The sequence below is a fragment of the Eriocheir sinensis genome, chromosome 54, assembly GCF_024679095.1.
Source record: "Eriocheir sinensis breed Jianghai 21 chromosome 54, ASM2467909v1, whole genome shotgun sequence".
In the NCBI taxonomy this organism is placed as follows: Eukaryota; Metazoa; Arthropoda; class Malacostraca; order Decapoda; family Varunidae; genus Eriocheir; species Eriocheir sinensis.
This window is the reverse complement of record NC_066562.1, coordinates 8,227,318-8,292,897: the sequence shown is the minus strand read 5'-3', so window position 1 is coordinate 8,292,897 and position 65,580 is coordinate 8,227,318. Positions and strand designations below refer to the sequence as shown.

The 65,580-nt window shown below is 43.6% G+C and overlaps 5 protein-coding genes across 7 annotated transcripts in view; 2 read left to right on the top strand and 3 right to left on the bottom strand.

Moving 5' to 3' along the window:
- Nucleotides 1-11,000: 11,000 nt before the first annotated feature.
- On the bottom strand, nt 11,001-17,234 carry LOC126983700 (uncharacterized). Of its 2 annotated transcripts, XM_050836747.1 has the most exons (5): nt 17,053-17,234; nt 15,636-15,748; nt 13,818-15,474; nt 13,415-13,587; nt 11,001-12,448 (listed from the first exon to the last, which is right to left on the bottom strand). In XM_050836747.1, exons 2-5 carry the CDS (start codon nt 15,719-15,721, stop codon nt 12,277-12,279), a joined length of 2,088 nt encoding a protein of 695 aa, XP_050692704.1. In that variant the 5' UTR covers nt 15,722-15,748; nt 17,053-17,234; the 3' UTR covers nt 11,001-12,276. The 2 variants fall into 2 exon arrangements, with proteins under 2 accessions (XP_050692704.1, XP_050692705.1); XM_050836748.1 differs by lacking the exons at nt 15,636-15,748; nt 17,053-17,234 and having other exon boundaries at nt 13,818-15,524.
- Nucleotides 17,235-17,405: 171 nt separating this feature from the next.
- On the top strand, nt 17,406-18,507 carry LOC126983464 (uncharacterized). The gene is made up of 2 exons (XM_050836162.1): nt 17,406-17,416; nt 17,928-18,507. Exons 1-2 carry the CDS (start codon nt 17,406-17,408, stop codon nt 18,505-18,507), a joined length of 591 nt encoding a protein of 196 aa, XP_050692119.1.
- Nucleotides 18,508-20,622: 2,115 nt separating this feature from the next.
- LOC126983699 (uncharacterized) lies at nt 20,623-24,956 on the bottom strand. The gene is made up of 4 exons (XM_050836746.1): nt 24,787-24,956; nt 22,161-24,111; nt 21,553-21,719; nt 20,623-21,165 (listed from the first exon to the last, which is right to left on the bottom strand). Exons 1-4 carry the CDS (start codon nt 24,882-24,884, stop codon nt 20,958-20,960), a joined length of 2,424 nt encoding a protein of 807 aa, XP_050692703.1. The 5' UTR covers nt 24,885-24,956; the 3' UTR covers nt 20,623-20,957.
- Nucleotides 24,957-36,822: 11,866 nt separating this feature from the next.
- Nucleotides 36,823-51,882, top strand: LOC126983714 (dynein light chain 1, cytoplasmic). 2 transcript variants are annotated; one of them, XM_050836770.1, is made up of 4 exons: nt 36,886-36,984; nt 43,460-43,518; nt 47,201-47,312; nt 50,660-51,882. In XM_050836770.1, exons 2-4 carry the CDS (start codon nt 43,490-43,492, stop codon nt 50,819-50,821), a joined length of 303 nt encoding a protein of 100 aa, XP_050692727.1. In that variant the 5' UTR covers nt 36,886-36,984; nt 43,460-43,489; the 3' UTR covers nt 50,822-51,882. The 2 variants fall into 2 exon arrangements, with proteins under 2 accessions (XP_050692726.1, XP_050692727.1); XM_050836769.1 differs by lacking the exon at nt 43,460-43,518 and having other exon boundaries at nt 36,823-36,984.
- A 1,709-nt stretch (nt 51,883-53,591) lies between these two features.
- The window catches only part of LOC126983709 (lipoyltransferase 1, mitochondrial-like), a 14,207-nt gene continuing 2,218 nt past the window's right edge, over nt 53,592-65,580 (bottom strand). Inside the window, exons 2-6 of the mRNA XM_050836762.1 lie at nt 62,670-62,781; nt 59,712-59,819; nt 58,239-58,416; nt 56,532-56,674; nt 53,592-55,741 (exon numbers count right to left, since the gene is read on the bottom strand). Of these exons, the coding sequence (XP_050692719.1) occupies nt 55,511-55,741; nt 56,532-56,674; nt 58,239-58,416; nt 59,712-59,819; nt 62,670-62,781 (772 nt within the window). The 3' untranslated portion in view covers nt 53,592-55,510. The remainder of the gene's footprint in view (nt 55,742-56,531; nt 56,675-58,238; nt 58,417-59,711; nt 59,820-62,669; nt 62,782-65,580) is intronic.

The following is a 65,580-nucleotide window of genomic DNA, read 5'->3' as shown; positions in this document are numbered from 1 at the left end:
AAATCGATAGAAAAGAGGATTGTGATTCAGAATGGGAGATGGAAAGATGGAAGAAGATGGAAATGGTCACAGAAATAGATGGAAGAGAGGATTGTGATTCAGAATGGAAGATGGAGAGATGGAAAAAGATGGAAAGGGTCACAAAAATATATAGAAGAGAGAATAGTGATTTAGAGGGAAATAATACATGGAAACAATTAGAAGATACCACCACATTAATAAGACATATGAGAAGAAGGAGAACACTAATTAGGTGGTAGAAAAGGGTGACAGTTAGAACGCCGAGCACTCCTTAAATCCCTTCCCCTTCATTCTTAGATACCATTAAAAAAACCTTCGGGCATCAGTCACTGTGAATGGAACGGCTAGCAAATCACTCTATGGGACAATGGCAGATGTGATTTTAATTTATCTATTATTTATTTCTTGGCCTTTGCTATGGTCGATATTACATTTATTTGTCTTTGGTTGTTGATTTCTCTTTTTGGTCACCCTACTCTGTTTAGGAGCAGTAAGTAGCGGGCTTTCTTTTTTTTTCATTATTGTTTTCTTTTTTTTTACGCCCTTGCACTGTCTCCTCTGCTGTAAAAAAATAAAAAAAATAAAAAAATACTCGATCTTTTTATATGTGTGTGTGTCACTCAAAAACAGTTTCTTGTGGTCGATATTTTTCCAGGTATATTTTTTAACTTGTTCATTTTTATTTTCTTGTGTATTTCCCTCCCATGGCGGTTATTATGCTCGAGAATCTGTGTTTTCTTCTGGCACGTAACATGTTTCGCGCGTGTTATATTTTGCTAGATATTACTTTTTTCTTCCATTAACTTCGTCGTGTTTTTCGTGTTTTTGATTTCTTCTGCCTGACAGTCGTTTGTGTGTTGTTGTCTCACGTATAACATGTTTCTTACGTGTTAGATTTCCGAGGTGTTTTTTTTTTGTGTTTTTTTAGTTTGTCATTTCTTTCCCTTGTTTCTCTCGTTCCACACGCACGGAAATCACAGTCAGAGCTTTCATTTTTCACTTCTCTTCGACGACGTGTAAATTTTTTTTGTTTATATATATATTAGGCGAGAGACGAGGTATTTCTCTCTCTCTCTCTCTCTCTCTCTCTCTCTCTCTCTCTCTCTCTCTCTCTCTCTCTCTCTCTCTCTCTCTCTCTCTCTCTCTCTCTCTCTCTCTCTCTCAAATTCTCAATCCCACGACATTTTTAATCAGATTTTTGCCTCACTCACCAGCAACGATCTTCCTTTTATTATTTTTTTCAACTATCATTTTATTTTTTCGCAGCGGAGAGAGAGAGAAAGAGAGATTGAGTCGCTTCCCGGCGCCTCATAACTGTTCGCAAGTGACGGTTTTCTCTGGCTGTACGCGCCCGGAAAATGGGATAGACTCAAGTGGAACAGCGCTTAGTTCATTCTTCGACGTTTTCCCGCAGCCTCGTAAAAGACGGTCGCTGGAAAATGCCTGACATCCCGGCCGCGAAGTGTGGGCGATGGTGTGACAGATTGCGGGTTATTTTTACAGGCCTGGCATCTTCGTTTCCTCACCTAGTTGTTTTCCGCTCATCGTCTCGCTTCGCCTCTTGTTTTACGCTTAATTCCAGGAATGAGAACGCGTACATGGTTGAAAGATTTGTATTTTTCTTATTTCTTTACTCGATAATATTGTGTTGTTGTTTTTTCTGCTTAAATTCAAGAGCGAAAATGTTACTTACTTCAGTTATTTGCTTTCTCCTATTGCTCTTCTCTTTCATATATATATATATATATATATATATATATATATATATATATATATATATATATATATCTATTTTTTTTTTTTTTTTTTTATCTATACTCTTTCCTGCTATAATCTTAGAGGTGCAAGGTTGGCAGACTAATTTATTTCCTTCTTATTTCTCTATTCGTTTTTTTAACACTTTTTCTGCTGAGCTCCATGAGAAATGACCTTGTCGAATATTTTTTTATTTCCCATTTCTCTCTTTTTTGTTTGTTTGTTTGTTTGTTTGTATCTTTAACCCTTTCATGTTTTAATCTATGAGAGAAAATGCTAACTTGACTAATTCATTTGTGTTTCTTGTTTCTCTGCTCATTTATAGTTTTTGTGTTCTTTTCTGCTTAAATTCAAGAGGGAAAGCGTTGACTTTTTTTTAAATATATCCCATTTTCTGCAAACATCTTCGAGAGAAAATGATTTAGCGATATTATGCTCGTGTTGTATTTTTCTTTTCTTTTTTTGTATTTATATTTTAAAAGACAAGAGAAGGAGACAGTCTTTTACTTCGATTACAAATATTTTTTATAGATTTTTATTCGTATTTTTCAGATTTTCATTTTGTTTTTCTTTCTTCACGGGGGAGTTTGTGTGATTAAAAATTGCTTTCTCATAATAGTGTGCAGGTATCAGGCAATTAAGAGCACACCTGGGTCTTTAGATCAGCTGGGGAAACGAGGCTGTCAGGTGCGTTACAGGTCCGTTACAAGCCAGTGAGTGTCCCGTGGTAATGACAGCGTTCTCTCGTTTCGGTTCTGTTTCGTACGTGTCTTCCTCGACCTGTTCCGGCCTGATTGGAGGAACATGAACTACACGTTTGATGAGTATGCGATTGTTGTGAACTGTGTGGGGATTGTTTTTTTTACGTGTGTGTGTGTGGGGGGGGGGGGGGAGGGAGGTCGTGTGATTGCAAATTGCTTTCTCATAATAGTGTTTGTTTGCGCGAGCACACACACACACACACACACACACACACACACACACACACCAGATAATCTTATGACACTGTTGCTAAGAAAAATAAGAATGTGAATCAAGAAGAAGAGGAGAGGGAAAAATGATAGAAATAAGAAAAGAAGAAAGGATGAATTAATGGATAACGACACTGAATAGGAAGAAAAAGAGAGAAGATGAAAGAAAAAGAAAGCAACAAAGGAACAGAAAGGAAAACAAACAAACAAACAAACAGAGCAACACAAACCAAAAGAAAAAGAAACAAGCAAACAAAAGCAAAATAGAAACAAAACAAAAATACAACTCGGAGGGATCTTAAAAAAAAAAAACCAGCGCTTGATAATAAACAATAGAAAAAAAGAAATACAGAACAAACAAACGACACGAGAGAGCAACCAGCGTTATACATCGGCTTTTAAAACACCACTTTGGAAGCGTGTGACTAATCGGATCGTTCTGCCGACGGCCACGCTAACTGCAACACAAGGCTCAGTTTTCTGCCTAATTAAACAGCAGAATGACTCTATGATTGCGAAGACCGAGCTGCGTGGGGCTATATCGCAAAGTGGTGTTAAGTGTTGATTTGCGCCGCTAGATCTTTTTTTTTTTTGAATAAAAAAAAAATTTTGCTAAACCGCTTCACTGCTCCTGAATAGAGTAATAGAGGAGAATCAAAATTCAGAGAGACATAAATATTTCTATTGTAAATAAAAATAATTTTTGATTTTCTTTTTTTTTGGTTCATCTTTTTTCATTTTTTTTTTTCATCTAAGTACAAGAGAACATATAATGACATACATTACCGTGAAGAAGTTAGTGTTGTATTTTCATTTGTTAGTTGTCAGTGTTTGTTTTTTTTTTTTCAGTGCTGCTTATACATTCACACAAGACACTGACATTAATATTGACATTGCTTAAAAAAATTAAATTTATTGATTTATTTTTTCTTCTATTGCAAGTCTTTTTTTTTGTCATTTTTTGTCCACACAAGACACTGAGTGTGACCTTGAGCTGTCTCCTCTGTTGTAAAAAAAAGTAAGAATACTCAGTCAGCTGGAAAGGTATATATCACTGTGTTATAAGTGGGTTGATATTAATACTCATTCATTCTTTTCAGGATGTGTCGTTTTCCAAGGCTAGATTTCTTTTCGTGGTTTGAATACAGCGATACCTCATTCTTACCGACTTTCTTCTGCTCTTAAAAATCTGGGCTTGAAAATATATAAAGAATGAAATATTAAAACCGATCGCTCAGTATAATATTTTCGCTGCTAGATATACACACACACACACACACACACACACACACACACACACACACACACACACACACACACACCTCCTCCTCTTCCTCCGTCTACTCCTCTTCCTCCTCCTCCTCCTTCTCCTCCTCCATTCTTCCTCTTCCTCCTCTTCCTCCTCCTCCTCCTCCTCCTCATTCTCCTCCTCCTCCTCCATTCCTCCTCCATTCCTCCTCCTCCTCATCATCATCATCATCATTCTCCTCCTCCTCCTCCTCTTCCTCCTTCTCCTTCTCCTTCTCCTCCTCCTCCTCCTTCTCCTTCTCCTCCCCCTCCCCCTCCAATCCTAGACAATAAAAGGTCTCAATTAAGTTATAACGGGTTTTTAGGTTCCATTTTACGATATCTATGGACGCGGGGAGAAAGGAAGGAGTAAAAATCACCTTCACTGGGCGGGAAAGCTCAGACACATTCTAAAAAACACTACGGGACTCACACGCCCACATTTGACAAGGCTTTGGTAGAGATTGTTGGTGTTGGTATTTCCATGGGTAGCGTTATGAGCCTAGTGATAGTTTGACAAGGCTTTCGTACAGAGGTTGTCGTGTTAGTGTTTCCATGGGTAGTTTTATAAGCCTATTCATAGTAGTAGTAGTAGTAGTAGTAGTAGTAGTAGTAGTAGCTTACAGTATAGGTGGAACTTTGAATGCTACAATAATTAGTTTTTAAGAAATTTCAATGCTACAGTAAGTAATAATCCTAAATAATCTTTGCAGAATATACGTCATTACTAGACATACATTTTTATTAATGATGTAGTCTCCCAGTATTACAAAAAGAAAACGTGTAAACTTGTGCATGAGAGAAAACGTAAAACTAGTACATTCTTTACTAGATATATTCATGTTTTAAAAATCGCATAGTATCCCAAAAACAGTAAAAGAAAACGAATAAACTTGTGTAAGAGAGAAAATGTAACAAGAAATGGAGGACTAAAACAATATATCAAACGTTGGAAATATACATAAAGGTGGTGATGGCGGTGATGGTGATATATTGGTGAGGCTGATAATGGTGTAAAGGGAATGGTGATGGATGGATAGTGACGGTAGTGGTGGTGGTGGTGGTGATGAAGTTGATAATAAGTAGTAGAAGATGATAGTAGTAGTAATAGTAGTAGTAGTAGTAGTAGTAGTAGAGGCAGCAACGGTAACTAAAATAAATAATAACATCAGAAATCGTCGAAATATATATAAAAAAAGAGATTAAAACAAAAATAAATAGATTGAGAGAGAGAGAGAGAGAGAGAGAGAGAGAGAGAGAGAGAGAGAGAGAGAGAGAGAGAGAGAGAGAGAACGAGAACAGTACTGGTTTCAAATTCCTCCCTTCCCACGGCCTCACGGGAAGGACACGGTTTGAAATCACTGCAGAGATTGGACACGGAAAAAATATTACTTAAATGCACCTCCTCCTCTTCCTCCTCCTCCTCCTCCTCCTCCTCCTCCTCCTCCTCCTCTTGCTCCTCTTCTTCTTCCTCATCATCCTCATCTTCTTTCTCCTCACCATCATCATTTTCACTGTCTTCATCTCCATTCAATAACAAGAATATGACTAAGAAAAAAAAAATGAGAGGTAGAAAGAGAATTCGTGATATTGTACTTTAAATCATTTCTTCTTGTGGCTATTCTCTCAACTCTGTATTTTAATTGAATTGCGTATATATATTTTGCGTACATATTTTTTTCATCCTTTTTCCTTATATATATTTTTGTCCTTATAAGTGCCACCTCTAACAATGAGCTAGCTATTTAACATCTTCCCTTCCAGTAACATTCATTTATAAGCATCAAATACACATAAAAAGCGACTAAATAGGAGGATGAATAAAAAAATAAAACTATCTCCCCGCATCAACAAGCACTCGTAACTACATATTTGCCTATCTGATGAAGTACAGAATGAAGTAGTAGTAGTTGTTGTTGTTGTTGTGGTTGTTGTTGTTTTGTTGTTGTTGTTGTTGTCGATCTGGTTCTTGTTTTCTTCTTCTTCCCTTCCTTCTTGTTCTTTTTTTTCGTTCTTGCTTTTCTTGTTTTCATTGTTCTCGTTCTTCTTTTTCTTCTTCTCCGTAGTAATAGTAGTAGTAACAGTAGTAGTAGTAGTAATAGTAGTAGTAAAATAACGGTATCAAACTATTGCTTATCAAGAGGAAAGAAATGCATAACGTAATACTTTAGTCTCCCTTACATCACCCACCATATCCCATAACGCACACACACCTTCCATATCCAAAGCTTAGTTACGTTCCCCAGTCACATTTTGCACGCACCTTCATACGTCCGAGCACACACCTGGCCAAGATCTAATTAGTTTTACCTGTCGCACCTCCCTTCTTACCTGGCTCACCCACGTAGCGATTTACGTGGGAACAGAGAAGTGGCAATAGAGATGATATGATTTATAGGACTACGTGGGAAATACCTTATCAAACTTCATCTTTCGATTGTGGTAGATTGGGATTTGACAGCCTTCCCTGTGGTCATCTGAGCTGCCCATTCTCATAATCCCATGGCTTATACACCCACATTTGATAAGGCCTTCGTAGAGGTTGTGTTAGTATCTCCATGGGTAGTTTTATGAGCCTAGTGATAGTTTGACGAGACTTCTGCACCATGAACGTGATTAACTCTCCTGGGAACCAGACTCATCTCCTCTGTGGTCTTTGGAAATGGTTGATGGGGTGCTGAAAAAGAATGTGCGAACTGCATTCTTGGTCGTCATCCTCGGTAACAGGAGGAGGAGGCTTTGATAACTGTTACGTTTGCGATATACGGGACTGTTACCTACCTTTCGAGAGAGAGAGAGAGAGAGAGAGAGAGAGAGAGAGAGAGAGAGAGAGCGCTAATCCCTCCTCCGGCAAAAGAAAACAAAAGGAATGGCAAAAACAAAACAAAAAAACAAATATACGCTATGCTTCCCGAGAGAGAGAGAGAGAGAGAGAGAGAGAGAGAGAGAGAGAAAGAGAGAGCTAATCCCTCCTCCGACAAAAGAAAACAGAAGCGATGGCAAAAACAAAAAGGAAACAAAAACAACGAAAAAACGCTAAGCTTCCCCTACAAAAGAAAACGGAACTGACCAGCGGCGTGCTCCTTCCCTCCTCCCTTCCCTCGTTTTGTTGACCGGTCCCTTGATGGCCGCTAATGGATCGCGTATTAAGGGCAGCGTCATTGTAGGGGGAGGCAGGTGAAGGAAGTTTGTCTCAGTTAAGTTTTTTTTTTTTTTTTAGGATGAAGGTGATGTTGATTTGTTGATTTTGTTGTTGTTGTTGTTGCTGTTGTTGTTGTTGTTGTTGTTCTCCATCAAGTTCTTGTTCTTCTTCTTCTTCCATTCCTTCTGGTTCTTGTTTTCATTCTTGTTTTCTTGTTTTCCTTGTTCTCGTTCTTCTTTTTCTTCTTATTCTCCTTCTTAAAAGTAGTAGAAGTAGCAGTAGTAGTAGTAGTAGTAGTAGTAGTAGTAGTAGTAATGGTAGTAGTAATGGTAGTAGTAGTAGTAGTAGTAGTAATAGTAGTAGTAAAATAACGGTATCATTATCATTACTTTTCTTCCTACAACACAGTAAATTGGACCAGTGCATTACTTTATCATCGCTACAATTATTTCTCCCATCATTACCACGTACTCTTCTCGTTACCAGCCTTATCTTCCTCCAAATCATAACCCCAAAACCATGATCGCTTCTGCCCCTATGATACCTGTTACTCCTGGCACACTTTTACCCGCCGTTGGCCGCCTCTACGTCCCAACCCAACACACTGACCCCGGCCGTCCAGAATTGTCCGGAGTCTCGCAGGTGGACCGTGTGAGGTAGCGGACTTCACACAACAGATGTAGTGTGAAGAGGGATGTGTATGGTGGGGGTGGGTGGGGGTGAGAGGGGGTAATAAAGGAGGACGTGAAGGAGGAGGAGGAGGAGGAGGAGGAGAGAAGGTGGTTGAAAAAGGGAAGAAGGGAAGGAAAAGAGAAGTGGACTAATGTGTGTTTGTAGGTGTGTGTAGTGGTGACGAGGTAGTGGTCGTGGTAGTGATAAGTCGTACGAGGCAGTGAAAGATAGTGCAGTGATGGTGGTGGTACGGTGGTGGTGATGGTGGTAAAGGCGATGATAGTGAAGACGAATGAAGCTTTATTAGGAATGGTGGTGGTGGTGGTGGTGGTGTTCGTGATCCGTTACCATCCTTTTCTTAACGGGAAGGGACGCGGTTGGTTGCTAACGATCATATGTAGTACGAGAGAGAGAGAGAGAGAGAGAGAGAGAGAGAGAGAGAGAGAGAGAATAAAAAGACAAAAATACTAGATAGGAAGATAGAAAGAAGGCAGGAAGGAAGGTCGAAAGAATACTAACAAAAGAGAAAGGAAGAAAAGAAGAAAGTTAAAAAGGAAGAAAGAAAGAAAAGAAGAAAGTAAAAAGGAAGAAAGGAAGAAAAAAATGAGATAGAGTAAGAAAGGAAGAAAACCAGAAAGATAGTAAAGAAGAAAAAGACACTAAATGGAAGTAGTAAATTAGTTATAAGCACAGAGAAATAACACAAAGATTGCACATTCATCAAAATACATCTGCCAACACGTAAAATAATAATAATAATAATAATAATAATAATAATAATAATAATAATAATAATAATAATAATAATAGTAATAATAATAATAATAATAATGATGAATAATAACAAAAAGAATGAGAAGATGAGAACGAAATATATATAACTACACAAAACCACCACCATTACCAACATCACCACCAGTATTAACTCCACCACAAGGTATACCACTGTCATCACCACCACCACCACCACTATCACCACCACCAACAACAACCTGACACCACCACTATCACCACCACCAACAACAACTTGACACCCACCACCACCACCAATCACACCCCTCCCACCACTGTAACCACCACCACTACCATCATCATCACCAACACTACCATCACCACCGCTACAGCTATCACCACCAAGATCCTGACACCCACCACCACCACCACCACCAATTACACTCCTACTACCAATCCAACCACCACCACCACCATCATCATCACCAACACTACCATCACCACCTCTCCTACCATCATCTCGACCCACTCATATTCGTGCACAGTTTGAAATGGAAATACAACACTATCATCACCACCACCATCACCACCACCCTCTAATCCCAGCCCAAGATAATATTACTGTTATTACGTAATATAAATCTCCGTCCCACTGACAGACACCCATCAGGCTCCTACATAACACACAACAGCTTGGCGGCGGCTCACTACTGCATTATAACAAGCGAGTGAGCGGGGCGGCGTAACTAGCGTGTCTGGCCCGGAAGCTTTGATGGAGTGTAGTTATCTTAATCTTGCTGGCTCGAAGATGTCTGTATAATTTTAAAGAACCTCACGAATGCTTGTTATTAGCTGGTTCTCGATGAAACTAGCAAGATTTTAATGTTTTTTTTTGTCGGTGAATTTTGTAGACTCGCTGTTTTGTTTTGTTTTCCCTTACAGAATCGAGTTGAATTTCTTGTGTTTTCCCCTTACATAATCTCCTTTCAATACATAACCTCACCCTTCACAAAATCCCTTAGCATCTTAGTACACGCAACATCCCGAGGTATACCTGACAGTTCTGTTTGTTTAATGAGTGGCGACGAGCGTTAGGCAGAGCGTGTGAATATGCTAAACGGACGCAAGAGACACGCACATCTTGTTGATAACTCTCTCAGCAAACACACGGCGGGGAGAGGAACAGTTGTATGGAGGGGGGGAGTGGGATGATGGGAGACACGGGAGGGGGAGATGGAAGGGGGATGAGGAGTGGTCACCTGTCAAATTGTTCTCTTTTTTTTATTTATACAATACATCTTAAGCTTTTATTGAGGATTTGCCGGTTAAAGGACATATGGTGAGTCCCATCTAAACACCGGCCATTTGCTCAGCTAACCTACTAATGAAAAATAGATTATTATTAAAGTTGTTATTCTGTAGGATTCGATATTTCTTTCTTTTTTTCTTTATTGTTTATTTTTCAGTAGAATTCAATGTTTGCAGGATTGATATTTGTTCTAGTCAGATTTTATGCCTTTCAACAGAATATAAATTTTGTTGTTTTCAGTACCTATCGATGCTTTGAGAAGTAAATGATAAAATTATACAAAACTAGTCAATTTTTATGTATTATTAAAATGATTTTCTTGTATGCGAAATATCATTTATTAACGAGGAAATACATGCAATCGTAAATAATCCATTAATATATACGGTACATACATAGATACATACATACATACATACATACATTCATACACACTGTACATTAATAGATACACCTCATTTTTATTATAGTAGTAGTAGTAGTAGTAGTAGTAGTAGTAGTAGTAGTAGTAGTAGTAGTAGTAATAATAATAATAATAATAATAATAATAATAATAATAATAATAATAATAATAATAATAATAATAATAATAATAATAATAATAATAATAATAATAATAATAATAATAATAATAATAATAATAATAATAATAATAATAATAATAATAATAATAATAATAATAATAATAATAATAATAATAATAATAATAATAATAATAATAATAATAATAGTAGTAGTAGTAATAATAATGCCTAATTTTTATTCATAACTATATACATATACCACTATTACTATTTACCAATCTATTTATTTGTATACTCAGTTATGGAGGGTATTCTTAATCATTATTTGTGTACGGTATTTTCTTTGTTTTTTTCTTGTACTTTTCGTCTGTGTTGGTAACTTGGAAATATTGAAGTCTACGGTGATATCATGCCCAGTGAATGAGGGAGGAAGAGGAGAAGGAGGAAGAGGAAGAAGAGGAGGAGGAGGAAGAGGATGTGGAGGAGATAGAAATGAAGGAGGAGGAAGTGGAAGGAGAGGAGGAAAGAAAGAAAAGGAAATAAGGAATAGAAGAGAGAGGAGATAAGAAGGAAGCAAGTAGGAGAGAGAGAGAGAGAAAACACATGAGGAAGAGGGGAAAAGGTGAAGCAGGAAGAGGAGGAGGAGGAGGAGGAGAGGCGTCAGGTGCAAAGAGAATGTGTCAGCGCGGCGGTAAAGCGACGGAGTATAACAGTACCGTGTGTGTGTGTGTGTGTGTGTGTGTGTGTGTGTGTGTGTGTGTGTGTGTGTGTGTGTGATTTATTACATCCCCTGGCATTTCTATTTTTTTTCTCTATTCTATTCTTCACACCATTCCTGTTACCGTTGCTTCCCTTCATGTTATCCTTTTCGTATTTTTCTTTATTATTATTTTCGTGACCAATATATATTTTGTTTTTATTAAGGAGGCTGCAAGAGGACAGGTAACACAGCTAATCAAATCTATTCTTACCTGTCACCACCTGTCCTTACCTATCTCTGAGTGTACTTAACCCGTCCGCTGTGACTGGTGCGGATTCGGCCTTCACTGGTAGCCTGGTTACTTATACTCCCAGATTTTTCTCTGCCTTTGTGGTTGGATAGTGGAGTGTTTCCCATGTGGTATCGGTATGCTGGATATTCTCTCCCAAGGTGCAGGACTTTACATTTATCCCCATTGAATTGTAGCAGCCACTTTTTGTTCCATTCCTGTAGCTTGGTGAGGTCTTCTTGTTGGAAATCCGCGGTCAAGGGGTTAAACACTTGCTGAAGGTAGTCATCATATTGGAACTCATCACACACACTCATCAACATACTCTACATCAACCGCACTGTTAATGAACCAGTCCTTTATTGAATCTGAATACGGCAACCTTAATAACCCAGTAGCAGCGATGGGCCAAATTTGTGGCTTTACCGTGTACCAGCGACGAGCCAGATTTGTGCCATGATATAAACCCCCAAAAATAGATGATACATAAACTGATCATAAATGCGTTGATATGCGTTGTGTGAGTGATGATTTTTTCTCATATTTCTCGCTTAGAGGGGCCTTTAAGAAACATGATCCCCGCTGATACCGGGTTAAACTATATCTTGTACCGGCAGGCGAGACTTGAACCTGGGTCCTCCGGTACCTAGCGCCCACACACTGACCACACCGCCACCGCCACGGCCTCCCTAATGTCATGTTCGTCTTATCCGCTTCTCTGACGAGCTACTTTCACTGTGTCTGTAGCTCCCCCTTAGACTTTCCCTGTCCCTCCTCTCTCCCCGTCACCGTATATGTCTGTCACTGTCTGTCGATGCTACTGTCACCATCCCTGTCAGCAGCTGTTCCCGTCGCTGTCACTCCCTGCCCTCACTCAGCCCTTGGCACTCCCCTCCCTGGCAGTGTCGGGGCAGGGGGCGGTGAGGAGCGGGGGCGTCCGTGTACAGGTGTGCGTGTCCTTGGTGCCGCCTCCCCAGGTGCTCGCACTCACCTGGTCGTCTGTCCGTCCAGCCTCCGTGACGCCCAGAAGATGCGCTAGGCTGACCCTGAGGGGGGAGGGGGGATGGAGAGAGAGTGAGAGAGACGAAGGGACGGATACAGACAGACAAACAGACATATAGGCAGACAGATAAAGACAACGGCAAAAGACAGGTAAAAAAAATATAAATAAATAAATAGTTAGAAGCAGAAAAAATAAATAAATAGGGAGTTAGATAGATAGATAGAAAGACAGAGAAAGACAGATAGATATAGATAGATAGAGATAAAAAAACATATATTACTTTCAAGCATAACTCATTCATAACACAACAACCAAACATCACCATAATCTTACATACAATACCTCGTCAATACTAATCCTCTTTGTACTAACTAATCTCTCTCTCTAATCTTTCACACACTAGAGAACAACCCACACATCGCAGTCCCTTGAATGAGCTCCCGAGGTTACATCAAGTTAGGGTGAGAACAGAAAACGACTCATGTGGCGGAACTGAGCAGGGACTAAAGTATTTGAGTATGTATGACAGGTGAGAGAAGAAGGTGTTAGTTGTAGGAGTAGTAGTAGTAGTAGGAGTTGTAGTAGTAGTTGTAGTTGTAGTAGTTGTTGTTGTTGCTGTTGTTTGGTTTGAATTCACGTGTTTAAAAATGCAAAAATGAGAACAGTAAAAAAATAAAGGAAAAATTAACGAAAAAAACGAAAAAAAACAACAAGACAAAGAATAAATAAGTAAATAAATAAACACACAGATAAAGAAAATAGTAGCAAATAAATAATGAAGAAAATAAACAGCGAAAAAAACGAATTAAGACGAGAACACAAACACCAATAAAACAATAAAGACACTAATACACAAATAACACAAATGACACAAATAACAAATAAACGACACATAAATAACGAATAACAAATGACAACCAAATAATATAATAACAAACAACACAACACAAACAAACAACAAACAACACAAACAACAAACAACAGCACAAACAACAAACCCAGCACTCACAAACTCAACCTCCGGAGAGTGGCGGCGGCGGAGGGGAGGGAGGAGGCGAAGGCGGGCAGCTGCAGGGCCTCACACAGACGCATCCTCAGGCACTCCCTCCTTCCCCCGCCCCCCCATGACCTCCACAGGCCGTTCAGGGACGTGGATATGACCCGCACTGTCTCCTCCGCATCCTGTGAGAGAGAGGAGAGGAGTGGAGGTAGTGGAGGAGGAGGAGGTGGTGGTGGAAGAGGAGCAGGAAGATGGAGGAAGGAGGAGTGATAGTAGTATTAGTAGTAGTAGTAGTAGTAGTAGTAGTAGATGTTGTAGGCTTAATCATTTAGTTTATCCTCATCCTCCTCATTCCATCCTCCTCCTCATCTTCATCATCATCATCATCACCAACACACACAGTCATACTCACCAAATCCTTCACATCATCAAAGGTCATCTCAATCCCCTGGGTCACCGTGGGGAGGTCAGAGAGGTCAAGCTCCAGGGTGGGGTTGTCTGGGATGCTCCTTTTTGATGCCCCGGAGGCTGCGAGGTAAAGGATGTAGGAGAGGAAGGCAAGGAAGGCCAGGCCGGGCAGGATTACCAAAGGGTCATGGTACTTGGGCATATACTGCATGTAGCCGTAGCCCCCACTATGCCCGTAGCCTCCACCGCTGTGCCCATAGCTGTCCTGATGCCCATACCCACCTCCTCCATGCCCCTGTCCATGCCCACTAGCACTGGCAACATCCCCATATCCTGAGTGACCATATCCATTGGTCTCGTACCCATATCCACTCTGCGATCTGGGTTTTCTAAGGCCTTGATGTGGGTCCTGTACGTGTCCTTGCCCAGTTTCATCCGTATTAGTATTCCCAGCGTCCCTATTTCCACTTGAGTCCCCGTATCCAATGCTCTGGTAACCATGTCCAGTTTTTGAGCTGCGGAAGCCCATATCACTGAAGCCATCGTCCTGGGTATCTCTCGGTCTTCTTTGGGGATGGTGAGACTTCTGTTGGTGTCCTTCTTCCTGCCTGTGTTCATATCCGTCTTTTCCTTGCCCGTGTCCCACTCCTCCAAGCCCATATCCACCTCCAATACCCTTGTCCACATCTTCATTTCGCGATCTGCTGAAATTCAAATGATCGGAATCCTTAACCTGTACATCCATGGGTCTAATTATGACTTGTTGTTTCTGGATAGCCGGGAGTCCTACCAGGTAAAGGATCTGATCAATCTCCTCCTGTAGGAACCCTGAGGACAGCATAAGCTCCTCTATTGTGTCCAGTTCGTTCACAAACTTCATACTTTGGTTGTGGAGGGCTTGACCTATGACCTCTAAGCCTCTAGGAATCCATATCTCCGTCACAGTCGTAGGATCTGGAAGGATATCAAGTAGAGGTCCTAAAGGATACACTTTAGTCCCTAGGGTAGCGTCTCCCAGTCTTTGCAGGAGGTAGTGTCGGAGGTCAGGATGCAAGGAGAGATAGGCAGTTCGAAGGAGCGTCAGGTAATCCTCCACGTCCATCAAGGAGTAGAGGAGAGAGAGTCCTTCATGGTGTCCTTCGTCGGTAAGCTTCCGAAGTATTGACCTCATATTGGCTCCTATGGCCTTGAGTCGCCTCCAATGGGTAAGAGGGTCATCTGTGGGGTCAGTGCCTGCTTGGGGTCGTCCGGGGTCATCTCTGTCTGTTTGGGGTCGTTTGGGGTCATGTAGAGAGTAGAAGGACCCATAATCGGCTTTTGATATTGAGTTCAAGTGATCGAGGTCGTTTCCAATGGGTTTAGAATCTATATAAGAGGTTCGAATGCTGTTTCCTTGTGCTGAGCCATAGTTTTCTTTACCTATTGAGTTTAAGTGAGCAGATCCCTCTTCAGTAGGTTCAGAATCTATATCAGAGGATCGAATGCCATTTTCCTGCCCCGAGTCTCTGTATAGTCGTGCAGGTGGAGGAAGGGTCGTGATGGGGAGGGTGATGGGGGTGGTGGAGTCCTGCCCTTCACCTCCCCTTCCCATCTTCACCGTTCCTATCATATCGTCGGTTAGGTGAGGGATTTGATCTGTTCTTTTTTCACTTTCGTCTATCCTGGAATTAAAAGATTGACAAGAGTAGTTATTATAGTAGTAGTAGTAGTAGTAGTAGTAGTAGTAGTAGTAGTAGTAGTAGTTATAGTATCTTTGTTATCATCATTATTATCATCATTATTATCATCATTAGCATCATCATCATCACCACCTCATACTCACACATCATCACCACCATGGCCTAGACGCGACGCCAGCACACCACCACCCACCACCATCACCACCATCACCACCACAACAGATCTCATTTCTCTGGCTATGATGTCTTGAGTGATCTGGAAGGTAGAGGAAGGGAGGGATGAGAGAAAAGGAGGAGGGGAAAATGTTGAATATATATACGTCTAAAATTTTATTCCACCATCTAGTTAACAGCCTTCCCTTGTGCCATTTTAGAGCAGCTGTTTTTTAGTCTGTAACTTTTATTTTTCATCTGATGTTTTCTTTCTTGTTTATGGGTTCTGATATCTGCTATTTTTTTATTCCAATTGTCTTTATTCGGTTAACTTTTGTCTTTATTTAATCCATTTACAGTTTTATTCCTCATTATCCATTTGCATTATTTTTTTTCTTATATCCATTCTAAGTTTTTTTCTCTTATCTTTCTTTTCTTATCTATTCATTTTTTTCTCTTATTCATTCTCTTTTTTTTTCTAAGCCATTTATAGTTTTTTTCATCCATTTACATTTTTTTACCCATATATATTTTTTTTTATTCTCTATCGCAGTTTTCTTCATCCATTCACAATTATCTTATTATCTTTCCTTTCTCATCCTTCTCTTCCTTCTCCTTCTCTTCTCCTTCTCTCATCCTCTCTTTTCTTACTTCCCATTCCCAGCACTGACATCAATCACTCCTCTTCGGGCACTAACTAATCTCTCTCCCACGCCCTTCACTGCCTCTAATCCATCACCAATCATCATGCCAGAGAGAACACGCCACTCACACAACCGCTAAATTGACACCAAGGCCTGCGTGCGTGTGGGTGTGGGTGCCTCCTGTTAGCTGTGTTAGTAGGACAGAACGCGCTGGGGAAGTGGATTAGGTTATCAAAGAATTGCGGGACCGAGTGTTGGTTAAGGAGTGTGACAGTGCTGATTGTGACGGATTTTGTAGCTGAGAAGATTTGGATACGCCCACCGATTTTTTTTTCTTTTTTTTTTTTTTTTGGTCACACGCACTCACTCACTCACTCACTCACTCACGCACGCATTCACTGTCAATCTATCTGTCTATCCACCTATGCCTTCCTTTAAATCACTCACTCACTCACTCATCCACGCAAGCACTCACTCACTCACTCACCCACTAACTAACTCGCTGTCAATCTATCTATCTATCGACCTATTCCTTCCTTTGACTCACTCACTCACTCACTCACTCACTCTCTCACTCACTGTCAATCTATCTATCAATCCACGTATTCTTTCCTTTGACAGAATCCTACTATCTATATCTATCTATCTATTTATCTATCTCTCCCCTCTCGAAAGATTCCTACCCTATAAAAAAGATTGAAATAGATTAAAAAAATACTGGAAACAAACAATTGGCGACGCTGATTACTTAAGAGAACAATACCTTTATGAAATCCCAGACAAGGAGGTTTGAAGTCCTTGATTATCGTGCCCTACAGGTAACACACGCGTACACGGACACTCACAGAGACAGACGAATACGGACAGATCACAAAAGAGCCAGCCATCCGTCTCTTAAGCTGGGCAGGGCTTGACTAACCATCTGACTGGACTCCACCACATACAAACACAGTCCCACCCCCTCACCTGCCCTGTGTTTGCATTACCTGAGTCAATACAAGCTGGGTCCCGCCTCGCCTCTGCCTCCTGCCGCCACTACCGCCCCTGCCGCCGCCTCGCCAACGGTACACCTGCCTGTTAATGAAGCGATCAGCCCAGGTGTTTCGCGGTGTGCTGATGAAGGGAAGGTGAGTGGGCGTGTATGGTCAGGGGCCGAATGTATTAAGACTTCTTGCTTTCCTTTTAGTTGGGGTATAAAAATCTCTTCTTCTTGCAGTGGTTATTGATTGAGTTTTAGAAGGTGGAACGAATTGCATTGTTTTGGCCATGTAGCAGCTTTGTTGTTTATGGATACAGCCTCAAATGTAAGCTATATGATAAAGGTTAGAGGTTTAATGAATATAAATATCAATTAGTATAAATATAATAAATGTAATAGATATAGAAATAAAGAATAAAGGGGCAGAACGAGAATTAGAACACTGCAAAAAATCATAAACCAACATAAACAAGAACAAGAAAACTAGGCCTACCATAAAAAAATACTAAGAAAATACCACCAAACTCCACGTGTACCCAAAATCAACATAAACAAAAACACACACAAAAAAACATACTGAAATTAAAGACCAAACCAACAAACTCGTGTAGCCAAGCCCATACAGCCCCTCCCGAAGGCTACCCTCTCGGCCCATACAGCCCCTCCCGAAGGCTACCCTCTCGGCCCATACAGCCCCTCCCGAAGGCTACCCTCTCGGCCCAAACACCCCCTCCCGAAGGCTACTCTCTACGCCCATACAGCCCTTCCCGAAGGCTACCCTCTCGGCCCATACAGCCCCTCCCGAAGGCTACCCTCTCGGCCCATACAGCCCCTCCCGAAGGCTACCCTCTCGGCCCATACAGCCCCTCCCGAAGGCTACCCTCTCGGCCCATACAGCCCCTCCCGAAGGCTACCCTCTCGGCCCATACAGCCCCTCCCGAAGGCTACCCTCTCGGCCCATACAGCCCCTCCCGAAGGCTACCCTCTCGGCCCATACAGCCCCTCCCGAAGGCTACCCTCTCGGCCCATACAGCCCCTCCCGAAGGCTACCCTCTCGGCCCATACAGCCCCTCCCGAAGGCTACCCTCTCGGCCCATACAGCCCCTCCCGAAGGCTACCCTCTCGGCCCATACAGCCCCTCCCGAAGGCTACCCTCTCGTCCCATACAGCCCCTCCCGAAGGCTACTCTCCCGGCCCATACAGCCCCTCCCGAAGGCTACTCTCTCGGCCTTAGCTTAACGGTCGGCCCCAACCTGTGACAGCGGCCAGAAATATTTACCTTAACGCTTCCTCTTGCCTCAGTCTGTCCCTTCGCGTCATTTGCCTGAGGACGAACCTGGTGCGTTTATGGATGGTATGTGTTATTTTGGATACTTATTAGCAGCTTTTAGGGATGTTCTGTCTGTGTTCTTGCCTCGAGCTGTCCTGTTTACTCACATATATTGGAAGGTGTTAGTGGTGGTTGATCAGTCTCCTTGATTCCAACTGTCCCCTATGCGTCGATCCGTTAACCTGTTGAAGTGTTTTGTCAGTGTTCTTGTCTTGAGCTGTCCTATCCTCTTGCAGACTCCTTACGTTCTTATGTTCTTATGTTCTTATTTACTCACATATTGGAAGGTGTCAGTGGTGGTTGTTCATTCTCCTCGCTTCCAACTCTCCCACCGCATCTGAGTTTCCCTGAGGACGTGTACCCACTGCGTGTTGACCGATGGCTTGTGGCTGTTGTTTGGTCACGTATTAGCAGCTGCCGGGAGTCTTTTGCATCTCTCCTTGCCTCGAATTGTCCCGTTGCGTCCCTGTTTCTCAGATGACGAACCCAACATGTGACAAAAGTTTCCGTATTCTTAACAATTTCGGCGCTCAAGCACACAAACACATTTGACAAGGCTTTCGTGGGAGTTGTGTGTGGACCGGGTATTTCCGTGGATAGTTTTATGGGTCTCTTGGTGGTTCGTGTAAGCTTATGTATCCCATGACTGTGAAGAAACACTCATGACAATCCGATCAATCCATTTATTTATTTAAAGATTTATCCCCTAGCATCACTAGGGCAACGGGCCCTTGTCCGAAGACGCCCCGTTAAGAGGGAAAAGATTGCTCCCTCCCCGCACGAGGGAGCGCGGGCCTTTGCCAAAGGCGGCCCGTAGCAGGGTGCCGACAAACCGACTCTATCGGCGATCGAAATCTAGCCGACCAAGTCGGTCCGCCGACGAGGACTGGCGTGTCTCTGATAATCCATTTTTCGTCCTTTTGAAATAGTTGGTGATATGTGAGAGAGGAGGAAATGTATTTGAGAGAGTATCGAAATGAAATAGAACATCATAATAAGGAAAAAAATAATATAAGAAATCGAGTATAAAGAAATTATAAAAAAAACTTATGATCGCTTTACTTCTACGCTGAGAAAAAGTACAAAAAAATCAAGTATAGAGAATGTAAGAAAAAATTATGTCAGGCCTATTTCTACGCTGGTTACGGGGCTGAGTGCATAATCTCCCTCCTCCACCACGCCGCAGCCCACGCCCTCACCTGCGTACAGGTTCCTAATGGGCGTTAATTAGCTCCATCACCTGAGATTTTGCATGCATGATATCTGGTGCGTGTGTGGGGGGGAAGGAGGGGGAGAGGTGGAGGAGGGGGAGGGAGAGTAGTGTAAGGAGAGGGAGAGGAGTGTAGGGGGAGGGGAGGAAGTGTGTGTGTGTGTGTGTGTGTGTGTGTGTGTGTGTGTGTGTGTGTGTGTGTGTGTGTGTGTGTGTGTGTGTGTGTGTGTGTGTGTGTGTGACTGTTTTTCTCATTGTTTTCTTTTTATTGTTTTAGTTTCATCATCATCATCATCTTTTTCGCCTCCTCCTCCTCCTCCTCCTCTTCCTCCTCCTCCTCCTCCTCCTCCTCTTCCTCCTCCTCCTCCTCCTCCTCCTCCTCCTCCTCCTCCTCCTCCTCCTCTTCTTCCTTCTCTTCGTCACTGTTCCATTTTTTTTTCTTGTTCTATATATTTTTTTTTCATTTGTTTTGCCGTTATTAAATGAGACACACTAATTACTTTACGACACTTTATTCATCCTCTATCTTATTCACTTTATTCACTACAGATACATAGTTATAAGTTAATGCATGTATCTTAAGACTATTTACTTACTTATTTTATTGCTTACATTAACTTGTGCTCAGGGACACTATCATAATAAATAGTTTAGCGATAATAATTAACTATGTGTACTTTGGTTATGGGAGGAGGAGGAGGAGAAGGAGGAGGAGAAGGATAAGAAGTAGAAGAGAAGAGGAGGAGGGGTAGTAGAAATGATACATCTCCTCCTCCTCTTCCTCCTCCTCCTCCTCCTCTTCTTATTCCTCCTCCTCCTTCTCCTCCTCTTCCATATTACATCACTTCTTTTATCTCCCCTCCTCATATCATTCCTCCTCCTTCTCCTTCTATTATTCCTCTTCCTCCTCCACTTTACATTACTCCTCCTTCATTCTCTCCCCACATCCTCCTCCTCCTCTTCCTCCTCCTCTTCCACTCTACATCACCATTTCTTCCTTCTCTCACAATCTCCTCCTCCTCCTCCACCTTCTCTCTTCCACCTCAGGTCTTCTGGTGTCTGTTCTTCCTATGTATTCCTATGTATTCCTCCTCCTCCTCCTCCTTCACCTTCTCTCTTCCACCTCAGGCCTTCTGGTGTCTGTTCTTCCTATGTATTCCTATGTATCCTCCTCCCCTGGACCTTATCGGGGATGTCGGGGCCCTGGGGGTGGCGCGGCGTCCCTCGGTATGCATCCTCGTCACAATCAGGCGCCTCGATCTCACAGTGCACGCTTTTGCCCTTCACCAACCGCGAGGACACGTGGTCGAGGTAGGCAGCGGTGTTGTCCTCGCCGAAGAGCTGAGCGAGGCCGGTACTGGGGAGAGAGAGAGGGAGAGAGGGGGTGGGGGTTAGTGAGGGGAGGATAAGAAGAGGTTTAGTTTGGGGAGAAGAGGAGAGAGGGAGGGTTAGTTAAGGGAGAGGAGGGAGGAGGAAGGTTTAGTAAAGGGGGGAGAGAGAGAGAGAGAGAGAGAGAGAGAGAGAGAGAGAGAGAGAGAGAGAGAGAGAGAGAGAGAGAGAGAGAGAGAGAGAGAGAGAGAGAGAGAGAGAGAGAGAGGACACACACACACACACACACACACACACACACACACACACACACACACACACACACACACACACACCACTCCCATAACATAACTAACAACAGCAACATTAACCAACAAACCCAACACACTCTCACCAACAAACACACATGACCTACAGTGCCAAATGCTCCAGGAGGGCGTCGGGGGCATCGAGCTCTTGCGTTGCCTTCACCGTATCGCAGAGGGCGCGGCGGACGCAGGCCCTGGAGAGGCGATCCACCTGGTAGTTCGCCCACAGGTGGTTCGCTGCCCAGCCCAGACTGTGCCCCTCCTCAACCAGGGTCTGACGGGGGAGAGAAAGAGGGGGAGGGGATGAGTGGAGGGGGTTGGAGGAGAGGGGATGTGGATGGAGAAGGTGGAGTGTTGAGGGAGATTGAAGAAGGGGAGTGACATCCTGATCATAGAAGAAGAAGAAGAAAAGAAGTGTGCCAGAACAAAAATAAGGAACTACAGAAAGAACAACAAGAAAAATGAACGTGAACAAGAAAAAGAACAAAATTTACCCTTTATGTAAAAAACAGAACAAAAAATAGAGCATGAAGAAAAAGAACAAGAACAATAAGAACAAAAACAAGAAGAACAAGAGGAAAACGAACAACAAAAACAAACAGGAACAAGAACAAGAACAAACAGACGAAGAAGAAGAAAAAGAAGACAATGAACAACATGAGTCAACAAAAGCCATGAACCTTAGCTAACAACACCAACCCTGACCCTCCCTTACCCTCGCCGCGTCCTCGTACTGCTCCTTCGCGCCCTCAAGCCACGAGTACAGGTTGTTCATGACGCCGGGCAGGTCAGACAGGTCCAGGGCCAGAGTCACGTCGGGCGCCTCCCTCCTGCCGCCGCCCGCAGTACTGGACAGCAGGCGGTAGATGAGGTAGGCCAGGAAGGTCGCGAAGGCTAACCCAGCGAGTAGGACAAAGGGGTCAAAGCCTTGCATATACCCGTACCCACCTCCATACCCGCCGTGCATGCCTCCATACCCACCGCCTCCAGAGTGTCCGTACCCGCCGGATTTGTCGAGGGTATTATAGCCAGGGTAGTTGTTGTATTGCCTGGGTTCCGCATCGCCTTCTCCGTCCCCGCTGTCTGAGGGGTCGAGATAGCCATAGCTTTGAAACTGCCTCGACTCCTCCTGTAGCTCCGTGTCCGCGCCGTCCAGCGTCCCCACAGGCAGGTCCAGCAGCTCGTACACCTTCCTGATCTCCCTGTCCTTGAAGCCCGACGTCCGCATGAGCTCCGTCACGAAGTCCAGTTCAGCGACGTGTGTGAAGGCTTGTCTCTGCAGGATCCCGCCCACCTGGTGCATAAGAGGTACCAGGAGACTCCAGCCGAGTTCTTGTGTACTGGAAGATATCACGGACTTGATGATTGGATAGTTCACTAGAGTCCCCTTCGTGTCCTCCCACTTAGCGGATAGGTACTCCAGGAGGGCAGGGTCGAAGGACTGGACCATATCCTGAAGAAGGTGCATTTTGTCCCCCAAGGCAATGGCTCGATCGAAGAAGGAGAAGCCGAGGACGTCAGTGGCCTCCCCAGGGTACATCTGCTGCAGGATGGACTTCATGTTCTCAAAGATCCCCTTCACCCTCGCCCAGTGGTCCTCGGGTTCCCCATGGGCGGCTGGGGTGGGGTTGGGGATTTGGACCGTGTTGTTAACTGCCTTCCAGTGCCTCACCTCCAGCAGCCCGTCGTCAGCCAAAGAGTCATGCGACAGAGGAAATTGAGGATTGGAAGTGTCATTGGTAGCCTTCCAGTCCGTCAGCTCCTCCTTCAGCTCTCCGTCAGGTTCAGATTTCACCTTTATTGCTCCTTCCTCTACCTCCTCCGTCCGCCCTCCGTCAGCCAAAGACTCAAGAGGAAGTTGAGGGTCGATAGTGTCACTGGCAGATCTCCATTTCGTCACCTTCTCCTTCAGCTCTCCTGCAGGCCTAGATTCCACCTTCTTTTGTCCTCCGTCCGTCACCTCCTCCGTCAGCCCTCCGTCAGCCAAAGACTCATTCGACAGAGGAAGCTGAGGATCGAAAGTGTCATTGGTAGCCTTCCAGTCCGTCAGCTCCTCCTTCAGCTCTCCGTCAGGTTCAGATTTTACCTTTACTAGTCCTTCGTCCAGCTCCTCCGTCAGCCCTCCGTCAGCCAAAGACTCAAGAGAAAGTTGTGGATCGATAGTGTCACTGGTAGATCTCATGTTCGTCACCTCCTCCAGCTCTCCTTCAAGCCCAGATCTCACCTTCGTCAGTTCTCCGACCAGCACCTCCTCTGTCAGCCCGTCGTCAGCCAAAGACTCATTCGACAGAGGAAGCTGAGGATCGAAAGTGCCATTAGCAGCCCTCCAGTTCATCACCACCTTCGTCAGCTCTCCTTCAGGCCCAAGTTTCCCCTTTGTCAGCCCTCCGTCAGGCACATTCTCAAGCTGGAGAGGTTGTTGAGGGTCCTCCACCCCCTTTAACATGTCATACAGACTCTGGAAAGCCGAATTGCCCTCTGCGCGCGAAGACCAACCAAGTGTCGAGGAGGGAAGGGCCGGGGAGCTGGTATCGTGGCTGGCCGTAGTAGTATCAGTATCAGTATCAGTAGTAGTAGTAGTAGTAGTAGTAGTAGTAGGCGTCGTGGTCATCGTCATGGAGTCCAGGAGTGATTGTCGCATCTTGTAGAGGTCACCAAGTTTTGAGCTGCGGCGAAGAGATAGTCGAGTCGTGAGGGATTTTATTTATATTTTTTTACAGCAAAGGAGACAGCTCAAGGGCACAAAAAAAGGAAACAATAATAAAAAAAGACAGGCCGCTACTCGCTGCTCCTAAAAAGAATCCAAGGAAGTGGCCGAAAGAGGGGTCAATTTCGGGAGTTTCTTTTCTTTAGTTCCCCTTAAAACACCGTAACTGTCCGGATTTTCATTGGATATCTAAGTCACTGATTTTTTGGGTCCAACTCAAACATTTCGACTCCCAACCACACGCATTTGACAAGGCTTTCGCAGGAGTTTTGAGCATTGTCAGGGGTAGTTTTATGACCCTGGTGGTAGTGTGACCCTTCTTCTGTAACGTGAACATAGAGAAACACTCAGTATAACCCGATTTATCTACTTTTTGGACCTTGGAAATAGTTGATGTGAGGCGGAAGGATCGCTGGAAATACCTACCAAATTTAAGTGACGTGAGTTTGGGGCTGTCAAGGGCTATCAAGGTCGCCTTTTTTGTAATTTACGTTGATTGAGAGAGTTGAAAAAAATGCCGAACTAATAGATTGAAAACGATAACACACATACACACACACACACAAAAAAAAAATTAAGTAAAGACCCAATTTCCCCTGCAGGTCAAAATCAATGTCACCAGGTCGCCCATTACCTGAAGAAGCCGGAGAATGACCTTGACCCCGCCTCCCCCACCACCACCTCCTCCTGCTGCTGCTCCTCCTCCGCCGTGACCCCTCCCAGGCAGGTCATCGCAACCACCACCACCACCACCACCGCCGCCGCTACACCTGAGGGCCAAGGTGAACACAGGTAAGAGTGGGCGTTAATTAGCACACACAAAAAAAATAATAGAAAATAAAGAAATATGAATAAATAGATTGATAGAGTAAATAGAATAAAATTAAAGAAGAAAGAAGGAGAGAGAGAAAGAAAGAAAAAAAAATATGTACGAGTTATGTAAGAGCAGAGGAAGAAATAGTAGTAGTAGTAGCAGTAGCAGTAGTAGTAGTAGTAGTAGTAGTAGTAGTAGTAGTAGTAACAAGAAGAACAATAACAATAACAAGGAAAAAAAACAAGAACAGGAAGAAGAAGAGGAAAATGGGAAAAAGGAGAAAGATGAACAAGAACAAGAAGACGAAGAACAAGAAAAAGATACAAAAGAAGAAGAAGAAGAAGAAGAAGAAGAAGAAGAAGAGGAAGCATCAACCACAATTACTCACCATCATCTCCATCATCACCATATCATCACCAGAATCACACAGTCAAGTACCTCATTTTTACCCCTCTATTCACACGCGTAGAAAGAGAGAGAGAGAGAGAGAGAGAGAGAGAGAGAGCGTTAAATAAGGTGTGAATTGCCTTACTAACGGTTGGGAAGTAGGTTAAGAGGTACGTAGGTAGAATGAACTGAATGGGAAGAATGAAAAATTTAGGAAAGAGAGGAAGGAAAGGGAAAGAAATTAAAGGAAAGGAAGGGAAGAGAAAGAGAAAACGGAGAAGAAACGGGTAGAGGGGTAACAGATATAAAAGACAGAGGTAGAGAAGTAGATAAGAAAGAAGAAAGGAGGAAGTGAAAATAGAAGGGAAAGGAAAGGAAAAAGATGAAAAAAATGAAAGAATAGGAAAAAAACGAAATAATATGAAGGAAGGAAAGGAAGAAATTAAGAAAGGAAAGTAAGAAACGAAAATAAAGAAAAAGGAAGATTGGAAAAGGCAACATACGAACCAAGGAAGAGAGGGAAAAAAAGGAAATATAAAGAAGGAAGAAATAAAAGAAGAAAAAAAAAGTGAGTTAGAGGGAAAGACAACGGACAGACGAAGTAGAGAGCAAATTTAGTAAAGAGGAAAAGAAGAAAAAAAGAAGAAAAAACATGAAAGGAAGAAAGAAAGGAAGAAGGGGAGGAAAACAAAAGAAGAAAAAAGAAAACAGGCAGAACTAGGAAACATATGAACCAGGTAGAGAGATAAAAGGAGAAGAAAGGAATGAAGAAAAGAAAGAAAAAAACGAGAGAAGAAAACAGGTGGACAGAGCAAGATAGCCAGGTAAAAAGAAAAGGAAAGGAAAGGAAAAAATGAAGAAAACAAAGGAAGGAGCGAAAGCAGGAAAGACAGGTAGAGACAGACAACATATGGACCAGGTAGAGAGAGCAAGGCAGACAGGTAAAAGCCGTAGAGACAACCAGGTGAATAGGAACGGTAAGGTACGGCAAAGCAAGGGAGTAGTCCTACCTGTAATTAAGCACCGTGGGAGAGTCATTACCACCTGTACTTTGGGGTCACTTAAGCAGCTCGGTCTAATTACCTATGCAAGTGTAATTAGTCATGGGTCGTTACCTGTCGTTTCGTATTCTACCTGGTTTGTGTGTTTCCCAGAGAGCTATTAATTTTTATGTTGTTTTTTGGGTTACTTTTCCGCTAGTACTGTGAGCCGAGATGCCGCTGGGAAGACGGACACACGTACATACACACGCACACGCACACACACACGCACACACACACCGGAAGTTAGTTGTTTCTCACACTTTTTCTTTTTTGGTTGTTTTTGTTTTTGTATAATATCATAACTGCACATTCACCTTGATCTTACCTGTATACACCTGCGTAATCAAGGCGTTCATACACACATACGAACAAACACACACACACACACACACACACACACACACACACACACACACACACACACACACACACACACACACACTGATATTACTCCTCCTCCTTCGCTTCCTCCTCCTACTTTTCCCTTGTCTTCTCCTCCTTTTTCTTATTCTTCCCTCCTTTCTCCCTTCTTCCTTCCTTTCCCCTTTCCTTCCTCCTCAATATTCATCCTCCTCTTCCTCCTTCTCCTATTCTTTTCCTCTCTCCTTCCCTTCCTTCCTTCCTTTCTTCCTTCCTGTCTTTCTTTCTTCCTTCTTTCCTTCCTTCCTTCCTTCCTTCCTGTTTCCTCATTCGCCTTCACTCTTCCTCCTCTTCCTCTCCTTTCTTTTCCTCTTCCGAATTTACTAACTCAATCTTTCTCTCTTCAATGACTCCTCCTCCTCCTCCTCCTCCTCTTCTTCCTCTATTACTACTCTAACGTAAAATTGCAAGTTTATATAAAGATTTATGTTCATTGCTGTACCGTATTTTGCACCTACTTCACTCTCCCTCCCTCCCTCTCTCCCCTTCTCTCTCTCTCCCTTCGTAGGTATTGAATAAAGCGTCACCTCTCTTGCATAACGGTCGGTGCTTTTGATTCGTTGTGTATATTTTTTTTTGCCTCCTCTTCCTCTTCCTCTTCTTCTTCCTCTTCTGCTGTCATCTTACTCCTCATTTACTCCTTGCTCTCCTTTTACTTCATCTCTGTTTTTGTTTTTGTTTTCTGCTTTTTTTCTTTCTTTTATCTTCCGTTTTTACCTCTTTCTTCCTCCTTAACTTCAACCTTTTCTTCTCCTTTTTGCTTCATTATTTTCCCAGTTCTTTGGTTTTTCTTCACTTTCTTTTTTCCTCTTCTACCTTTTCCTCCTCTTCTTATATACCTCTCCATCACCTCTTTCCTTTCTTTTCCTGTTTTTCCTTCTCCCTCCTGTTTCTCTTTTCCTTGATTCCTCCTCCTCCTCCTCCTCCTCCTTCTTCTCCTTCTCCTCCTTCTCCTCCTTCTAAATAACAAACCCAACAACCATGAATAATATCTTGCTGATTGAACACAAGCGATGCAAGACAGACAATGGCAAGAGTCTTTTTCTTAACCGAGTCATCCGTCACTTAAACAAGCTTCCTGCTAAAGTACTCAGTGCGAAGATGATCAACGGCTTTAAGAATTGCGTCGACCGTTATTGAGTTACTGCAGGGGCGGATTGAGCGTTACCGTAGAGAGAGAGAGAGAGAGAGAGAGAGAGAGAGAGAGAGAGCAGCATCTATGTCAATAACGGAAACGATATGACCAAAAAGAACGGCCTCAAAATAGAGAGAGAGAGAGAGAGAGAGAGAGAGAGAGAGAGAGAGAGAGATATCAGGAGACGATAATTGCCTCGCTGTGATTGGCCATTTAGCTGAGAGTGGTGATGATGGTGGTGGTGATGGTGATGACGGGTAAATGGTGATAAAAATGATGACGCAACACCAAACAGAAGAGAACACACCCTTCTTCACCTACAATGTTTGGTGATGATGATGGTGGTGATGGTGGTGATGATGGTGATGATGGTGGTGATGAGAATACCAGCCTAACCTCCACAACCTCCCTCTCATCACTACAGACTCAAGGGCCAATGCGATCATCACCACCATCATCATCAACATCATCAACATCATCATCATCATCATCATTTCATTAGCCAAGTTTTGTAAGTGTTAAAAGGATGAAAGGAGTGACGGAGACAGGCTTAATATTGCCTTCTTTAATGTCTATTGTCGTTCATATAGGCCTACTCAATGTAAGGAAGGAGGAGGAGGAGGAGAAGGAAGAGAGGAGAGGATGAAAAGGAGGAGGAGGAAGAGGAGATGAGAAGAGAAGAGAACAGAGCAGAACAGAAGAGAAAACAAGAAAAAAGAAGAAAAGTAAAGAATAGAGAAAGAAAAGTTAGAAAGCGAAAAGAGAAGAGAAGGGAAGGAAAGAGAACAGAAGAAAGGAGACGAAATGAGAGAAGAAAGAGAACAAGAACAAAAAAAACAATAAACTAGTAAGAAAACGAGAGAAAAGAAAGAAAAAGACAGTTAGAAAGAAAAAAAGAAAAAGAAAGAAAAAAAAAATTACTTAATATATGAACAAAACAAACATCTACTCACCCCTCGCACCGCCCGACCACACCATTCTTGACCTCCTCACTCCTCTTTTCGTAGCAGTAGACAGGATCAAGGTGTTCCCCGCCTCTCCGATCCTCTTACGGGCGTTCAGTCCTTCTCTCTTATACCTGGAATGCCTTGGGTACGAACTGGATCCCTTTCTGTGGCTAAAATGGCTTCTAATAGGCTTCAACTCCTCAAAAAAGGGCTTATTAGTGCTAGATCCTTTTTGTAGGCTTGCAATTGGGTTCTACTCCTTAAAACTGGGATTATAAGAGCTTAATACCCTTTTATAGGTTTAGAATAGGCATATTTTTGAAGCCTAAAATTCCCTTATTTTTGACAAGTAAATCGTTTTGTGTGTAAGTCTGAAGTTGTTAAATTTTGTCTTTGGGATTGTCTTAAACACTGATTCTTTTTTTCTCCTTTTTTTGGTCTATAATGCTCTTCAATATTCGATTTTTTTTATAACTTCTTTTTAACGGAGAATTATGTTAACTTTGGAAAAATCTTGAGAGCCGGCGTGTTCTGATAACTTCTGTCAAATCTTAAGGCTACTTCATTACTCCTTCTTCAGCGGCGAATTCTCTTGTGAAACTTATGAACAAGCTTGAGATTTCCTGATAACTTCTTTACCGGCGAAGTCCTGTGTGAAGATTAAAAGATTACGCCGAAGTTGTGAAGGATACTGGAACCTCTTAAGTAGTCCTGCCTCCCCTTCTAGCACCCTGATCCTTTCTTTAAGCGGCGGAAGTTATAACAGAAGTCCTTTGAGATCCTTAGATATAAGTTGTATCCTTGTGGTTTATAAGCTCTGAAGGATACACACAGAAGTCCTACAGGCAGCTCTGGCAGGATACACATACACACTGGAGTCCTCGAGCTGTGGTGAGTCCTTCAGGATACTTTATGGTTTGCCTCAGCTGGATGGTGGAGGATAAGGACACACGGAAATCCTACAGGCAAAAAACACACTTAGGATGGCTTAAGATGATTTCGGCAGGACACTCAAACACACTAGAGTCCTACGAGGGATGTGGAGTCCTTCAGGGTATTTGTAGGATGCCTTAGTCGGCCTTGGAGAGCTAAAGGCACGCAGAGCACACACAGGAGTCCTATAGGCGACACGCTGGAGTCCTGGAGTGGTGGGGAGTCCTATGGGGGGGTCGGAAGTCCCGAAGGATACCCGCTGTTAATCCTTCGCCGGCCCTGGTTAGCTGTAGACACATACAGAGGAGTCCTTTTCTGACCTTGGGAAGCTGAAGACAAACGCAGAAGTCTTTTAGATAGCTCAGATAGGATACACACACACTGAAGTCCTTGGGGTTGGTGGGAATCCTTAAGGATACTCTATATTAATCCTTCGTCAGCCCTGGGAACCTGAAGACACACAAAGAAGTCCTAAGGATGGCTTGGCTAGGATACACTCACACACACTGGAGTCCTAGGATGCTATGGAGTCCTATATCTGGTTGGGAGTCTTTCAGGATACTACGTGTTGAGCCTTCGCCGCCTTTGGGAAGCTGAAGGCATACACGAAAGTCCCACAAGGATCTCCTGGAACAGCAAGAAGTCCTAGGGTCGTGTGGAGTCCTTCAGGATAGCGTTTGTCAAGTTTCGCCGCCGTGGGAAGCTGAAGAAACACACACGTCCTATTGGTGGAGTCCTATAGTTGGTGTGGAGTCCTTCAGGGTATCGTATGTCAAGTCCTGGCCTTCCACACACACGGGAGTCCTTTGGTTGGCGTGAAGTCCTTCTGGGTACTCTGCGCCAAGCCTCCTCCTCGCTGGGGCCCCAAGACAATGTGCACAGGAAGGGAAGGGAAAGCACGTGTGAGTTTCCCACGCGCCCGGCCCAGAGTGACGCCTGGCCTTCGTGCTCCCTGCCTCGTCTCTGCTTGCCTTCCCTCCCTCCCGCTAGTGTCTCCCGCCCTCCCTCCTTCCCTCCCTCTGATCCGCCTCCATCCTCCCATAGTGCTTTGTAATACCACGCACTGGCCTCAAATGTGGTTAAATCAGCTTGCTACCTTCCCGCCCTACCTCCCTCATTTCCTCCCTCCCTTCCCTCCCTCCCTCCAGTGTCTCCCTCCCTCTCATCCGCCTCCATCCTTCCATAGTGCTTTGTAATACCACGCACTGGCCTCAAATGTGGTTAAATCAGCTTGCTACCTTCCCTCCCTACCTCCCTCATTTCCTCCCTCCCTTCCCTCCCTCTCATTCGTCTCCATTCTTCCATAATGCATTGTAATATCACTCAGCAACCTCAGATGTGGTTAGATTCCCTTGCTTTCCTCCCTCCCTCTTTCCTTCCCTCCCTGCACCTCTCCCTTTCCTTCCTCCACTTCTTCCCTTCCTCCCTCTCTCTCGCCTCCCATACCTCCTCGCTGCTTTGTAATGACACGCACTCACCTCAAATTTGGTTAGATTCCCTTAATTCCCTTCATCCTTTATTTTCTCCCTTCCTCCATTTTTCCCCTTTCTATACTTCCTTCCATCTCTCTCCCTTCCATACCTCCAAACTGCTTTTTTAATATCGCGCATCAACCTCAAAACGTACTAAAAACTCCTTGCTTGCTTCCCTCTTTCTCTCCCTCCCTCTCCCCCTCCTCTTGTCTCCTCTCTCCACCCTTCCTATACCTCCCTCCACCTCTCTCCCTTCCATACCTCAATACTGCTTTTAATTATCACGCTTCGACCTCAAAACGTACTAAAAACTTCTTGCTTGCTTCCCTCTTTATCTCCCTCCTTCTTCCCCCTTCTCTTGTCTCCTCTCTCCACCCTTCCCATACCCTCCTCCCTCCCTTGTACTAATTCATCATAGCACGCAATGGCCTCAAATACACAGGGAGTGCCATTAACAGCTGGAAATCAGGAGCAGGGAGGGCTGAGACGCGGAGGAAACTGGGGTAAATTGAGGCAGGCAGACAGGCGGGCGGCGGCTGGGACTCGCAAGCATTCTGAAGCATTAGGGAGAACCTCGTAAATAGGGAACTGCGGCAGAATGAGAACCACAACACCAAAATAAGCTTAGATTTGAGGAACATGAGGTGGTATGGTGGTGGTGGTGGTGGTGAGGGGGGTAGTAGTAGTAGTAGTAGTAGTAGTAGTAGTAGTAGTAGTAGTAGAAATAGAAGAAGAGGGATAAAAAGATTAAAAAAGAAGAATAAGAAGGAAAGAAGATTAAAAAGAAAGAAGAGGAAGAAAAAGAAGAAGAGGAAGAAAGAAGAAGATTAAAAAGAATATTAAAAAGAAGAATAAGAAGAAAAGAAGATTAAAAAGAAAGAAAAGGAAGAAAAAGTAGAAGAAAAAGAAGAGGAAGCAAGAAGATTACAAAGAAGAAGATAAAGAAGAACATAGAAATCCAGTCTTAGTTGTTTTCTTTTTTTCTTTTTCTTCTATTTTTGTGTTGTTTTATTTTTTGTCCCGTTAGGAGAGCAGATCACACCTGTCGTGAAGTAAAGTGCGTGTGTGATAAGTATGTGTGTGTGTGTGTGTGTGTGTGTGTGTGTGTGTGTCGCTTGAATCTAACGGTCATTTTCTCACATTCTCCCAAATTTGTGTGTGTGTGTATTTTTAGCGAGTATTATTGTTGCCATTCCTATCATTCTTTTTATGTGTTCTTATATGCTTTTATTTGTATTCCGAAGTCACTCTTTTCCTAATCTCCTCACGTTCTCCTTTACTGTTAAGACTATTATTTTTGCGATTATTTTCATTATTGTTATTATTTACATATTATTCTGCCGTTGATTATTGTGGTATTGTTGGGAGCCTCTTCGTAAGCTTCGGTAACCGTCAGTCTGTTGTAAAGTGTTGGATGAGGAAAATGTATACCAGACTGATTTTTTTGAGGGGGGCGAGTCCGAATATACTGTTCACCATTCACGTCGTTGCATAAATATATGAAAAAAACACAGCCGGTGACGAGTATGTTTGTGAGATTAAGTAAAAGCATGCCGGTGTTACGGAGAGAAGCATTGAGGCCACGTGCAGCTTCATCATATGCCCTCAGCCTCACCTTTGCACTATTATATATATTCAGAACGGAAGTATTTATAGAGCTGGATCACACAAAAGGTATACGATAAATCCTCTATAGTTTACGTGGCAATAATACATTTTCTTTCACTGGTAACATGACGAAGAAAATGAGACCTAGAAATGGGATCCTCAACCAATGGCACATATTACACCTTACCCTGTTGCATTGTCATTATGGTATACTTTATCATAGCCAGCAATATTACAGCTTTCCTTAACGAAGCGCATCCTATCACTGAGCAATGTACTATAGTTTGTCGTTATTTTTTGACTTATATTCTCAAATCTAACTTATCTTTCCTTCCTTGTAGTAGTAGTAGTAGTAGTAGTAGTAGTAGTAGTAGTAGTAGTACACACACACACACACACACACACACACACACACACACACACACACACCTGTTACCCATGACCCCGTGGAGACTACCATGAAGAACGTGATTAGATCCTTTACCATTACCGCGAGAAGCCACCCTTGCAAACACGCGCCTTTGAACTCAACCCTCTGTGCATTTGATCCCAATATTCACTTAGTACGGAGAGTTAACCAGGTGGAGAGGTGGAACTATTGCCTTTGCCGGGCCAGGGTGGATTATTAATGAGACAGAAAACCAGGTGGAGAGGAGAAACCAGGACGCTAACATGAGAGAGATAACCAGGTGGAGAAATGGAAGTATAGTCTTTGTCGGGGCAGGATGGAGAACACTAATAACAGAGAGAGAGAGAGAGAGAGAGAGAGAGAGAGAGAGAGAGAGAGAGAGAGAGAGAGAGAGAGAGAGAGAGGGGTGAAGAAATGGAACTAGAGCAACAATATTAGAGAGAACTGGATAGGAAGATAAAGATAAAGATGAAGATGACTTATGGATGATGAAGATAAATATGACTTGTGAATGATGAAGATGAAGTATTTTTTATTTATTTTCATTTTCTTATTCGTTTTCATTATTTTTCTCTATTTTTTTCTACATTCCATTCATTTCTATTCATTTATCTATCTATTTTATTTCACATCCTTTTTATATTGTTGAGTGCATAAGGGAGTGAGGTCAACCGTTCTCTCTATTATATTCATTTTCTATTCATCTTTATCTATTTTTCATCTTTTATCCCATTCCATTTCATTTTTTGTGTGTGTTAGGGTGGAGAGTCAAGCTAAGTTAAGTAGGGAAAGGTCAGTTTAGGGCATTGAGTGTGGGTGTGAGAACAGATTAGTGAGACGAGAGTGTGTGTATAAGAAAGAATGCAAGCAATTTACATGACGCCGAGCAAGTGTTATTTCCTGCCCGCTGAAGTGTGTGGCAACGGTGGTCTCACACACACACACACACACACACAAAGGGTTTTTTCTTTAGTCATATAAGGGAATGGGAGGTCCAGGAGTGCTTTTATAATGGTGGAAGCAAATATTCGCGTACTTTTCAACATTCGCGGGTATCTATTTCGTGGTCCCGTGAATACTGAAGGACGACATGTATAGAAGCATCCTCATTAGTTTTGCTTTTCTTCTTCGAGACATTTGCCTTTTATTACTGTTGGCCGTATAGTGTCTCCTCGGTGCAGTGGCTAGCGTCCCCAACTACGAATCTGCGGGCTTGCGTTCGAATCCAGGCCCGGGCAGTGATAAATTTGTACCTGGGGAAACCTGAGGAAGGTAAACTGTGGTGACCTGGATGTTGCCCTGGCCCTGTGTCGTGTTAACCCGGTAGCTGCAGGGATCATGTTTCTTAAAGGACCCTCTAAGCGAGAAAAATAAGAAAAAAAATCATCACTCACACAAACCATTTCAGAATATATATCAACCCATTTGTCATCAGTTTATGCATCATCTCTTTTTTGGGGGGTTGTATCATGGCAAAATTGTGGCCCGTCGCTGGTACACGGTAAAGCCACAAATTTGGCCCGTCGCTGCTACCGGGTTAAGGGGTTCTCTCCCACCACAGGCTCAAAGGGACACAGGTACGGAGATGAGCACCGCCGCAACGCGCACCTATAACTTATGCTCCCAACTTTGCCTCTTATTCACTAGGAGGTAACAACCTTAAAGGAATGAGAAGTGACCTCTCCTCCCGAAATTAACCTTTCTTTTGGCCCCTCAGTACTTTTGTCTTTGTGGGAACAGCGATTAGCGGGCTTTTTTTTTTTCACACCTTTTTTTTGTTGCCCTTGAGCTGTTTCTATACTGTAAAAAAAAAAAAAAGGCTTGGCAGTCATGTTGTGAGTGCCAGTATGATCGATACATTCAAAAATAGATGAGCTAAGTCCTTGAATCGTGATGTTGTGTGGGTTGATGTTTACAGACGCTGCCATGCATCGTCCCACCGGTCTCTGATGTTCTTATGAGACTGAGATGAGCGCCGAGGCAACGAGCAGCTGAAGCGTATGACCCCCCACACACACACACACACCTTTCCTCCTCCACAGAACACTCCCCACCAAACGTTTCCTAATACAGCACAAGGAACAAAGATCATTAAAGGGGAAAATGTTTTAAGGAGGAACTATTACCAACGAGCTCAACGCAACGCGAAAAGGAGGAAGGTGTAGATTGTAAGGGTTCTGCTTTATACGGGAACAGGGCAAAGGGTGAGGAAAGGAATTTGATGTTGGTGAAGGTAAAGGAGAGTTATAAGAGTAAGGGAGAAAAAAGATGTATTCCCTTGTCTTGGTGTTGATAAGGGGGAAAAGGAAAAGGAAAAAGGGAAACTAGGAAGAAATGAAAAGGAAGTGAGGAAAATGATTTGATATTATTGATAAAAGTAAAGGAATATTAAGATTAAGAGCCAAATAAAGTCCTGTGTCTTTTTTTATACGGGAAAGAAAGAAAAGGAAAAAAAAGGAAAACTAGGAAAGAATGAAAAGGGAGTGAGGAAAATTCTTTGATATTATTGGTAAAAGTAAAAGAATGTTCAGAGTATAGGTGCAAAATATATTCCCTTCTCTTGGTCTTTTTGATGAGGGAAAAGAAAGAAAAGGGAAAAAGGGAAAACTGGGAAAGAATGAAAAAGGAGTGAGGAAAATTCTTTGATATCATTAGTAAAGATAAAGATATGTTAAGAATTGAAGCAAAATATATTGTTTCTTATTTTTTTTATGATACGGGAAAAAGAAAAGGGAAGGAAAGGAAAAGGAAAAGTAGGAGGGTATGAAAAGGATGAGGAAAGGATTTAGTAAAGGAAAGTTCAGAATAGGAACCAAACACATGACTTTCTTTTGGACTTCTTAATAATAAAAAAAAGGAAAGAAAGGAAAGGGAAAATTAGGAAAGAATGAAAAGGGAGAAGAAAAGATTTTGTAAACTTAAGAATAGGTGTCAAATATTATTTTTCTTGGTCTTTTTGATACGGAAAAAGAAAAAGAAAGGACAGGAAAAATTAGGAAAGAATGAAAAGGGTGAGGAAAATATTATGTAAAGTTAAGAACAGGTGTCAAATATTTCTTTTTCTTAGTCTTCTTGATACGGAAAAAGAAAAAAAAGAAAAGGAAAAATTAGGAAAGAATGAAAAGGGAGATGAAAATATTATGTGAATTTAAGAAAAGGTGTCAAATTCATTACTTTCTTTTGATTCTCTTAAAGTACAGAAAAGGAAAAAGAGGAGAAAAAGAAGGAAATATCATGAAGGAACAAGTCTGATTTTAAAGGCGAACACAACGATTCGAGAAAATAAAGGAGAAAAAACAAATGAGACGGAAAATAATTAAAATACCTTATGATTTGAAACGAGAGAAAAAGAAAACACCAAAAGACCAACGAATCATATATTTCCGAAGCTAACCAAAACAACAAACGAAAACAAACAAACAAACACGAAAGAAGAGAAAAAATATATATATGTAGCAACCCTTGAATTTCGCGCGCAATCCAGAGGCATTATGGGCGGACAGAAGACGCGGACAGAAGACCCGGACAGAAGACGCGGGTCGGCTAACCAATGGGAGGGTTCGGCGGCCGGCGGGCGGGGGAGAAGGCAGTCTGGTTGCGGCCCTCACCGAAGAAGGACTTGTACTACCCTCTCCTCCAGCCCTTCTCCGCCTCCTCCTGCCAGGTATTCCTCCTCCTTCACCCCCTCACGGCAGCCACACATCTCACCTTCCTTACCCACTAACCCATATCACGCCACGCCATGTCATAAGGGCTCGGGACAAGGTTGAATAAGATTGGGTATACGGGCACTGGTGTAACACTCCTATCCCCTTTCCTTACATACCATTTATTTTTTGCGTTTTTCTTCGTTAGGTTTTTACGTTAGATTGCGTTGTCTGTGGGGGGTTGTAGAGGGAGGTTTGGGGTTTCTTTAGAGTGGGGTTAGGTTGTTGGTAAAGGCTTAGAATGGGTTATATTACGTGTTAACTAAATATTCGATGTTCCTATAGATTTTAGGTTTGGTTACAAGGATAGCAGCGTGGTGTGTGAGAGAGAGAGAGAGAGAGAGAGAGAGAGAGAGAGAGTTATTTTCACTGTCCTTACCTGGATGTCCAAGTAATTAGGTTCTTAATGAAAAGGTGAACAGGTGAAAAGGAAAAAGAGAGAGAAAGAGAGAGAGAAAGAGAGGGGGGGAGGGATAGAGAGGGTAGGCAAGGCTTGGTCTGCGGGCAAGAGGAAGAGGAGGAGGAGGAGGAGGGAAGAAGAGGGGGAGGAGGAGGGAGGGGCAGGACTCTTACCACTCCTCCTCCTCCTCCTCCTACTCAATCCTCATCCTCTCCACTCCTCCTCCTCCTCCTCCTCTCCTCCCCTCCTCCTCCCTGCTCTCACTCATCCTCCTCTCTTCCCTTGCTCTCTTCCTCCCCTCCTCCTCCTCCCTCCCTCCCTTCCTGTCCTCAGTGCTCTCTCCTCCTCCTCCTCCTCCTCCTCCTCCTCCCACTAGTTACCACTCTTCCCTCTTCGCTTACCCTTCCTCCTCCCCCTCCTCCTCCTCCTCCTCCAGTCTCTTTCCTTCCGCTCCCTCCTCCTCCTCCTCCTCCTCCTCCTTTCTCGTGTTCTTGCCTCCTCCTCCTTTTTCATGTTCTTTCCTAGCCTCTCTTCCTCCTCCTCCTCCTCCTCCTCCTCCTCCTCCTCCAATTTTTTTCATGCCCTTCCCCCCTCCTCCCTTCCTCCTCCTCCTCCTCCTCCTTGTCCTTTTTGAGACACTCCTCCCTCTCCTATTCCCTCCTCCTCCTCCTCCTTCCTTCCCTCTCCTCTCCTTCCTCCTCCCCTATCCCTCCCTTCCCTCCTCCTCCTCCTCTTCTTCTGCCCTCCCTATCCCTCCCTCCCTACCCTCCTCTCTCCACCTCTGCCTCCTCCTCCTCTCCCATTCTCTCTCCACCCCCTCTCTTCCTTTTTCCATGGTGTTTCCTCCTCCTCCTTCCTCATCCTCCACCTCCACCTCCTACCCCTCTTCCACTTCCTACCCCCTTCCTCCCTATCTTTCTCCTCCCTCCTCCTATCTCTTCCTCCCTATCTCTTCCTCCTCCTCCTCCTCTTCCTCGCTGCATTGACAGAAATCCTAACTAGCATGCAACCCACGCTGTTACCTCCTCCTCCTCCTCCTCCTCCTCTTTCTCTCACTCCATTCCCGATCCATTCTTTATCTTTCCTCCTCCTCCTCCTCCTCGTCCCTCCTCCCCTTCTCTCCCTACTTCCTTCCTCTCCCTTATCCCTTCTCTTATCCTCCCCATTTCTCCTCCCTCTTTTTTTCTCCCTCTCTCCCTATTCCTGTCTATCTTCTCCCTCCCCTCCCTTTCCTCCCTCCCCTTCCCTTCCCCCTCCCTTTCCTCTCCCCCCCCTCCCTTTCCTCTCCCTCCCCTTCCCTTCCCCCTCCCTCCTTTTCTACCCCATCCATGTCCATTTTTCTTTCCCCTCCCCTCTCCTCCTCCCTTCTCTCCCTCCTCCTTCTCTTCCCTCCTCCCCTTCTCCTCCTCCTCCCTTCTCTTCCCTCCCTCCTCCTCTCTCCTCCCTTCCCTTCCTTCCCTTTCCTGTCCCATTCTTCCTTATCTCCCCTCCCTCCCTCCCTCTTCTCTCCTTTCTCCTCCTCTCCCTCTCTCATTCCTGTATACTATATTTCTTTATCTTCTCCTCCCCCTCCTTCCCCTCCTCCTCCCCCCTCTTTTCCCTCCTCCTCTCCCCTTCCCCTTTCCCTCCTCCTCCTCCTCCTCCCCATGGTTTTTTTTTTCTCCCTCCCCTCTTTTAGTTATTCCATCTCTTCTTCCCCTCTCTCCCCTCCTCCTCCTCCTCTAAATCCTCACAGAAGGGAACAGGAGGAGGAGGAGAGAAAATTGTTAGTCTTTGTGAGGAAAGAGGAGGAGGAGGAGGAGGGGGTAGAGGAAGGAGGAGGAGGAGGAGGAGGAGGAAGAGGGAGAATTGGTATTAGGAAAGTGGGAAGAGGAGGGGGAGGAGGAGGAGGTACTAAGGAGGGAGGAAGAGGAGGAGGAGGAGGGGGGGGGGTCATGGAGTGGTGAAGGAAGGGAAGTAAATAAGTAATGGAGGAAGAGGAGAGAGGAGGAGGAGGAGGAGCGAAGAGCAGGATTGACGACTGGAAGGGAGGAGGAAGAGGAGGGGGGTAGGGAGGGAAGAGGAGGAGGAGGAGGAGGAGGGGAGAGAAGGAAGAGAGAGAAGTCAGAAACAAGAGGAGGAAAGGGAGAGAAGAGAGAGAGGGAGGGAGGGGAGGTAAGATATATTATTGGGGTGAGAAGGGAGCGAGAGAGAATAGAGGGAGGGGAGGGAGAGAAAGGGGTAAGAGTGGAGGAAACAGAGAGAGGAGAGGGAGGGAGGAGGAGGAGGAGGAGGGAGAGAAAGGGAGATAAGGATAAAATGGAAGAATAGAGAGAAAGAAAAGGCAGAAAGGAGGAAGATAGACACGAGAGAGAGAGAGAGAGAGAGAGAGAGAGAGAGAGAGAGAGAGAATTGGAGATAAAGAAAGCTTGAAAGGATAAAGATGAGAGAGGAGTGAGTGATGGGAAGGGAAGAGGAGGAGGAAGTGGAAGAGGAGGAAGAAGAAGAGGTGTAGAAGATACATTCGTGATAGTGAAGGAAAAATGTGAAGGAAGATGAACATGATAAAGATTGGAGATAAGAAAGATGAGAGGGGGAGGATGCAGATAAGGAAGGGAAGGAAGAGGAAGAAGTAGATAGGTGGAGAGAGAGAAAGAAAAGAGGAAAGGAAAATTATGACAAAGGGAGGAATAGGAGAGAAAAATGAAAAGGGTAGAAAAAAAAGGGAAAGGGAGGCAAATGGAAGGGTGATAAATTGAATAGAAAGGGAAAGGGAGGGAAAAAAAAGGGGGTACAAGAATAGAAAAGGAGAGTAAGAGGAATGAAGGGGTGATAAATTAAGGGAAAGGGAGACAAAAAGAAAGGGTGTATTGGAAGGAAAGGGAGAGTAAGAGGAATGAAAGGGTGATAAATTAAGGGAAAGGGAGGGAAAAAAAGGGTGTACAGGAATAGAAAGGGAGAGTAAGAGGAAGGAAAGGGTGATAAATTAAGGGAAAGGGAGACAAAAAGAAAGGGTGTATTGGAAGGAAAGGGAGAGTAAGAGGAAGGAAAGGGTGATAAATTAAGGGAAAGGGAGACAAAAAGAAAGGGTGTATTGGAAGGAAAGGGAGAGTAAGAGGAAGGAAAGGGTGATAAATTAAGGGAAAGGGAGACAAAAAGAAAGGGTGTATTGGAAGGAAAGGGAGAGTAAGAGGAATGAAAGGGAGGGAAAAAAAAGGTGTATTGGAAGAGAAAGGGAGATAAATTGAAAGAAAGGGAAAGGGAGAGGCAAAAAAAAAGATAAAAGGGAGAATTATAGAAGGAAGATGAATGAGTGAAAGGGAAAGGGGGAGAGATAACACAAAAGGTACATGAAGGAAAGGGAAAGTGAGAGGAATGGAGGAAAGCGTGACAGGTGGAGAGAAAGGAACTGACAGGGAGGAGGAGAGAAAGAATGGAAGAGGGGAACAGGTAGGAGAGAGAGAGAGAGAGAGAGAGAGAGAGAGAGAGAGAGAGAGAGAGAATGAGGAAGAAAGAGGGGAAGTGAGAGAAAGAAGGGGAGGAAAAGAGGGAGAAGAAGAGAGGAACAGGTAAGAGAGAGAGAGAGAGAGAGAGAGAGAGAGAGAGAGAGAGAGAGAGAGAGAGAGAGAAGATTGGTTGGAGAGGGAGAATGAGGAAGAGAGGGGAAATAAGAGACCAGAAAAAGAGAAAGAGGGGAAAATTAACAGAAGGAAGGAAATAGAGAAAGGAAGAGAGGACTTAACAGAAGAGAATGAGAGACGAAGAAACAGAGAAACTAACTGAAGGAAGAGAAAAAACGGAGGAGGAGAGAAAGAGGGGAAAAGGAAAGAATAGCAAAGGGAGAAAGGGAAGGCAATCATCTTATCTGTCAGTAACATTATGACATTCTGAACACCACGTGACAGACAGATAGACAGACAGACCTTACCTGAGCATCCATTCAGGTGGGAAGAAAGGGTTTGAAAGGGAAAGTATTACAGGTGGAGGAAGGGTATGTGAAGGGAAGGAAAGGGAGGAGGAGGAGGAGACGGGAAGGAAGGAAGGAAGAGGAGGAGGAGGTGAGGAAGATACATTTGTGATAGTGAAGATAAGGAGAGAGAGAGAGAGAGAGAGAGAGAGAGAGAGAGAGAGAGAGAGAGAGAGAGAGAGAGAAACGAAAAAAAATAGGAGATAGAAAAACGGAAAAAATGTGAAAAAGGAATTAGAGAAAGAAAATGAAAAGATGGACTGAAAAAAGTGTGTGTGTGTGTGTGTGTGTGTGTGTGTGTGTGTGTGTGTGTGTGTGTGTGTGTGTGTGTGTGTGTGTGTTTCCTGTCTGTTGGAGTTTCAAGGTCACGTGATACATTCTTTTAGACTTACACAGTGAAAGTTTGTATTACGTGTTTTTTTTTTTCCTTCTTCGTCATTTCCTTTTGCGTTCGATATAGGTGTTGAGTTCCTCCTTGGTGTGTCATGTCTGCCATTATTAGTGTTGTTATTATTATAATTTTTTATTATTTATGATGTTATTTATACCTGGAATTTGTGGCTTTCTGGTAATTTTCATTTTTTTGTGTGTACGATAATTTTCTCGGTGTATGATAATTCTCTGTGTACGATAATTCAGTGTGTACGTTAATTCTCAGTGTACGATAATCCTCTCAGTATACGATAATTCTTTCGGTGCACGATAATTCTCTCAGTATACGATAATTCTTTCAGTGTACGATAATTCTTTCAGTGTACGATAATTCTCTCAGTGTACGATAATTCTTTTTGTGCACGATAATTGTGTACGATAATTCTCTCAGTGTACGATAATTCTTTTTGTGCACGATAATTGTGTACGATAATTCTCAGTGTACGATAATTCTCTCAGTGTACGTTAATTCTCTTAGTGTTCGATAATTTCTTTTATGTATGTATGTATATTTATAATGAGTCATAGGTTACTTTATTATAGATTTTTCCCTTCTATTTTATCTATTTCTATTATTTTCTTGTTTAATAATATAATTTCTTTTCTTTTTTTCATTTTCATATTGCTTTTTATTTCGTGTATTTTTCTTTTCTTGTTCCTTTCTTTGTGTTTATTTTTTGGGATCATCTTTCATTATTTTACTATATTTCTCTTTTTTTATACGTATATTTACTTTCTCTTTACTAACTCTTAATATTAGTTTCATCTCCATCATTTTTCCAACACGCATTCAATTTTAACTTTCCATCACTCGTGTACAATTTTTAAGTATTTTCACCCCTACAATATATCACTTATTTTTATTGTATGTATTTTTTTTTCCAATTTTACCCCTATGATGAAATCCCTCCCCTCCCCCCTCTCTCTCTCTCTCTCTCTCTCTCTGATAAGGCTATTTTTCACACTCGTCAATGGTCTGATTCTTAATATTAATCATAATTATTAGGGAACTTCTTTTTGTAAACTTAATTAACGAAAGAAAACTCTAATTATTTTTCTATGCCTGTTTTTTTTCTTTCTGTTTGTTCTTTCTCTTCGTCTCCTTTTTTTTATCATCCTTTTCTCTTTCTCTTTCTCTCTGTTCTTCTCATCGATATCTCATCCTTCCTTTTTTCTCTTCAATTTCTCTTTTTTCTCACTTTTTTCTTCTTTTTCATCCACTTTCCCTTTTTCACATTATTTTCCTGTCCTTTCTCTTTCTATCTCCATTTTTTATTTCACTCTCATTCATTCTTTATTTTTAGACGTTTTCTCTCCTTCCATTCCTTATCGTCTTCTTCCTTTCTCTTCTTCTCTTTAAATGTTACATACGCAAAAAGTTTTCCATATAACGATCTATCTTTTTCATACTTCATTTTCCATCCTTTTTCCTCTCTTCCTCCCTTTATCCCTTCTCTTTAAGTGTTGTAAATCGATCAGTCAATGAGTTAATCAATCAGTATCTAATAATAATCATAACTAAATAAATCAATTGACAATCTCTTCACAAAATGTCTAAAAGGTCAGCTAAGAACAGACCCGGACAGAGCAGTGTGACCACTCCTCCTCTCTAGGCCTCTTCTTGTAACTGCCTTGCCTGTTCATTCACTTGCAGCTTTGTAGAGAGCCAGTAGGGTAGATGTAGATGTTCTGCTGTCCACCTCTGCTCGCCAGGTATGCTCACATCCCTCCCCTCACACCTGTCGAAACGTTACCTTACCTGTCCTAATCGTTCACATCCCTCTCCACACCTGTCGAAACGTTACCTTACCTGTCCTAATCGTTCACATCCCTCTCCACACCTGTCGAAACGTTACCTTACCTGTCCTAATCGTTCACATCCCTCTCTTCACACCTGACGTCTCCTCACACCTGTCAAAACGTTACTACCTTACCTGTCCTTACCTTCCTTTTTCATCTCTGGTCTCCCCTTCCTTCCTGTTTCCCTACATCTACGTTCACATCCCTCCCCTCACACCTGTCAAAACGTTACCTTACCTGTCCTAATCGTTTCCCATCTCTTGTCTCCCCTTCCTTCCTTTTTCCCTATATCTACGTTCACATCCCTCCCCTCACACCTCACACCCTTCACACCTGTCTCAAAACGTTACTTTACCTTACCTGTCCTTACCTTCCTTTCCCATTATTGGTCTCCCCTTCCTTCCTAACTTGATCAATTTCCCTATTTTCCTATATCTACGCGCACATCCCCTCCTCCTCCCTTTGCACCTGTTATTTCTTACCTGTCTCAACGTTATTTTTGGTAGTTCTTAATCATTTCCTCATCTCTCCCATTCCCCATCTCTGTCCTTCCCAATCCTACACTGCTATTCTCAAATCCCCTTCCCTTTCACACCTGTCCATCCTACCTGTCTCATAACGCGTTTCTGATAGTTTTTGATCCTTTTCCTTTTCTCATTTCTGGCATCCTCGACCTTTTCCCCATCTCTGTCCCTCCCAATCCTACCTAACCATACTCGGATCCCCTTCCCTTTCACACCTGTCCATCTTACCTGTCTCTCATAACGTGTTTCTGATAGTTTTTGATCCTTTTCCTTATCTCATTTCTGGCATCATCGACCCTTTCCTCATCTCTGTCCTTCCCAATCCTATTTAACCATACTCAGATCCCCTTCCCTTCACACCTAGGTTCTAATCCGTTATCCTATGTCATTCTTGGTCTGTTTAATCCTTCCCAAATACATGACCTCGCCTGCCTTCCCATACTCATCATCCTCACCTTCCTCAACTCCACTCCTCAATCCTCTCCACCAATTCCTTATTCCGTTCTGTCTCAATCCCCAATCCCCAGTATCTGACCTGACCCTCCCCATCCCTTCAGCCTTCCCCACATATCCCCACCCCTCGTACCTCCCCTCTACCAGCATACCCACTACCTCATTTCCCCTTTCCCCAGCATCCCCACCTCCTCCTTCCCCTTCCTCACCTCCCCCTCTCCCCTTTTCCTGCATCTCCATTTCTCATCTCCCCTTCCCCATCCTCCCCACCACCACCTCCCCATTTCCCCAGCATCCCCACCACCCCCTCCCCCTCCCAGCATCCCTACCACATTCCCCTTCCCCCTTCCCCTCCCCAATCCCTCTTTCCTTCCCCCACCCCTTCTTTCCTTCCCCTCAACCTCCCCCTTTCTTCCCCTTTTCTCATTCCCCATAGATAATAATGTATACCTCAATCGTGTTCTCTCTCTCTCTCTCTCTCTCTCTCTCTCTCTCTCTCTCTCTCTCTCTCTCTCAAGAACTTTTCACACTCATTACGCCATCTTTATTTTCTCTTGAGACAAACACACACACACACACACACACACACACACACACACACACACACACACACACACACACACACACACACACACACACACACACACACACACACACACACACACACACACACACACACACACACTATTATACATATTGCTCCTCCACGTCATTCTCTCTCTCTCCTCCTCTCTCTCCTCCTCTTTCCCCTCCTCTTCCTCTCTCTCTCTCTCTCTCTCTCTCTCTCTCTCTCTCTCTCTCTCTCTCTCTGTCATCACACTTATATTGTTTCTGATTTATTTTCTACTCACACACACACACACACACACACACACACACACACACACACACACACACACACACATCTTGTTCCTTTTCTTCTCTTCCATTTCCTTTCCTTTCCTTTCCTTCTGTTCTCTTCTCTCGTCTCCTTCCCTTTCATTCTTCCCATATTCTTTCTCCTTTTCCCTTCCTATCCCTTCATAATTTCCCTTCCATGTCTCCCATCCCTTCCTTTTCTTTCCCCTTCACTCATTTCTTCCTTTCCCCTCCTTCCCAAATATGCCTAACCTTCCCTTCGTTCCTACCCCTTCCCTTTCCCTCCCCTCGTATTTCCTTCTTTCCCCTCTTTTCTATTCCTCTCTCCTCTCCTTTTATCCCTCCCCTTCCTTCCTTCCCCTTCCTTGTTATCTCTTCCTTTCTTCTTCTCTTCTATTCCCTCCTCCTCCTCTTCCTCCATATTTCTTATATCCCCATCCTTCCCCTTTTCCTCGTATCCCTTCCTTTCTCTTCCCTTCCCTTCTTTTCCTTTTTCTTCTGTATTGCCAGAGTGGACAACACCTTACCTTACCTTACCTTACCTAACTTCATCTCATTTTACCTTTTCTAACCTTACCTTACCTAGCCTTACCCTAACCTTACCTTACCTTACCTTACCTTACCTTACCTAACCTAACCTAACCTAACCTTACCTTACCTTACCTAACCTTACCTTACCTAACCTTACCTAACCTAACCTAACCTTACCTTACCTTACCTAACCTAACCTAACCTTACCTTACCTTACCTTACCTTACCTAACCTTACCTAACCTAACCTAACCTTACCCTACCTAACTTCATCTCATTTTACTTTCCCTGACCTTACTTTACCTTACGTACCTTAACCTTACCTTACCTAACCTTACCTTACCTGTCTCGAGTGGGCTTCCTGTCTGCTTCATTAACCTGTGGAGCTCTCGGCGTTAATCGTATATCTATGCCTGTGGTTGCGAGTGTGTGTTCGTGTGTGCGTGTGCGTGTGTGACCTTGCTCCCCTCCCAAGACGATGTGTAGGGTAAGGTCACGCTGGTAATAGATTATAAGGAGTATCCGGGACCTCTTTGATGCTGCTGTGCTCACCTGGTTCTGGCTGGTGATTGCTTGCATGGACAGGTGTGTGTGTGTGTGTGTGTGTGTGTGTGTGTGTGTGTGTGTGTGTGAGGATAGTGCACAGAAACCGATGATAATACTCCATAATAAATATATACTAATGATACTTTTTTCTTTACTTATCTGTTTGAACTTACCTACTTATATACTTAAATGTGTGTTGGGTTTTGTATTTTTTTTGTCGCTTTTCAGAACCGTAGAACTAACAAACACCTTACTTATAGAACCTTAGACTTAAGTACAAACACCATTACTATTGGTTTTAGAATAGTAGAAGAAATATAATCATCACTGAATCGTTGTAATGATAAAAAAAAATAAACATTACCTTCAAAATCATAGGAATTGGAACATACATGACTTTCAGAGCAGGAGAATTAGTGAAAAACTCAATATCAGAACCGTAGAATTATAAAAAAAAAAGGCATATAAGAAAACTTCAAATATTCACCATCTTTCGTATTTTGCATCTACCATTTTCTTATTCCAATCAACAACAACAACAAAAAATCAAATACTCCAACCCTTATGCACTTATTAAGCCTCTAAATCAATCCATATCGACGTATACAAACACTTATAAAGACTTAAAAAAAACGCGCGCGTGACCTGACCTGACCTGACCTGGCGTGTGTTGTGTGCCCGCAGGATGTCGTCAGATCGCAAAGCCGTCGTGAAGAACGCGGACATGTCGGAGGAGATGCAGCAAGACGCGGTGGACTGTGCAACGCAGGCCATCGAGAAGTTCAACATTGAAAAGGTGAGGAGGAGGAGGAGGTGGTGGAGATGGGTGGAGGAGGAGGTGATGGGTGGAGGAGGAGGTGGAGATGGGTGGAGGAGGAGGTGATGGGTGGAAGAGGAGGTGGAGATGGGTGGAGGAGGAGGTGGAGATGGGTGGAGGAGGAGGAGGTGATGGATGATGGTGGTGGAGGTGATGGGGGAACGAGGAGGAGGTGGAAACGACGGGTGAAGGTGGAGGAGGTGAGGGGTAAAGGTTGAGGAAGACGAGGAGGTGATAGGGTTAGGTGGAGGTGATGGGTGAAAGTGGAGGAGGAGGAGGAGGTGGAGATGGGTGAAGGTGGAGGAGGTGGAGATGGGTAAAGGTGGAGGAAGACGAGGAAGTGATAAGGTTAGGTAGGTGGAGGTGGAGGAGATGATGGGTGAAGGTAAATAGGAAGAAGTGGAGGTAAGGTAAGGGGAGGATGACGAGGAGGAGCTACGGTGGAAGAGGTGGAAGTGGATGAGGAGGAAGAGGTGGAAGAAAAGGGAGAGAAAAACGGGATTCGGGGAGGTGAGGAAGAGGAGGGAAGGAGGTAAGATAGAGAAAGTCAGGTGGAGAGAGAGAGGCTGCATGTGGAAGTGGAGGTGGAGGAGGAGGAGAAGTGGAGGTCTGAGAGTGCGTATTAGAAGGAAGAGAAGGTGGAGGAGGAGCAGAACCAGAAGACGGAAGAGGAGGAGGAGAAGGAGGAGGAGGAAGAAGAGGTGTTCATCATGCTTGTAAGGAGATGAAGAGGAAGAAGGAGGAGGAGGAGGAGGAGGGGGTACTGGTGATGCTTATAAGGAAAGAACTGAAGAGGAAGGAGGAGGAGGAGGAGGAGGAGGAGGGGGGGGGGTTAAGAAGAAGATGGAAGAGGTGGTTTTAAGTACGAGGAGGAGGAGGAGGAGGAGGAGAACGCAAAAGGAAGAGATGTTGAGAGGTACAGCAGAGAGAGAGAGAGAGAGAGAGAGAGAGAGAGAGAGAGAGAGAGAGAGAGAGAGAGAGAGAACAATGAAAGTGGGTAGAAAAGAGGGAGGGGAAACTTTTTTAAACACTATAGGAAAGATGAGGAAATAAAATGTATATAAGGGAATAGTTTTTATCTGATAGACTGGGTAGGAGCAGAAAAGGGAGGGAAAGGAACGGAAAGGGAGGGAAGAAAGAAAGGAGATAAGGGAAAGAGAAGGGAGGGAAGAAGAAAGGAAAAGAAGAATGGGAGGGGGAAAGAAAGGGAGAATGGAATAGAAGGAAAGGGGGTAGGAAAGAAAAAGGGAGGAGAAGGAAAGAATGAAAAGGAAAAATAGGGAGATAAAAAAGCGAACGAAAGGGAAACAGGAAGAAAGAAAGGAGGAAGGGCAAAGAAAAGAGAGGAGGAGGAGGAGGAAGAGGAAGAGGAAGAGAGGGAAGAAAAAATAAATGAGGAAGAAGGGAAGGGAAGGGAAGGAAGGAAGGATGGGTCAGCTTGAATGAAACCGTAGTAACAGTAGTAGCAGTAGTAGTAGTAGTAGTAGTAGTAGTAGTAGTAGTAGTAGTAATGGTAGTCTAGGGAGCTTACTGAGACGAGAACCAGGAAGAAAGAGCACACTAAGGAACACTGACACATAGATGAACACACTCACACACGCACACTCACACACACGCACGCACTCTTCACTCCACCATTGAATCATCTCGCATCGTCTGCTGTATTATTTTTGCGTAGAACCGCCGCGGGAGATCGATAAAAGCGTTTGCCGGGGGACGGGGCGGCGAGGCACCACACACACACACACACACACACTCCCTCGCAGGCCGGTGTGAAAATGCGTGGCGGGGAGCGGGGTTGGTGTAGGCTTGGGGGGGGGGGGGGTGTGGCAGCGGTGTGGTGAGATGGGATGAGTGGTTGGGTGTGGGAGGAGGGAAGGGGTGATTGGGATGGGTAGGTGGTAGGAGGTGAGGTATGAGGGGAGATAGAAGGGATGGGATGAGGGAAAAGAAGGGAGGGGATAGGAAGGGAATAGAAGGAGGGAGGTAAGAGAAGGGAGAAAGGGGTGGGATGGGATGAATGATGGGAATAGGAAACGGAAGGGAAGGGAATGGGATAGGCTGAGAAGACAGAGAGAGGGAATGGACAGGAATGGGATGGACTTAGGAGAGAATGAAAGGAAGGGGAATGGCTCCTCTCTCCCTCCCTCTCCACCCAAGCATCCACGGTAGACATATAGAAAGTTAATCGACCATAGAATCACCCCTTACATAACCCTGCCGTCCCTTCCCTCTGATCCTGACCTAGGGCAATATGTCTTTCCCTACCCTTCTACACCTGCCCCTTCCCTTATCACACCTCCTTATCTACCATACCAGTCCATACCTTGAACCCTTCCCCTCACCGTTACCACCTGTCCCTTCCCTTACCTTGACCTATGGCTTTGTGGGTTTCTTTATCCTTCTCTTATACTGAAAGACTGAAGATGCTTGTTGACTCTTGCATAAGGGATTTGGACAGTATAGGGATGAAAGAATGAAGATGGTGGTTGACTCTTGCATAAGGGATTTGGACAGTATAGGGATGAAAGAATGAAGATGCTGGTTGACTCTTGCATAAGGGATTTGGACAGTATAGGGATGAAAGAATGAAGATGCTGGTTGACTCTTGCATAAGGGATTTGGACAGTATAGGGATGAAAGAATGAAGATGCTGGTTGACTCTTACTAAGTCTGTCTCTCCTCTTATCTTGTTCAATGTCCCACACCAAACCTCATTACCTCCTATGTCTATTCTTTCTCTTCTATGTATGTCCAATCTCTTGTATTTCTCTCTTCTCCCTTCGCTTATGTCTCCTTTCCCTCTTCTATCATAACCATATTCCCTACAGTCTCACCCTTTTATATATTATTGTGCCTTTCCTTCCCTTGTTCTCTACCTCTGGCTATATCTTCATGTGCCTTGGTTGAGCTGCAGCTTACTGATGTCTCTCTCTGTGTGTGTGTTGGGCAGCGCTAGACAGACCCGGCCAGACGTGCCATAAATAAGTGCTCTGACAGATTGAAGTGTTGTCAGGATGCAAGGGAGTGACGGCTAGGTGACAGCTCTTTCTTCTTCTTCTTTGGTCTTCCTCTTCTCTCTTCTTTCTTTTCTTTTCTTCATCATCTTTTCACTATTTTTTTCCTTCTTTCTCTTTGCTTCTCTTTATCTTGTTTTCTTTTTTTAATCCTATTCTGGTTTTCTTTTCTAATTTCTCTTGCTCCTTTTCCTTCTCTTTGCAGTTTCTTTTCTTTCTTTTCTTTGCACTTTTTTCTAAGCTTCTAGTGTGGTAAGGTGTATTTATGAGACTTGACCATTCGTTGACCACCTCTGTCTCTCCCCGCAGGACATCGCCGCCTACATCAAGAAGGAGTTTGACAAGAAGTACAACCCCACGTGGCATTGCATCGTGGGGCGTAACTTCGGCAGCTACGTCACCCACGAGACCAAACACTTCATCTACTTCTATCTCGGCCAGGTGGCAATACTGTTGTTCAAGAGTGGCTAAGTGAGCCCCCGACGCCCCTCCCCCGCCCCGACCCCAAGTCCGGGGCTGCGGGGGGGGCCACTACTAGATGTATATTTCTCAAGCAGGCAGACATCCCCCTCCCCCTCCCACCCAGACTAACACTGGTGACCAATCAAAGTCGTAAGTCTGTTCAGGGCTGCCACCAAATGCATCTCGACAAGGCTCGTCCTATCTCACTCGCTTTCTCACTAACGGAAGTCGCTCGCTCACCCTCCAGCTGCGGCACTCACTCATTACTAGGCTCCTGTGCGTAGGTAACCATCTTGTCCTGTCCCTTCGTTTCCTGGCACTACTGTGGATGTGGGGCGCGTGGGGGCGTGTCTGTGGGAGGTGGAGTGGCGTGAAGGGGACACAGCTGGAGTGGTGTATGTTATTTATGATGTTCGTCATGACTGCACAAGAACTTTTTCATCCGGGAATATCCATGAATTTTTCCTATTTGCGTACCTCTATAGTGTAGGTAGTCTATCCTCCTCTATTCTCTCCTATCCTCTCGTACTTCCTTTCATCTTCCCCGCCTGTTCCTCTCGTCTCCTCGTCTGGTCTCACACTCATGCATTCGAAGCAAGACATCCTCGGCATTAGTCTTCGGCCGATGCATAATCCTGCCTCTAGTTCTGTACTTAAATAAGAGTCTATTTGCTTGCGATGGTTCTCTAGCTTGTAGTTCATCTCCACTCATCTCTGTAACACTATTGTTGGTCTGTGTCACATCTAGTAGTCTCAGTCTGGCCCGCCACACACCCTTACCCTCACCAGGCGTGGGCTCGCTCTCTCCCGCTGGCCAAGTCTCGTCCCAGCGCGTAAGAGCACACTACAATTACCACTATTCTGTTTTGTTACTCCGTTTCTTTTTTTTTACTTACTTACATTGAGAGAATTTTATATTTTCTGTTTAAAAAAAAAATACTAAACAGAACGTGTACAATTTACGTTATTATCTTTTTTTGTCTTGTTTGTTTTTGATTCTTCTTTGTCAATCAAGGAAAGTGTTGTTTCTGTGATGTTCAAAAAAAGGTAAATACAATCTATTTATGTGTCGCCTTGTATTCTTGCTCCCCCTCGAGGCTGCCGAGAGGACAACAACAACAACAACAACAACAACAGCAGCGGAAGGAAAAACAAGCAGATGAGGAGGTCCAGGTATTGGTGTTGGACCTGGTGATGAGGTGGTGATGAAGCAGGTAGGTAGAGGAGACACCTGTCGGCATGGTGAGTGGTGGTGGTGGTGGTGGTGGTGGTGTAGTCTTGAAAATGGTATGGTGGTGGTGGTAGTGGTGATGGTTTGAACTTGAAGGCATGGTGGTGGTGGTAGTGGTGTAGGTTATGAGATTAGTCTGGTGGTGGTGAATGTATGGTTGAAGATTGGGCTGGTTGTGGTGGTGGTGGTGGTGGGTTGAAGTTGTAAGAATGATGAGTGGTATTGGAGGTGAAGTCTGGAAATGTTGGTGATGTAGATGGTTTTGAAATAAGTCTGGTGGTAATGATAATAGTGGTTTGAAGGTGACGGATTGGTGGGTGGTAGTGGTGGAGGTGAAGCCTGGAAATGAGGTGGTGTAGATGGTTTGGAATTAGTCTGGCGGTGACGATGGGATGGTTGAAGTTGGTAATGGTGGTGGTTGTAGTGTGGTAGTGTTGGTTAACCAGCAGTGGGGATCATGTTTCTCAATGGTCCCTCCAAGCGAGAAAAATGAGAAAAAATCACCCCTCACACAAACCATTTCATAATATATAGCAAAGCATTTGTGATCAGATTATGTATCATCTATTTTGGGGGGTTTATATCATGGCACAAATCTGGCCCGTCGCTGCTACACGGTAAAGCCACAAATTTGGCCCGTCGCTGCTACACGGTAAAGCCACAAATTTGGCCCGTCGCTGCTACACGGTAAAGCCACAAATTTGGCCTGTCACTGCCATCGGGTTAAAATGATGGTTGGTTAGTCTGGGCGCACACTGAACCCACTCTTCATTTTTTCTTCTTGGTCTTCTTTTCCTTCTTCCATTCCTCATCACCAGCTACAACACACATTGCATCTGAATCCCTGGTACCTTGAAGCACAGAACTTTCTCTTAAAATATGTATGGAATGACAATCCTCACATTTCCTCACCTAATGCACAGAACATTATTTACTCTATGGAATGACATGGTTTAAATTTCCCTATGAAGGATGCTGGAGAATGTTTACGTCTTTATGCAGTCTACCTTGTCTCCGGACCTTTGTGAGTGCCCCTTTAGCCTCCTCAACTCAGGATTGTCTTAGAGAAAGGACCCCGGTGAGTAGGGTGAATTTTGGGGAGCGTGACATGTGCCCACATACCCAGTGTTGCCAATCACAGAGTCTCACAGAGCTGAACTGTCTACTTTATTCCTCCTAGTTCAACCAATGCGTGAGCTAGTCGGTGATCTGATGGTGTTCCCGGTGATTACGTGCAGAGCCTTCCAAGGGTTCACGCCGGGCCTAGTTCCACGGCCAGGCACCACTCCTGCACCTCAAAACTAAAAAGAGGGCCAAGGGCACCCTCCCCCTTCAGGATACAAGGGCCCCAGAGGCTGCTATTCACAGGAAGGTAGGGCCCCTGAAAGAATAGAATCCCTAACCATGATAAAGGTACCTGAAAATCTTGCCTACACATCACCGTGGCCTTGTGCTGTATTGGCACTGAACACCCATTTGTTCACTTTCCTCGGTGTTCTGGCAGCATCAGCAACACGTTGGCACTAAGGGATATTCACTCACAGCTGGTATATATAAAGATTTATTAGCATTATTATTAGTAAAATATAGATTCATGTAACAGTTCAGATAAAGTTAGCTCATCAGCTGAAGAAAACACAGACGAGTTCTTTTTCTTGATCAGATAATATCAATTCCAAGAGTCCATAACAGCAGTAAAGATTAATTTAACAAACAAACACATGTGATGCAGTGAAGACACGACAAGTGCTCACAATCAACAAGAGGAATGTCAACATCATGAATAACAACACTTTGCACTCCTTGGCGTGCCACGCCTTCATAAGCTCTGTAAGGACAGCACCAGTGACATTACTGTTGTGCTGGCGGGAGGGTGCCGCCCTGCCCTAGCTCACCCTGCTGACCTGTTCACTGTCATCATGCACTGACGCACCAATGAAACTTAATGCCAAACGTTTTATCCTGACAACACCGTGCAGCGTCCAAGTGAATATCAACACCAAAAAGGCTTCCCACACTGCAAAGGTGTGACTAGTTTTGAAGTCCTGGCCCCTGAGGTGTTACAATAGTTTACAAGTGTCCAAACTCTTGTTGTGAACATAAAGTTTTAAAAAAAAATTGTGCATAAGTGTATTTTAATTGAACATTTTAAAATGAAGCAAGCACAGCCAGCTTCTTGGTACACACAGCTGTTGCCACCAGTGTCACCAGTCCTCTGCTGCTACAAGAGAGGAAATGCACAGAAGCTCCGGCAACAGCTGTGTACAAAGCGAAATGGACTGTCAGTTCAGTTATCAATGGTTGGCGTCATGGCCAAACAAAGCTTTGGACCTGACTGTGGAATTATCTTAAGTCATATTTTCAAAGATCTGGGAGAGCCAGGACCTCAAAATTAGTCAGATATCTACGCCCTTGAACCTTGTGTGTGTGGTGGACCGGTGGTGCATGCAGAATAGCATAAGAAAGTTATCATAGAGGAAGTGTCACAACCTGAGGCTATCGAGGGGCTCCACACAGCCTTGTGTTGATTCAGACTGAACCACAACACACACATTTTCCACAGACAGGAAGTTTCCCTCCTTCACTCATTGAACAAAGTGTTGAGCCCAAGGCTGTATGGCAGCACTGCAGTGCTCCAAGAAGATCTAGAGGAGGATGAATATTGGTGTGCAGCACACTGATAAGTCTTGCCTGAAGTACCTAATATGCTCAGTATACATTTGAGCTGAGGCCTACACAAGGAGGCCTGGCTGGTGGAACGGCTTTGGGAAAGAGGAAAACATTTAGTTGGGCAATGTAACCAATGGACTGAACAGGAGGAGGAGCAAGCAGTGAAGGTGAAGAGTGGCAGCCGTAACGGACCTAAACAAACATCTTATAAAATAATTCCCATTCACCAAGCCTCCTTAAGGAAGATAAACTACATTCTTTGAAACACATAAGCAGTAAATCATTGTTCCACTCATAAGCAGAGAAAGCATAATAGTAGTTTGTGAAGAGGGAGAATGAGTCATATAGGACGGCAGGACAGGGTAGAGAGACAACTGTTGGTACAGAGGATGGAGAGGACAGAGCAAGGGACAGAGAGGTGGAGGGAGAGAAGGGTGTAATAATTATGATGAGCGCTTGAACGAGGAGAAAGGGAGGCTCATCCAAATAAGTAAGGGAAAATGAGAATGGAGGAGAGTAAAGAAAAGTCCAAAGTAGGCAACAAGACTTCAGAACAATATAGATAGAATGACAAATAGAATATAGACAGGGAAACAGAAAAGGTATAGAAAGACAAATAGAAGGTAGACAGAAAAAGATACTGTGAAAAGATAATGGATAATATATGAGAAGTTGGGTGTTAATAGCCTTAAACAGTAATTACTCCTGGCTCATCCCTCCACCTATCACCTCACTCCACCTCCACGCAAGGCATCCCTCAAGGCTCACGTCAGGCCCTTCTTTTCCTCCTTGGGGGCTCAAATGACGGAGCGTGTGGGGGTGGGTGGCGGCCGGGCAGAGGCGGGAAAGTGCATGTCGGCGAGGGCGGGGGTGAAGCGAAGGCGACCGGCGATAATGTTGAAGGTGTCTGGGGTGTACGGGGCGCCCTTCAGCCCTGCCCCGATGTCCTGTAGGAGCTCTGCCACACCCTCCTCCTCCTTCACCACGTCCTCCTCCATCCTCACCTCCTCCACGAGTCCATGATAGGCCTGAAATGTTAAGTCGAGTAAGGAATTTAAAAGGTCATGGCAGGCTTGAAAAACTGATATTGGGAAGGAGAAAATGAAGGGCGTGACAGCGAAAGGAGTGGAGTGATGGAGTGGGTGAAGCATGGTGCGCTCAGATGGTTTGGACACGTGTTGAAAATTGGGGAGAATGAACTTGTGAAGAGAGTGTATGAGGGAAGGATTGAGGGAGGGGGTGTCAGGGGAAGACCGCCTGTGAAGTGGATCAATAGGGTGAATGAGTATTGGAGTGAGAGAGTTGGAAGTAGCAGGATTGAGTGTGCTGAGAGGGTCTTGAAGGACAGAAAGAAAGGAGAGGAAAGAATGGTGTTTGGAGAAGGATGGCAAGCAGGATAAAAACAGAAATATCCTTAAGCAACTAGAATTAGGAAAGGAAGAAAAGTAATATTGTTCAGAGAGAAGCCAGACAGGTATGGGAAAGATTACGATACAGAGTGACCAAAGGAAGAGGGAAAGAATGGTATTAAGAGAAGGATGGCAAGCAGGATAACTGAAATATCCTTAAGCAACTAGAATTAGGAAAGGAAGAAAAGTAATATTGTTCAGAGAAGCCAGACAGGTATGGGAAATATTAAGATACAGTGACCAAAAGAAGAGGGAAAGAATGGTATTAAGAGAAGGATGGCAAGCAGGATAACTGAAATATCCTTAAGCAACTAGAATTAGGAAAGGAAGAAAAGTAATATTGTTCAGAGAGAAGCCAGACAGGTATGGGAAATATTAAGATACAGAGTGACCAAAGGAAGGGTCTTACCTGCACAGTGACGGCCAGGGAGGTGTTTGAGGCATGGGGGAGCAGGCCTTGGGGGATGGGCAAACGGCGGGTGATGGTGCAACGCGGGGTCTGTCCCTCAAGCCACCGGGAGGAACGCAGGACGGCCTCAAGTTCCGCCAGGCCTGGAAAACAACGCACTCTTAGGCCCGCATTCTTAACCCCTTGGCTGTGGATTTCCTACAAGAAGACATCACCAAGCTACAGGAGTGGAACAAAAATGGCTGCTACAATTCCTACACCTTGGGAGGGGATATCCAGCACACCAATACCACATGGGAAACACTCCACTATCCACCACAGAGGCAGAGAAAGACCTGGGAGTACATGTTACCAGGCTACCAGTGAAGGTCAAATCCATACCAATCGCAGCGGACAGGTTAAACATTTTGGGACGCGCACACACACACACACACACACACACATTTGGTAAGGTTTTCGTCGAGGTTATTGTGGGTGTTTCCATGGGTAGTTTTATGAGTATAGTTTTTCCATTCTTAAGCCCATATTTTCAAGCATTTTGGGGCTTATACACACACACACACACACACACACACACACACACACACACACACACACACACACACACACACACACACACATTTGGTAAGGCTTTGGTAGAGGTTATCGTGAGTATTTCCATGGGTAGTTTTATGAGCCTAGTGATAGTTTAACAAGGCTTCTCTCTGCACCATGAATGTGAAAATATAATAAAAAATACGGAAACACAAAGACGAAGAAAAAAGAAGAAAAAGAAAGGCGAAAAGAGAAACACACACACACACACACACACACACACACACACACACACACACACCTCTGCCTGGATACAAGCATTCATACATAAGGATCCTTGATGGTTGTCCTTGCAATACATCCCAGTCAGGTTTAGCATGCACCCTGTCCCACCACCCTCCATCGTGTATTCTTGGCTCATTGTCTTAACATCTCACTACCCAAGACATGTGCTGAGTGGAAGTCGTCTTTGCAGCAATATCAGCATCACTCGTAGCTAGTCTTGGTTGGTCTTATAGTCTTACAACAACTATTTTCAGAGCCCAAAAAGGAGATTAGGTCGGTTACTGAGTGTTTTTTGAGGTTCATCGTACAGAGGAAGAGTCATACCACCGCCAGGGTCATAAAAGTACCCTTGGAAATGCCCACAATTCCTGCGAAAACCTTGTTAAATATGTGTTTCTTTAGGTTCATGGTACAGAAGAAGAGTCAAACCACCGCCAGGGTCATAAAAGTACCCTTGGAAATGCCCACAATTCCTGCGAAAACCTTGTTAAATATGTGTTTCTTTAGGTTCATGGTACAGAAGAAGAGTCAAACCACCGCCAGGGTCATAAAAGTACCCTTGGAAATGCCCACAATTCCTGCAAAAACCTTGTTAAATATGTGTTTCTTTAGGTTCATGGTACAGAAGAAGGGTCAAACTACCACCAGGGTCATAAAATTACCCTTGGAAGTGCCCACAACTCCTGCGAAAACCTTGTCGAATATGTGTTTTTGGGTGCAGAATGTTTATATATCCTTTGTCCTCTACCACCCAAGATATATATGTTAACCTGTCCGCTGCGATTGGCACGGATTTGGCCTTCTTTGCTCATCATCATCACATCCACACACACAACTCACACCTCATACGACACTCACTCCTCAACATGCACCCCACTACTCACTCACCAGGGAACCACTCATCGCTGGGGTTGACGAGGGTGAAGCCGTTGGCCAGGTGATGATCTTGGCCCAGGAACGCCTTGCCCACGCTGGTCAGGACTTGTTCCACGTTGATGTTCGGCTGGAGCTCGCTGAGGTTCATCACGTGGGCCGGGACGCTCGCTGTGGCCTTGCTCTTGATGCTCTGAGGGGGAAGCGGCGAGTTAGGGGTGGGAGGAAGGGTAGAAAGGTATAGGGAGGGGAGGGAGGGGGGGGGGGATTCAGTTATCGCCAAGTGCCCTAGACTGCTCACATGCTGTCCTGGTGAACTCCTAACAACCCAGACTCTAACAGGTGACCTCCTATCAACCCAGACTCTAACAGGTGACCTCCTATCAACCCAGACTCTAACAGGTGACCTCCTATCAACCCAGACTCTAATGGGTGACCTCCTATCAACCCGGATTCTAGCGAAACTCTGAAGAGGATCAAGTGGAGCTCTAGGGGGCAATATGAGCCAAGGAAGAATGGCGTCATTATAAAAAGTTGCCTGTGACACCATTGAGCTGGGGCTGACCACTAGACCCCATCATGAAAGTTTACTGGAGCAATGGGCCAAAAATAGAAAAAGGAGGGAGAGGGGTGGCAGGGTAGGCTGTGGGGAGGGAAGAGGGTATGATGATAGGGTAGGAGGAGGAATAGGAGTGATCTTGCAGTGGGAAGAGGGAATGCCGTACAAGAAGGGTCTCAGAGTAATAAGAACATAAGAACGAAGGAGTCTGCAAGATGGAGCAGCGATTATGGGGCCTTGAGCTGCCTCCATTGTATAAAAAAAAAAAAAAAAAAAAAAAAAAAAAAAGAGGCCGGCAGGCATGTACAAGGCAGCTCCTGTGAATCTAGCCCCACCTAATATCACTGTCCATGAATTTATCTAATCTATTTTTGAATGTGACAATTGTATTGGCACTCACCACATGACTGCTCAGCCTGTTCCACTCATCCACCACTCTGTTAGTAAACCAATTTTTGCCTATGTCCCTGCTGAATCTGAATTTATCCAGTTTAAACCCATTACTACGTGCCCTACCCGGTTCTCATGTCAACACCCTCCACTCTTCCTTCTAAATAGTCTTATGAACAAGGAGCCACAACAGGAATAAATAGCATGTGGAGGCCTCCTTGAGGGTGTGCCAAGGAGCCCCCACCCCCCAGGGAGAGAGAGTGAGAGAGAGAGAGAGAATGCAAGTCAAGGCTGTGTGAGTGCATATTAAGAACAGATAAACAGATAACATGAGACAATATACTGAATGTCATCAATATTTACAGACAAAGTCCAAAGTTCTGAGAGATAGAGGGAGAGAGAGAGAGAGAGAGAGAACTGGTCCTTGTTAGTTTCATATAATCAGGTCCTGACCCACTAAATGAAGTATGTACTTATCAGAACTGAGTCATAACTTGAGTTGGTTAATCAGTCACCACCACCTCCCTTTATGACCTCACCTTGTCCCCGTTGAGAGAGAGCCTGAGTTGCTGCCTGTCCGTGTTCACCAGCAGCGTGCAGTGGTGGTAGGCAGTCGTGCGGCCCAGCTTGGCGGCAGAACCAGACACCTGCAGAAGGGAGAGAACTGAGTAATGATAGACTCCTGCAGAAGGGAGAGAACTGAGTAATGATAGACTCCTGCAGAAGGGAGAGAACTGAGTAATGATAGACTCCTGCAGAAGGGAGAGAATTGAGTAATGATCGACTCCTGCAGAAGGGAGAGAATTGAGTAATGATCGACTCCTGCAGAAGGGAGAGAATTGAGTAATGATCGACTCCTGCAGAAGGGAGAGAACTGAGTAATGATAGACTCCTGCAGAAGGGAGAGGCTGTATAGCAATGGTAGACTCCAGAAGAAGGGGAACTGTAATGATTTCTTTCTTTGTTTGTTTTTACAGTAAAGGAAACAACTCGATGGCAAAAAAAGGAAAACAATGATGAAAAAAAGTTAAGAGGAATAGCCAAAAGAGACGTAGTGATTAATGAGATCGGGAAAATTAAAAAGTTCATAATAATAACAAGGACTGATAGACTGCTGTACAATTAGATAGGTACAAGATGACAAGTAGAAAAAGGGGAAAAAGATATGATAGAGAGGATGATAAGATAGAATGATAGAATGGTAAGGTATAAACAAGAGATGAAAAAATAGATGTGGTACACACAAATAAAAGATAAGAAATTTTGAATGAAAGCAGCAAAGTTAGTAACAAGAGCAAGAGGGAGAAATTAAACTTGATACTTGTAGAGAAAAAGAACAGGAAGAACAAGAACAAAATCAGAAGGAGGAAAACATCAAGAAAAAGAACGAGAGGAAGAACAAAATCATGAACTGGAAAACAAGAACGATATTGAAAACTAAATAAAAAAGTAAAAAAATAAAAATAAAGAAGAATATAAACCTAAAATTAACCTTACAGCACAATTTTAACATCAAGAAATAGAACGAGAGGAAGAAAATAAGAACAGGAAAACAAGAACAATATTAAAGGCAAACTAAAACAAAAAAGAAGATGAAGAATTATATAAAACCAAACCTTACACACACAGCACTATTTTAACGTCAAGAAATATAACGAGAGAGATGATAAAGAACAAAAAACTAGAAAAAGATGAATTATATAAAACAAAACCTTACACACACAACATAATTTTAACATCATGAAATATAACGAGAGAGGAAGAAGATGATCAAGAACAAAAAACAAGAAAAAAGATGAATTATATAAAACAAAACCTTATACACGCAACACTATATTTTAAGATGAGCAAAGTCCTTCATCTCCCACGGCTACAGTTCTAAATCTGCATCACCATCAAACTATTTCTACCTCATCTTCATCCGCCCTCATCTTCACACCTTTTCCTCTATGATTTAAATTCCTTTGCGTCATCACACAAGCAAGTAGATGAGCAACTGCTACCCTCGTTAAGCCGTAAATAATAGAGTAATAATAATAAATAGCTCTAATTTAGGTTATTGAGGAAAAACTGATATTGAAATTAAGGTAAATGTCAGATGTGGATAACCTTGATGCTGCCAACACAAACAGGAAGAGGAGGAGGAAAAAGAAGAAGAGGAGGAGGAGGAGGAGGAAAAAGAAGAAGAGGAGGAGGAAGAAGAAGAAAGTGTGTCAAGCAGGCCAAGAAGCAAATATTAATAAGATAGTAGAGAGTGAAAACAAAGGGGATGGAAGACAGGAAGTGAAGACAAAAGAAAGGATGGAAGAAAAGGGTAATGAGAAAGAGGAGAGAAACACATAATAAAGGAAGAGAGACAAAGGAAGTAAAGAAAGAAGGAAGGAAGAAAAAAGACAATGAAAGAAAAAAAGGGAAAGAAAGAGGAAGAATTAGACATTCAACAGAGAAAGTAAGAAATGAAAGAAGAAAAAAGCAAATAGAAAAGAGAAAGCAAAAGAAAAAATTAGATAACAAAGAAAGTAAGGAATGAAAGAAGGAAGAAAATAACAAAAAGAAAAGGAAATGAGAATGAAAAACCAAGAGATATAAATAAAAACCTTAAAATGAAAGAAAAAAAAAACATGAAAAACAAGAGACAAATCAATACAGAAAACCCTAAAAATAACCAAGGGAAAGACAACAATACTTATAATCTAATCTAACACAACATCCATAAGAGCAGCACACACATGACCCTCTTCAGCCTTATCAATTAACTGGGAGGACTTTGACACAAGAACCCGATATCATAACATTGCATTACCTCACCCAAAACAACAATAGTGGATGCCTCAACAAGTACAGATAACCAGGTGGTGTTGGTGGTGGTTGGGGTAGACTAAACTAAGGAATGGATGGACGAGATATTAAAGAAAGAAAATAATGGGGGAAGAAAAAAATGTTAGAGATATGAAAGAGTACCTAACTAAAAAGGAAGGAACATTAGTGGATGCCTGAACACGTACAGATAAACAGGTGGTGTTGGTGGTGGTTGGGGTAGACTAAATTAAGGTATGGATGAACGAGAAATTACAGAAAGAAAACAATGGGGAGGAAAGAAATGTTAGAGATATGAAAGAGTAATTAAAAAAGGGAACTGAGGGAAAGGAAATAGATAGTGTTGATGGTGGTTGAGGTAGACTGAACTGAAGAAAGGAAGGACGAGATATTAAAGAAAGAAAACAATGAGGGAAAAAAAGAAATGTAAGCGATATGAAAGAGTACAAAGAAGAAACTGAGGGAAAGAAAAAAAGCACTGGAGCTGTTGGTGATTGTGACAGACTAATTAAGCAAGAGAAAGGAGGGAAAGGACAGCGAAGACTAATGGAAAAAAAGGAAAAATAATGAAGAATAGTCAGAGGGAGACAAGAAAAGGGAACAAAAGGAATCTGAGAGACCGTAACAGTGACCAACCACCCTTGAGTAACCTGCCATCAGACCTATTAAAACCACCTCACCTTATGATCGTGGTCCACAATGATGTCGTCCCGAGGGTTGGGGTGAGCCTGGATCCCAAAGTCGTGGTTCAACGCCCGGCAGATGACCTCCAAGTTGCTGTGCCGGTTGTACCTAAGAAAAAAAAGGAGAGAAAGGGATGAAGAAGCTTGAATACTGATGATGTCCGCTACTAGGCCGGTCGTATTTGTCGCTAAGGTGGTCGTATGTGCACGTCGTAATGATATTGGTGGTCGTATCTTGAGTTACTATGGTGGTCGTATGTGCAAGTCGTAATGATATTGGTGGTCGTATCTTGAGTTACTATGGTGGTCGTATGTGGAAGTAGTAGGCCTAATAATATTGGTGGTCGTATCTTAAGTTACTATGGTGGTCGTATGTGCAAGTCGTAATGATATTGATGATCGTATCTTGAGTTACTATGGTGGTCGTATGCACAAGTCGTAATAATTTTGGTGGTCGTATCTTGAGTTACTATGGTGGTCGTATATGCAAGTAGTAATAATATTGGTGGTCGTATCTTGAGTTGCGGTGGTCGTATATGCAAGTAGTAATAATAGTGGTAGTCGTACAGTATCTTGAGTTCCTATGGTGGTCGTATATGCGAGTCGTAATAATATTGGTGGTCGTATCTTGAGTTACGGTGGTCGTATATGCAAGTAGTAATAATAGTGGTAGTCGTACAGTATCTTGAGTTACTACGGTGGTCGTATATGCGAGTCGTAATAATATTGGTGGTCGTATCTTGAGTTACTACGGTGGTCGTATATGCAAGTAGTATCTAGGAAAATGAGAGAAAGGGATGACAAGACCCGAATAACGATAATGTTTGTTGCTATGCCGGTTGTGGGTGCAAAGAGAAAAAGAAGAAAATAAGAAATGATAGACAGAGAACTTGAACCTAAACTTGATGGGGGAGAGAAAGACATATTGAAGGTGTGGTAAACTGATAATTAGCACTTTTTGGGGGTAAGGTAAAGTAAAGGAAGGTTAGGTAAAGCAAGGTAAGGTTTGGTTAAGTTAGGTAAGTTTAGGTAAGGTAAGGTCTGTACTAATAGAAGACAACGAACGAGAAAAGGAAAAAAAAGATTAAAAACAGGAAGAACAAGTAAAAAAAAAGTGAAACACAGCAATATAATTAGAAAAAAGAGAAAGAGGAAGAAAAAAAATACTATTCATTGCTCTCCTAGTTGTATATACCAAGAGAAGTATATCATAACAGTAACATTTTTTTAACGTATCAACAAAAATGAGAGAAAGGGATAAACAGGCCTGAATTCTGAAATGTGTTACTATGCCCGGTATATTTATCCCTATGGTGGTCGTATATGCAAGGAGAAGTAATAATAGTAATAGTTTTCAAAGTTACTATGGAGGGCGTATCCAGGAAAATCAAAGACAGGGATGAATAAGCTTGCATACTAATAATCTTCGTTACTAGGGCAGTCGTATATATCTAGAAAGACAGAAGAGTGAATGAACCTCGTGGACATATCAACAAGCGCAAGAATAAACTGAAGTAATAATATGCAAGTTACTATGGCACCCGCAGTTATAGAGAGAGAAAGCAATGCATAAACTCAAATAAATTAACCTCTTGTATACTGAAAACAGGCCCTTATTTATCACCCTCGGCAGATAGTATTCTCTCCACGCCTGACCAATCCCCAGAGCCGGCTACAGGGACCCAAAAATAATACACCGGCTAGTTCACCATGAGGAAGAGGAGGAGGAGGAACACAAAGGAAGAACAAAGGAAGAACAAACAACAGTTGACTCGATGGTTCTTACGAGGCTGTTTGTGACAAGCTACACTAACTAATCAAAGGTGGAAGAAATGGAGACAGGAAGAGGGAGAGGGAAAAGAACATCAACTAATTTTATCAATATACCTAAACAGTTTTCATGTAGTATGCTGGGAGGAAGAGGAAGAACAAGAGGAGGAGGAGGAGGAGGAGGAGGAGGAAGAGGAGAAAGAGCAGGAAGGGATAAAGAATGGAGGACGAGGTTGTGAATGGAGGAGAAAGAGGAGAGAGAAGAATAAGAAAACACATTATTTATATACCTGTCAGAGTTTGTTGTCTAGGAAAGGGTGAAGGATTAAGAGGAAGAGAAAGAGAGTGGAGAAGGAAGTGTTGGTAGGGAAGAGAAAGACATGAAAGATAGTGGGAGGGAGAGGAGGTGGAGGGGAGAGAGAGGAGGAGGAGAAAAACAATGAGGGAGTAAGTAAATAAAGATAAGGAGATTGTGAAGGTAAGAAAGAGGAGAGATAATGAGAGGAGGAGGAGGAGGAGGCGAAGAAAAAGATGGAGAGATTAGGAGGGTCAGGAGGCGAGACAGTAGAGAAAGAAGGAGATTGAAGAGAGATAGGAGAGAAAAAGACATAGCATAGGAGGAGGAGGAGGTGAAGAAAGAGAAGATGAGAGAAAGAGACAGTCGAAAAAGGAGATGAAAGAAGATAGAATAAAGAAGAGGGTGAAGAATGACATTACACAAGGGGGAGGAAGAGAAGATGAGAGAGAAGAGATAGTCGAGAAAGGAGATGAAAGAAGAGAGAATAAAGAGGAGGTTGAAGAATAACATTACACAAGATAGAAGAGATGAATAAGTAAAAAAAGGATAAGATTATGTAAGTGAATGAGTGTAATACAAGAAACAGAAACATTGAAAAAGCGAGAAAAAAAGACACCACGTACTCGCATAGGCCTACCCCCAAGAGACTTTACCCAGGCCTTGTTTGACTTCCCCAGCGAAACGGTCCTAATGATCCCCATGGAGGGTCTTTCAGGGGGGGCCACCACCTGGTCACGTGTCTGAGCTCACGTGTGGAAGTGATCACGTGGCAACCCTCTGGGGCCCCCACTCTCACTAGCCTCCCTCCTCCCCTCTTCCACCTCCTCTCTCCTCTTTGGC

What these genes read in the sequence shown, in the direction of transcription:
- LOC126983700 (XM_050836747.1), bottom strand. Translation starts at nt 15,721, where the DNA reads ATGAGATCTGTTGTGGTGGTGATGGTGGTGATGGTGGTGGGTGGTGGT. An exon ending in GGCCATGGTGGTGATGATGT is followed by an intron (nt 15,475 to 15,635) that starts GTGAGTATGAGG and finishes TTTTAATTCCAG; the next exon opens with GATAGACGAAAGTGAAAAAA. An exon ending in TTGATGATGTGAAGGATTTG is followed by an intron (nt 13,588 to 13,817) that starts GTGAGTATGACT and finishes TCTCTCTCACAG; the next exon opens with GATGCGGAGGAGACAGTGCG.
- LOC126983714 (XM_050836770.1), top strand. Translation starts at nt 43,490, where the DNA reads ATGTTCTGCTGTCCACCTCTGCTCGCCAG. An exon ending in TGTCCACCTCTGCTCGCCAG is followed by an intron (nt 43,519 to 47,200) that starts GTATGCTCACAT and finishes GTGTGCCCGCAG; the next exon opens with GATGTCGTCAGATCGCAAAG. An exon ending in AGAAGTTCAACATTGAAAAG is followed by an intron (nt 47,313 to 50,659) that starts GTGAGGAGGAGG and finishes CTCTCCCCGCAG; the next exon opens with GACATCGCCGCCTACATCAA.
- LOC126983699 (XM_050836746.1), bottom strand. Translation starts at nt 24,884, where the DNA reads ATGACCTGCCTGGGAGGGGTCACGGCGGAGGAGGAGCAGCAGCAGGAG. An exon ending in AGTACGAGGACGCGGCGAGG is followed by an intron (nt 21,720 to 22,160) that starts GTAAGGGAGGGT and finishes CTCCCCCGTCAG; the next exon opens with ACCCTGGTTGAGGAGGGGCA. An exon ending in CTCCTGGAGCATTTGGCACT is followed by an intron (nt 21,166 to 21,552) that starts GTAGGTCATGTG and finishes CTCTCTCCCCAG; the next exon opens with TACCGGCCTCGCTCAGCTCT.